Here is a 72,089-nt window from a genome sequence, read left to right as displayed (position 1 = left end):
AGTTTTGTGCTCTGCCTGGAACACAGGCATCATCCCAAATGACTGGAAGAGGGGCCTTGTTGTCCCTCTCTGGAAAGGGAAGGGTGATCGCCAAGACTGCAACAACTACCGAGGGGTGACGCTGCTCTCAGTGCCGGGCAAGGTCTTTGCTCGGATAATTCTTGATAGGGTTCGCCACCATCTGCTTGAGCACCAGCGTCCAGAGCAGTCAGGCTTTACACCAAAGAGGTCAACGATTGACCATATCCTTGCACTTCGTGTCCTCACCGAACGCAGACGAGAGTTTCGGCAGGGGCTGCTTGCAGCCTATGTTGATCTCTGTAAAGCGTTCGATTCAGTGAATCGGGATGTCCTCTGGAGGATTCTTGGTCTTCGTGGGGTGCCACCAAAACTGATCGATCTGATGTCTGAACTCTACTCTGGTACTGAGAGTGCTGTGAAGTGTGGTGGTACCATCTCTGACTTATTTCCAGTTGTTACTGGAGTTCGTCAGGGATGTGTACTTGCCCCCACACTTTTCAGCACTTGTATGGACTGGATTCTAGGGAGGATGTCGGAGAGATCAAGTTGCGGTGCATCGTTTGGGAATGTCAAGATCTCGGACCTTGATTTTGCAGATGATGCAGTCATCTTTGCGGAGACTTTAGACATCCTCTTGGGGGCCCTCGAGGTGCTGAATGAGGAGTCGGAGCCGTTGGGAATACGGGTGTCTTGGGTCAAAACTAAGATCCAGGCTTTCGGTGACATCTTGGATGCTGCTGTCCTGTCTGTGTCTGTTTGTGGTGAGGATGTTGAGGTCGTGGAGAGATTCACTTACCTTGGCAGTGATATTCATGTCTCTGCTGGCTGCGAGTGAGAGGTCAATAGACATCTGGGTCAGGCCTGGGGAGTCATGGATTCACTGGATCATGGGGTGTGGCGCTGCCGGTACCTGTGCGGGAGGACGAAAGTCCGAGTCTTCAGGTCCTTGGTACTTCCAGTCTTGCTCTATGGGTGCGAGACTTGAACTCTGACCAAGGATCTGAGACGGAGACTTAATTCCTTTGGTACCAGGTCTCTTCGGAGAATCCTTGGCTATCGCTGGTCGGATTTTGTGTCCAACGAGCGGTTGCTGAGAGAGACTCGGATGAGATTTGTTACCTGCATAGTCCGTGAGCGTCAGTTGCGGCTGTATGGATATGTGGCTCGTTTTCCTGATGCTGATCCTGCTCACCAGATTCTCTCAGCGAGGGAGTCTCATGAGTGGAGGCCAGTGGGCAGACCACATGCCTCATGGTTGCAACAGGTTGACCATCATCTCAAGGAGATGGGGATGGGCCTGGCATCTGCCTGGGGGATGGCCAGACGGAGGCCCCTGGAGTACCGGCGGAAAGTGGACGCAGCGACGCGCTGTTCTGGCACATGCTCCCATACCTGACCTGATTGCAAACAGATTGAATACCAATTGACGCAACACATTTCAGCTTTTCATTTTTAATTACTTTGTAAACGTTTCTAAAAACATGTTTTCACTTTGCCATGATGGGGTACTTTGTGTCAATCAGCGACAACATTTTTTAAATCCAATCCATTTTAAATTGAGGTTGTAACAACAACATGGGACACAAGTCGAGCGGTGTGAATACTTTCTGAAGGCACTGCATATACACTCAGTGTACAAAAAATTCGGAACACCTTCCTGATAGAGTTGCACCCCCTTTCACCCTCAGAACAGCGTCAATTCGTCGGGGCATGGACTCTACAAGGTGTCGAAAGCGTTCCACAGGGGATGTTGGCCCATGGAGACTCCAATGCTTCCCATAGTTGTGTCAAGCCCAATGCAACCAATGTTCTTGTTTTTTGCTGAAAGAAGTGGAACTCTGTGAGGTCGTCAGCTGCCATACTCCATTCACGTCAAGGTATGACAAGTTTTGCATCCTTTTATGGGTCTTCCAGCACCAATGATGTACTAGACTGTCAGTTGACTAACTGGAGCCCGTCTGTTGCTCTGCACAATCGTGTCAACCTCCTTTGGTCTTTCATCAATGAGCCATTTTCAACCACTGGCCTGCCGTTGGCTGGATGTCCTTTGGGTGGTGGACCATTCTTGATACACACAGGAAACTGTTGAGCATGAAAAACCCAGCAGCATTTCAGTTCTTAACACTCAAACCGGTACACCTGACACCGACTACCATAACCCATTCAAAGGCACTTAAATCTTTTCTTTTATCTTGCCCATTGATCCTCTGAATGGCACATATACACAATCATCTTAAGGCTTAAAAATCCCTCTTTAACCTTTCTCCTCCCCTTCATCTACCCTGATTGAAGTGGATTTAACAGGTGTAATCAATAAGGGATCAGAGCTTTCACCTGGATTCACCTGCTCAGTTAATTTCATGGAAAGAGCAGGTTTTCCTGATGTTTTATACACTGACTGTATATCATGAGCACCCTCTAGAGGTCTGGTGTTGGTGGCTTAACAGTTTGGGTGGCTGACTGAGGATCCTGGGATCCTGAGTTCAAGCCTCCGTTGTGCCATTGAATTAAGACCAGGTGGGGTTGACTCAGCCTGTTATCCTTCAGAGGTCAGCAAAATGAGGTCTTGTGTACTGGTAATGGGGCACCGCAGTGACACAGCTGCACCCCTCGCCATTGATGCTACTTGCAGCTTTATGCTGCACATGAAGGAGGAGGAGGAGAAGCACCCTCTGGCTTAATGCAGAGCATCAGCCACAGATTATGTCTCAAACGGTAAAAAAGGCATAATCGGCAAACAACAAAAGCCTGTCTACCACCCAGACAATTGTTCTCACCAATGGAAAACCAAAAAATGAAAAAAAAAAAAAAAAAAACAGAAGGCAAGTGCCATCGGGTGGAAATGCTCATTGATATAAAAAAAAATTACCCCTGTGTGGGGGTGACGGTGATCTCTATAATGTTTTTTACTATCAGAATTGATGAACCGTTGCCAGATATCTCCTAAAATGACAGACTAGATAGGTTTTGAAAATGGCGACTTTCACAACTTTCGTGACCTCGTGACCTTGACCCTGACCTCAATTCGGGAAAAAATATGTCGTTGGGTATCACTCATCGACCTCTACCCACATACCAAATTTCATCAGGATCGGAAGTAAAAAGTTTTCTTTGTACCAGAAGGTGTTTTTGACCATCTTCCAGGTTACGTGGCAGCCAAACGGGACGGAAATTCAAAAATCTGTCTGGTTAGATACAAGATAATATTTTTTACTATCATAATCAGTAAACAGTTGCCGAATATCTTGTATAATGGCAGACTAGATAGGTTTTGAAAATGGCGATTTTTATAACTTAAGTGACCTCGTGACCTTGACCCTGACTTTGAACCCGGACAAAAGTTATATCGTTGTGCAACACTCATCGACCTCTACCCACATACTAAGTTTCATCAAGATCGTAAAGAAAAATTGACGGACGAACGGACATTTGGTCCGGCTTTATTAGGTCATCTCTACCGAGATGACCTAAAAATTAGAAAATTTAAGTAATAATTTGTATTTATTTATATATTTCCAGGCTGCTTCCAGAACTGTTTTATGTACCACAGACAGGTTAATGTGTGGCAGGCATTTCCTGTTGGTCAGAATGCATGCAGCAATAGCTGGTGTGGAACTTTTTTCCTGGTACCCATGACAGTAATGGGGTCTGTTCTTGATATACGTGTCCGATGCTGCATCCACACACCATGATCTACCGAGTCAACCTAATTCAGTTAATTATCCTAACCTATCCATTTAGTATGGATCAAAGTTGACACATCTACTCCCCAATATATATATTATATATATATATATATATATATATATATATATATATATATATTTTTTTTTTTTTAAACAGTGTGCACATAACTATCCATCCATCCATTGGGACCATACTCTGTGCAAAGTATTGGTGCTGCCTTATAGACGGCCAGGTGTTCCGATTTTTCATTTCATTTCGTGACCTGAAAAATCGGGTGGGCGTCAAATTGGTATGATAATATGGAAAAAAATATGAAATAATGTTCATGACTTTTCACAAGTGAGATTCTTGTACGTTAGCCTGCAATATAATGTTGAAATTTAGAATTTTATTTCCAAAATCTCTGTTTAGCCTCGAACGCATTTCGATGTATTGACCAATGAGGATCGCGCTACGAACGTTGTCTGGTTGCGAGTAAACAATATGGCGGCCTCCAGTAGCAGCGCCGACGAGTGTTGGAGCAAGAAACGCTGTTATATGTGCATTTATCCGGCCAAAATATCAAGTTTAATACCTTTTACTGTCAGAACATGGCCGCGATATTTGCAATTTGTCAAGACCAACAAAGCCAACCTACTTCATGCACTTGAAAGTCAGGCAGAGAAACCTGTGGTTGATATTCCAGTAGGAGGCATGTATGTAGTGGATGGTATGGCAATGATACAGAAATTGAATATCAACAAACTCACCGGGGAAAGGACATTTCTCAATCTGGCCCACGAAATACTGAAGCGCCTTGTCAAGGGAGCAGAGGGCAACAAGTCCAGTGAGATCCATTTCGTAACCGATACTTTCCGAAAGGTATCGATTAAGAATGCCGAGCGAGAGAAGAGAGCAGCCAGAGGGTCTCAAGTGATGCGAATATATGGCCAGTCCCTTCCTCAACAATGGAAGAAGTTCCTCTCCAACGGTGACAACAAGGAGTCGCTAATTGAATACATGTTTGAGACGTGGAGCAAGGTCAAGACAGCATACCTCAGAGGAATTACAGTGTTCTTGGCACATGGACCCAAATGTCATATCTTCACAGGAAGCAGCACTCCAGATCAGGCAGTTGAAGTGAAAGAAGAGCCATCACTAAATTCGACTCATGAAGAGGCAGACACGGATGTTCCTCCATGCCGCGCATGCAGCACACACAAGCAATGACGTCATCGTTAGTCCGGATACAGATGTGTTCAGAATTGGCACAGTCTTAGTACCCCAAATCCCTGCACATCTATATTTCCACACAGGAAAGGGAGTCAACCTGAGGACAATTGACATGAAGGCAATCTACGATAGCATTGGGGATGATGTCAGCCAAGCTTTGATAGGCCTATACTACACTGTTTGACTGGCTGCGATAGTGTAAGTGCCTTCCATGGCAAAGGCAAAAAGAAGGCCTTAAACCTCATACTAAAGAATCCAGAGCTGTGCAGTGCCTTGAAGGACCTTGGAGAATGGTTTGACATACATCCAGACATGATGGAAGCACTGGAGAAATTTGTCTGCAAGTTATATGGACAGCACAATATCACTACTGTGAATGAGGCCAGGTACAACATGTTTCGTCTTGCTAGAAAGTCTGAGATCACAATGCCTCCCAACCAAGCTGCCCTGAGACAGCACATCAAGAGAGCCAATTACCAAGCTGGTAAGTTAATTGGTTGCTTCTTTGAATATTGAACATCACCTGTAATTTATGTTTGGACAGGAGTACTTGTATATGGTGCAGCATGTGTCAATGAAGATGATTATTTGGAAAGTTTATTGAATTGAAAACAAAATATTGAATGTCACAACAATGCTTTGTAAATGTTCAAAATTAACAGGTCTATTTGAAAGAGTACTTGAAGTAACAATCTATACAGTTGAGTGGTTAAGATAACATGACATGTAGATGATCCAGAGATTTTTTTGCTCCACACTCAGAGCAGGATGTTTTGGATTTAGCATGTTTCTCCACACATAATTTCCCAATAATATGATTGTACTGTTATTAGTGTTAATGATATACATATTTCCAAAACAACATCAGAGGTATATCTCCATTCTTAATGTTGTTGATCACTTCAATATTTCAGGAATTTACAAGAGGAGCCTGCAGCCCATCCCTGACATTCCCGACCCTGGTGGCTACGGATGGATCATGGAAGAGGAACTTGCCATAGACTGGATGACACTTCCACCTGCACCAGACAGCGCGATGGAGCTTTCTAACTGCACTGGAAGCTGCAAGAAGACACGATGCAGCGACGAAACTACATGCACTTGCCTACAGAATAACATTCCGTGCACAGATTTGTGCAAGTGCGGCAGGAACGACTGCTCAAACATAACTGGCCACGTTGACTTTGATGATAAGAATGACGATAAAGACTCCAGATCTGAAGCTGAGGAAGACTCTGATGCTGAAGAGGATGAAATAACTGCACTATTTGTATGATGTTTTGGACAAGGTTCAAGATGACCAAGCCGAAGAGAAAAATTGTGGCAATCTCGAGTCTTTAAAACAACATTTTTACTACTTTTTGGGGGTCTGAATTGATAAATATTGCTGCCAAGACCAATGTGAACATGACATCATATAGTTTGTTTTGTTTTTTACTGTGTAAATGGGTTTTTCAAATGTAACATACACCTGGTGTTTACTGGTGTTTTGGGGCAGCGGTTCTCGGTAACGTACCACGATATAGCTTGTGAAAAAAATAAGATGTTTTGGGGGTCATAAGGCTTCATCCCACACCCTTCTTGCCCAATCCCTTAGTTCAGGTCATGAAATCAAAAAAAAATAGATATCCACCCTATGGCCCACGGTCTATTAGCAGTCTCCTTGGCTATTGGACACAATCCTGGACGGGTCGCCACTCCGACATAGTATACCAGCAAGCTGGCACTCATATTGCCGACCTCAGAAGGATGACAGGCAGAGTCACCCCCACTGGGTATTACTTCAATGGTGACAGGATTTCAACTCAATCAGGACCCTAAGATCCCAAGCCCACCACACTAACCATTAAGACAACACCAGACATACATAACTATCAAACAGGCCCAAAGACAAACAGTTGCCAGATAACGATGGGATCATTCACATTCAAGTGTCAGATCGCTACGTCTCCACATGGATATGCTATATGCAGATGCATCCACACATGATATGACTATTTCCCTGTTGTCATATCTGCTCATGGCAACAAAATAAAGCTCAACTATTATATAGGACAAGACACCATAATCATATTATGTGAATTAAAGGAGGAATACAAGGAAGAAAGAACTAGAAGGGCACTCAGTGGAACGCATACCTCCGCTACGTAATGCTTGATCCACGAGAACATATCGGGCCCAATACATTTTTGAAATATCATGCTATAAAGTACGACATCGTGCTTGGCGCTATCTCTTAATGGTGAAGAATCGCTTTAAAAATTAAATAATATTCGGATTTGGCTCTTCACCAAAATCGAATCAATTTGTCCTTGTCACACACCCAACCTGTCCACCAAGTATCATCCGAATCCGTCCACAACTTTTTGAGATATCCTGCCTACAGACAGAGAGACAGACAGACAGACAGAGACACAGAGAGACAGAGAGGGGTGAAAACATAACCTCCTTCACCTTCGGTGGTGGAGGTAATAATGTGGTTGACAGTGGGGATAAAACAGAAAGAACATCGAGGGGAGATTAAAGGAAAGGAAGGGGAGGGGGATACATGGAAGATATGAGGAGGAAGTGGGGGAATCATACATCCACCAATTTGTTTATGTATTATGTGCTGTATATGGCCCTAAATAATAGTGAGAGCCAGCTCTTCTTACACAAAACGTCAATACAACACAGATAATATCAACAGCACATCAAAGAAAATCTACCTACGGCGAAACAAAGAAATTAAAGGAACACATCAAGACAGCTGGTGGGCATATGCAAAGACCTCACCGTGGAATGTTGATCTTGGGGTCGTCGCTATCATTAGCGAGGCCACCAAACAGATAGCATTTGCCAGAGACGAGCGAGAAGCTGTGACCGAGGCGCGGACAAGGCATTGGACCTGATTTTGGTGGCAACACTCTCAATTTCCGCCACTCCCAACGACTCGCCTGTGGAATTCAGAACAGGTAATAGCTAAATTTATGACATCATAAAATCGATTTGCATTAATTTTGCAACAAAAAAAGGGTGTGAAATTTCGTTTGAAAGATGTCACAGTGATCCAGAAGGGAGAAAAAGGGGGGGGGAGAGGAGAGGCGGGTGGGGAAATAAATAAATAAATCACAGCTGGGCAATGTAATTCAATGAACAAATAGCGTACTACCTGCAGTTCATACAGGTCGTTGCTGTACTTGCCATACTCAACCATTCCCCCAAAGACCAGCAAGCGTGTCCCATCACGCACAAAGCCATATGCTGCACAGCCCGGGGGCACATCACCACAAACGGCGGGAATGAACCACTGATTAGTCGCTGTGGGGAAATGAAGGGGAATGCAAGTTTCACAAAGATGCAATCATTCCAATAAGCTTGATGACACTCAACACAATTTCTAATACAAACAGCATTTTGTCATTGAAGAGCCAAAAATGTTGAGAGGGTCGTTAACTTTATTTGCTTTTCGAACGCCGTGGTGTAGTTCAGTATTTTGTGACATTTGCAGATTTCAGGAATTGGTTTACAAAACCTGCACATTTTCTTAAAATCTGAAACCGTTAAGGAACATCTCAAGGATAGGTTGGGGTAAGGAGAAAAAAAGCCAAGCGAGGCTCATAAAACTCCAAGTCCCATGATGTTACACTGCCTGCTAATTTGTTCTACCCATTAAGTTGTGTCGACATGGTGCATCTGGACGTACAAACACAATGATATACCTCAATACAAATTGAGGTACATCATCATCGGTGTACCTCAATACAAACGCAATTCAATATGGAAAGAAATATCAAATATTTCATTATTATTCACTCTGGGTTTACATTGGAAGCAGTCTACCACCGGAGCTCTGGTGGCTGTCAGCTAGTCCACCACCAGCTATTTGCCAAGTGTTTGTTCCCCAGCATCTCAAAACACCCACCCACCCCCCCCCCCCCAAATGTGATATTTTGAGCCTTGTTAACCATCCACAAGCCCACCCCTTTTCAAGTTTCCAGTTCTTGGGCTGTATCTATCTTGTCCACCCACAGCCCTCATTTCTCCAAGTCTCCCTCTATTTTGTCCATAATCCCATTTGTTGCTGTGTTTCCCCACTCTTTCTACTGTTCCTTTGGATCTGTTATGTCCTGATCCATTTTATGTTCTCGCTCCTCCACGAGCCTCGACATTGAATACTGTACAAGAAAAAAAAAGCATTAAACAACTTAAGGTGTACTGCACTTATTACAATTCAATTGAGACAACAAATGTTGACTTGGTCGAAGAAACTGATTGTGATACGCCAATATAGAGTCGTTCAAGTTTTATGACCTGTTCCCTTCTTGTATTTCCGAGACCTAACAACAAAAAAACAACAACCATGTGGGCTCTCCAAGGGATGATGACGTCCCTCCGAGTCACACTGACTGTCATTGTTGCATCTGTCAACCAAAATAGGGCGAAACAACTTGTGTAGCCCTTACGAACCCAATTTCCCAAAGACAGAAGAAGGACGCTGATCAACCTTAATACTTTCTTGTACTGTTCTCACAACCAAATACAAAGGCATTGCTGAACAAAGCCTCATTCCAATAAAGGAGGAAAAAAACAAAAACCACCAGAGAACTAGAAGGGTACTTGGTGGAGCGCAGACCTCCGCCACGGAATGCCTGATCCACGAGAACATATCGGGCACGACACATTTTTCAAATATATCAGGCGAAATATCGTTTTTGGCCCTATCTCTCAATGGTGAACAATCACTTAAAAAATTAAATAATTCTCATGTCCAGATCTGGATACGGATCTTCACAAAAATCTAATCAATTTGTTGTGGTCAAGCACCCAAAATGTCCACCAAGTTTCATCCAAATCCATCCACAAATTTTTGAGATATCATGCTATATATCGTTTTTAGTCTGATCTCTCTATGATGAAGAATCACTTAAAAAATTATAGTAGTCGGATCCGGATCCGGATCTTCACCAAAATCTAATCAGTTCATCCTGGTCACACACCAAACCTGCACACCAAATTTCATCTGGATCCGTCCACAACTTTTGGAGATATCCCGCACACAAACAGAGACAGACAGAAAGACAAAGACAGACAAACAAACAAACAAACAAGAAGACGACGTCGTGCAGAGCATGATACTTGCAAAATCCATAAAAGAAATTTGTCCTCAAAAGTAATTGGTGGTTGAATTCAATGACCAAATATGCAACCCCTCTTCAAATTTCAAGTCAATCGGATGAAAATTCACAATTTTAGAATTTGGCCTATGTGGACCGGACCTACAAAATAATTGGTGGTTGAATTTAGTGATCCGAGATATATATCCTCTTCACATTTCAAGTCAAATCGGATGAAAAGTGAGGATTTTAGAAATACCACGAACGTTGTTGACCTTTTGACCTCAAAAACAATCGGCTTTTTCCTTATGACAAACTCCACCACGTGGTGAAGTATCGTGAAGCTCAGTTTCAAATTGTGACCTGTAAGTAACAAACATACAGAGAGGAGTGAAAGCATATCCTCCTTCACCTTGGGTGCTTAAGGTAATAACGCAGGCTGAAGGCATATTTGGTTGTGGAGCATTATTATTCAAAGAAAGACGTAGGGATGGTTTCACATGTTAACTTACTGTGACTATCCCCAACTTGTTGAGATACTTACATCCTTTTGCATAAAAAAATGCTTTTTATTAACCTCCGCCATCGAAGATCGGAGGTTACCGTTTTCACCCCTTTCTGTTTGTTAACCTCCGCCATCGAAGATCGGAGGTTACCGTTTTCACCCCTTTCTGTTTGTTAACCTCCGCCATCGAAGATCGGAGGTTACTGTTTTCACCCCTTTCTATTTGTTTGTTTGTTTGTTTGTTTGTGAACAGTATTACGGAAAAACTCCTCTACGGATTTCTACGAAACTTGGTGGGTGGGTTAGGTTTGGTCCAAGGATCATGCCATTAGATTTTGGACTTGGTCCAAAGTCCAATATGGCCGCTATGGTGGCCATTTTGAAAAAAATATTTGAATTTTTGTTTTTGCATTTCTACATGTTTTAAGTGATTTCCAACCCCCCTGGCCCCCCCTAAAAAAAATTGTTAGAGAAAAAAAAAACAGAAAATTTTGTCTGTTTTTTTTTCTCTAACAATTTTTTTTTAGAGAATGAATTGAGTATGTGGAGTATGGATTGAGTAGAGAGTATGAATGAATTGAGTATGTAAAAGTTAAAAGTAAAAGGGAAAGTTGCAAACTATAACTCTGTGAGCACTGTTGACGTCAAATTGAATGAATAGGATATCAGGTTCACTTGAGTGACCTTGCAGCATTGGCGGCGGAGGTTTTGCACTCTACTGAGTGCTCCCCCTCTAGTTCTATTACATCTATATCACTGTGCCCCATTTGTAAATAAATTTTAGTGAAAATAATCTGATGCACAGAAGAATAAAAGCTTTTTTTTTCAACGTGACGTGCAGTCGGACATTTGGATTGGAAAGTTCGGTCAAGCCGCTGTAATTAAGTATCCACCCGGATCATCTCAATTTTTTTTACATTGATTATTGGTAATAAGTTGAATAATTTAAGACACGTAAATATGAGTTATTGATAAACTTGTCATTTTGTTAGGGGATTTCAAAGTCCCAGGCTCTAAAAGGGCAATAAAACAAGAAAAAAATAAAAATATGCCAGAATGTGCATATATCATGCGAATCCACCATTGACCGACACAAGTGCTGATTTTCTCAGACGGTGGGTGACAACCTTTTGATTAGACGAGAAATTTCATATAGAATGTTTTATATGTTGTATTTTTGCATGGTCTAATATATGTCATATTTTAATATGAAACAAGAAAAAGGCCAATACTGGGCATGTATATTCAATAAAAAAAATCCTGTAGATTCAGTAATATACATCATAGACCCATGAACCTATATATTTTAAGGTCCTATGGAACACTGTCTGTGCAATGAACCAAATTTCATGACCAGTAGTAGTCTTTGTGACTTTCAAAAATGCCACTCAAGTCAGGGTATGCGCTAAAATAGGGGTGGTAACCACTTACATGCGCTTAGCCTCCTGAGAACACCTGGACCACAAGTGGAACGGAAAGGTAAAGAATTATATACTCGATAACTCTTCAGAAACAAGGAATGTGATGAGGATTCAATTACGAATGTTATCTGCTGGTTGCATCATTATTGTTGCTGGTTGCAGGCATGGCTATGTGGCTGATCAGGTGCCTCGGCAAAATTACGATAATTAGGTACCGAAGTGCACGTTCGCAACATGGAGTGCAAGTGAAATATAGCTGGATGACATTTTCAGATTTAAACGTCATAGTCAACAAGCTATCTCACACCTGGTCTCCATTCACGCAGGTTTACTTCGCACAGGTTGGAGCCGTTCGGGACAGGACACACAGCATGGATCGAGTCTCAGTACAGCAGTTTTGAATCCAAGGCGACATCATTATGTTGTTTGTGAGCAGGATGTATGCAGCCGTATGTCTGACACATTGTTACATATTTCCAATGGGTGCAGAAGCCACTTGGTCCATCATGTCTGTTTCATCTACACTATATTGATTTTATCTGGCATCGGTGTTTCTTGGACAATTATGAATATCTCATTGCTCGTCTGCGCAAGTACCTTGTCAATTTACAGTACATACGCAAGATCAGACATCACTCAGATAAATGCATCATCCAAAATCCTTGGTGGTATAAATTGGATGGAGTAGATGATGAAGAACAAGGAAAATGATGAAGACAAAATGGAGAACAGAAGCCAAGTGAGGCAGACTCGTATTCGGTAAGACCCGAGTTGGAAAATTTGATCTGCCGTAAGTGTAATACATTGAAGCACTATTCTGTTTCTGGACATCCTGAAGATTTTAGAAACGTACAAAACCATGCGTAACCAGCCCACTGAGGCAGCAACACAGACAATATGAACAGAGTATGGCAACAGTCATGAAGAAGAACCCCGAACAATTTTGGAACTGTGTCCATAGCAGGAAATCTGTGGGCAACGTATCAGTATTGTCTCTGGTCCAGGTGTCAACGGTTATTGTCTACAATTCAACCATACTCTAATGGTGAGAGTGTCCGCCCCAAGTTTGGGAGATTGGCGGTTCAAACCCCGTCCGAGTACTACCAAAGATTATAAAAATGGGATGTGGTGCTTACTCACTTTATGTTCAGAATTTAAAACGTTAAGAGCGAGGACAAATCTCCGCAGTTTGGCATCCATGGAGAGGAGGAAATTCCTTGTTCAGAAATACCCCACTGAGTGCGGTGAGAAAGGTGGAGTCATTCTTGTGGCATCACTGGTACTCAGAGTATACCGTGAAGTGACGGCACTTCCCCCCAAGCTCATGGGCTGTGTTTGTCTCGTCTAACAGGTGTGTGTGTGCGCGTGTGCGTGTGCGTATGCGTGTGCGTGCGCTCTCCTCTCTGAGCCTTAGATTGTTTTATTTTTAAAAGAGAAAAAAAAAGTGATGAATGCACAAAATATCAAGGAATCCATGACTGAGGACTACTTAGTTATGACAAATCTGAGTGGTATTATTATATTGAGCCAGGAAGATATAATTAACAAAATGAAGTTGCTTCGTGTGTATATCACGGCTCTGATGGGATTCCTCCACGAGTTATCAATGGAATCAAGCAGATCAAATTGATACCACTTCAAATACTTTTAAACAGGTCTGGGGAACTCTACCGAACCGAATGGAAAGATGTCAACATTCATCAACGGGTAGTTTCCTGTGCGAATAATTTCCCTAAATTGGTAATCTCGGCACCTTCCCTAAACCCATTAAAATTGCATCGTCACATGATCTGAAAGTCACATCAGTTAAGATTCAACCATCTCTTGATTGATGAAGCTGTGTTGTGACCTCCCACCATGCGCACTGCACACAGTTTGGCCACAAAGTGCCCGTCACAACTGAAAAGCATGCAATGCTTTCAAAAAAGGAACCTATCTGTTGGATCCAAGTGAATTTACAATTTAAAAAAATTACCCCCGTGTGGGGGTGACGGTCATGTCTATAATGTTTTTTACTATCATAATCAATGAACCGTTGCCAGATATCTCCTAAAATGACAGACTAGATAGGTTTTGAAAATGGCGACTTTCACAACTTTCGTGACCTCGTGACCTTGACCCTGACCTCCAATTCGGGAAAAAATATGTCGTTGGGTATCACTCATCGACCTCTACCCACATACCAAATTTCATCAAGATCAGAAGTAAAAAGTTTTCTTTGCACCGGGAGGTGTTTTTGACCATCTTCCAAGTTACGTGGCGGCCAAACGGGACGGAAATTCAAAAATCTGTCCGGTTAGATACAAGATAATATTTTTTACGATCATAATCAATAAACAGTTGCCGAATATCTTGTAGAATGGCAGACTAGATAGGTTTTGAAAATGGCGATTTTTATAACTTAAGTGACCTCGTGACCTTGACCCTGACCTTGAACCCGGACAAAAGTTATATCGTTGTGCAACACTCATCGACCTCTACCGACATACTAAGTTTCATCAAGATCGGAAAGAAAAATTGTTGATGGACGGACGGACATTTGGTCCTGCTTTATTAGGTCATCTCGATAGAGATGACCTAATAAGTGGTGACGAGTTTTTGTTGTTTACGTGTGACATGCCACTGTCACTGGTGACGTCACGTGTCTGTAGTCATGAACCGTAGTCCAAAGGCACCCAAGCTCAGGCCGCAAATTACGGCTGACGAAAATGCAACCGGACATGTCCCAAACGGCTCAAATCTGCGAATGGTGCAAAGCATCATTCCCTCCCCATTTTCCTCCTTATCCCTACATCCCTCCTGCAAACCAGCGTTTACGTCAGCAACTGTCGAATGCTTGATGAAAATCAAATTTTCAGGAATCTTTCTGGTGGCTTTGTGGTTGGGGTGGCTGGCTTGGGATCCTGGGGTCCTGCGTTTGAGCCCCGTTTCCTGCTGGATTAACACCAGGTGGGGTTAACTCAGCCTGTCAGCCTCGCGAGGTCAGTGAAATGAGTACCAGTGTACTGGTAGAGGGGCACAGCATCAGTGGCAAACAAGTGCTCCAGAAATGATAGCTACCCCGCAACCAAGCTGCCATATGTAAGAACAAAGAACACAGTATGTGACCACAGTTATTCCACCTAAAAAAAAACAAACTTAGGAACAGCTGAACCAGAGGAAAATGTGGCAAAAAGACATCACATAATAAAAACAAACACTTATCATTATCAAATTGAAGACCAAGAAGGAACTCGAAGAAGTAAAGAGAAAAGATAGAGTCATCAGGAGTAACCTGGATAGGATTCAGGTTTCAGCCGCTACTCCACTACCCTCAAACTCATTCAGGCGCAACCAAGTCAGCCTTACAGAAAAATTTCTGCAAGAATTCACTTCTCCTTAGAGAGATAGATAATGAAAGAAATAGTGTAAAAGAGATGAAAGTGAAAACAAGAAGAATAATGAACTAGTAGGGCACTCGGTAGAGCGCAAACCTCCGCCCCGCAATGTCTCATCCACGAGAACATATCGGGCCAAATACATTTTTGAGATATCTTGCTATATATTAGTTTAGCCTGATCCCTCAATGGTGAAGAATCACTTTAAAAATTAAATAATTCTCGTGTCCAGATCCGCATTCGGATCTTCACCAAAATCGAATCAATTTGTCCTTGTGACACACCAGACCTGTCCACCAAGTTTCGTCCGAATCAGTCCACAACTTTGAGATATCATGTTATATATAAATTTTAGCCCAACCTCTCAATGGTGAAGAATCACACCAAAAAAATTCTAGCAGTCGGATCCGGATTTGGATCTTCACCAAAATGTAATCAATTCTTCCTTGTCACACACCCAACCTGTTTACCAAGTTTTGGCCGGATCCACCCAAAACTTTTTGAGATATCGTGCTACATATCGGTTTCGCCACATATCTCAATGCTGAAGAATCACTTTTAAAATTATCAGATCTGGATCTTCACAAAAATTGAATCAATCCTTCCTTTTCACACACCCAACGTGTCCACCAAGTTTCATCCAAATCCGTCCACAACTTTGTGAGATATCCTGTACACAAACAAACAGACATAAAGGGGTGAGAAAACATAACCTTCACCTTTGGTGGCGGAGGAAATTATCGGATCCAGATCCCGATTTGGATCTTCACTAAAATTGAATCTATTCTTCCGAGTCACACACCCGTGTCCACCAAGCTTCGTCCCAATCCGTCCACAACTTTTTGAGATATCGTGCTATGTATCGTTTTTGGCCTGATCTCTCAATGGTGAAAAATTAATTCAAAAATTCTCATAGTCGGATCCGGATCTTCACCAAAATCTAATCAGTTTGTCCTTGTCAAACACCCAATGGGTCCACCAAATTTCATCCGGATCCATCAACAGCTTTTTGAGATATCACACACACAGACAGACAAAGAAGAATAAGACGTCGTGCAGAGCACGATACTTGCAAAATCCATAAAACAAATTTGACAACAATAATTGCTGGTTGAATTCAATGACCAAATATGCGAATCCCCTTCGAGTTTCTCGTCAATTGGATGAAAATTGAGGATTTTAGAAATCTCACCTTTAAGTTGTTGACCTTTGGCCTATGTTGACCTCTGGCCTGTGTTGAACTCAAAAATAATTGGTGGTTGAATTTATTGACCAAATATGCAACTCCAGATTTCATGTCAATCGGATGAAAATTGACAATTTTAAAAATTCGGACTATGTGGACCTCAAAAATAATTGGTGGTTGAATTCAGTAAAGGCTGATATGATAATCCTGTTCAAATTTCTCAATCGGATGAAAATTGAGGATTTTCGAGATCACACCCAAGTTGTTGACCTTTTGGCCAATTTTAATCTTAAACATAATCGGTGGTTGAATTCAGTCAAGGCTGATATGATAATCCTGTTCAAATTTCTCATCAATCGGATGAAAATTGAGTATTTTAGAGATCACACCCAAATTGTTGACCTTTGGCCTATGTTGACCTTTTGTCTCTGGTAACCTTAAAAATAATTGGCAAGTTCAATTCAGTGACCTGAAATATAAATCCTCTTCAAATTTCTCATCAATCGGATTAAAATTTAGGATTTTAGAGACCTAAGTTGTTGACCTTTTGGCCAATTTTAACCACAAACATAATTGGTGGTTGAATTCAGTAAAAGCTGATGATGTAAATCCTGTTCAAATTTCTCGTCAATCGGATGAAAATTGAGGATTTTAGAGATCACACCCAAGTTGTTGACCTTTGGTCTATGTTGTCATTTTGGTCTCTGGAAACCTTAAAAATAATTTGCCAGTTCAATTCAGTGACGTGAATTATAAATCCTCTTCAAATTTCTTGTCAATCGGATGAAAATTGAGGATTTTAGAGATCACCCCTAAGTTGTTGACCTTTTGACCAATTTTAACCTCAAACATAATTGGTGGTTGAATTCAGTAAAAGCTGATGTGAAAATCCTCTTCAAAGTTCTCGTCAATCGGATGAAAATTGAGGAATTTAGAGATCACACCGAAGTTGTTGACCTTTTGGCCAATTTTAACCTCAAACACAAGTAGTGGTTGAATTCAGTAAAGGCTGATATGATAATCCTGTTCAAATTTCTCGTCAATCAGATGAAAATTGAGGATTTTAGAGATCACACCCAAGTTGTTGACCTTTTGGCCAATTTTAACCTCAAACATAATTGGTGGTTGAATTCAGTAAAGGCTGATGTGAAAATCCTCTTCAAAGTTCTCGTCAATCCGATGAAAATTGAGGATTTTAGAGATCACACCTCAGTTATTGACCTTTTGGCCAATTTTAACCTCAAACACAAGTGGTGGTTGAATTCAGTAAAGGCTGATATGATAATCCTGTTCAAATTTCTTGTCAATCAGATGAAAATTGAGGATTTTAGAGATTACACCTCAGTTATTGACCTTTTGGCCAATTTTAACCTCAAACATAATTGGTGGTTGAATTCAGTAAAGGCTGAGATGATAATCCTGTTCAAATTTCTCTTCAATCAGATGAAAATTGAGGAATTTAGAGATCACACGAAAGTTGTTGACCTTTTGGCCAATTTTAACCTCAAACATAATTGGTGGTTGAATTCAGTAAAAGCTGATGTGAAAATCCTCTTCAAATTTCTCAATCGGATGAAAATTGAGGATTTTAGAGATCACACCCAAGTTGTTGACCTTTGGCCTATGTTGACCTTTTGGTCTCTGGAAACCTTAGCAATAATTGGCTAGTTCAATTCAGTGACCCGAAATATAAATCCTCTTCAATCGGATGAAAATTGAGGATTTTAGAGATCACACCCAAGTTGTTGACCTTTGGCCTATGTTGACCTTTTGGTCTCTGGAAACCTTAGCAATAATTGGCTCGTTCAATTCAGTGACCCGAAATATAAATCCTCTTCAAATTTCTCGTCAATCGGATGAAAATTGAGGATTTTAGAGATCACACCCAAGTTGTTGACCTTTCGGCCAATTTTAACGTAAAACATAATTGGTGGTTGAATTGAGTAAAGGCTGATTCTGTAAATCCTGTTCAAATTTCTCGTCAATCGGATGAAAATTGAGGATTGTAGAGATCACACCCAAGTTGTTGACCTTTTGGCCAATTTTAATCTGAAACATAATCGGTGGTTGCATTCAGTCAAGGCTGATATGATGATCCTGTTCAAATTTCTCATCAATCGCATGAAAATTGAGTATTTTAGAGATCACACACAAATTGTTGACCTTTGGCCTATGTTGACCTTTTGTCTCTGGTAACCTTAAAAATAATTGGCCAGTTCAATTCAGTGACGTGAAATATAAATCCTCTTCAAATTTCTTGTCAATCAGATGAAAATTGAGGATTTTAGAGATCACACCTAAGTAATTGACCTTTTGGCCAATTTTAACCTCAAACATAATTGGTGGTTGAATTCAGTAAAGGCTGATATGATAATCCTGTTCAAATTTCTCGTCAATCAGATGAAAATTGAGGATTTTAGAGATCACACCTAAGTTGTTGACCTTTTGGCCAATTTTAACCTTAAGCACAAGTGGTGGTTGAATTCAGTAAAGGCTGATATGATAATCCTGTTCAAATTTTTCATCAATCAGATGAAAATTGAGGATTTTAGAGATCACACCCAAGTTGTTGACCTTTAGGCCAATTTTAGCCTCAAACATAATTGGTGGTTGAATTCAGTAAAAGCTGATGTGAAAATCCTCTTTTAAAGTTCTCGTCAATCGGATGAAAATTGAGGATTTTAAAGATCACACCTAAGTTGTTGACCTTTTGGCCAATTTTAACCTCAAACATAATTGGTGGTTGAATTCAGTAAAAGCTGATGTGAAAATCCTCTTCAAAGTTCTCATCAATAGGATGAAAATTGAGGATTTTAGAAATTGAAGAATTGTGTTGACCTTTCACTTCATAAACAACAATGGGCTTCTTGCTCAAGGCAAACTCTACCATGGTGGTGTAGTTTTGTGAAGATTGGTTCAAATTTGTGACCTGCAGGAGATAAACAGATGGAATAACAAAATCGACTGACCCATATTGTTGAAAAAAATCTCGATTTTGTAAGTTACAAACAAACAGACAGACAGACGTGAAAACACAACTTCCTTCACCTTCGATCACGGAGGTAATAAAGACAAGCCAGTAGGCGACATGGGTGGTTCGCTATATAATTGCATACTAGTCATACAGTTTTTGACGGATCGGGCTGAAATTTTTTTGAAAAAAGGTTGATTATAGTGCGCATAAAAGCGTGGAAGCCGATTTTTGATTTTCGAAAAATATATATATATATAAATATTTTTCGGATTTTTTTTTTCAAAAATTTCAAAGTCCCGTTGCTCGGCAACGTTGGCGTCCATAGCAACGGTGCTCAAAAGCATATAACTCGATCCTGGTATGAAGCTGCCAGTCAAGTTTCATCAAAATCGGTTGACTCCCCTGGCCTCCAGAGCTGTCCATTACATACAAACAGACAGACGGAAAACCTGAGAATAACGGGAGTCTAGCAACCACCCAATAATTAAGAAAAAGTTAAAAATTAGAAAGAAAATATGAAAGGAACAAAGAACAAGGTCGTCGGGAAGAACCCGGACAGGTCGATTTCAACAGTTACTCCCCAGACTCAAACGCAGCAACATGTACACGATACTCTTGGGTGCACGTGACATGAAGGATCGAGGTTAGAGTACGTCCCTCTTTTACACACGGCTTCATGTTTCTGTATAAAAACCGAATAAAAAACGTGAACTACTGAGGTAAGTTGTGCCTAAAACCACAGAAATCAAACGACATTTATCGTTTTTGTTCAAACGGTTTAAAAAAAAACAACCACAAATCATATACTGACCAGTCGGATGAACAGATCAAGGATCGAACTTCCGGATGTTAAATGAATGGATTCGTTTAAAAACCGGAACTTCACTAACAATCCACCTCCAGACGGAGAGGACCGAACAGCGAAGCGAACTCCGTTACGCGCATACACCGCCCTCACTGCAGCACCAGCTACACCGCCGAACACGCGAGGCAAGACGAATTTGATATTTTGACAAAAGTAACACGACAGAGAAGAGCAATTAATAGTTTAGTTAACCAAGAACGGCTCAAACAAACGACTCGGCAAGACTCGGTGGGAAGCGTAACGGAAAGCCCACATACAGTACGCCATTTACAAAACCGGTACAAAAAGCGTGCGCAGGTGAACAAAAGGTGGAAGCCGTGCAACGCGGGGACGACGAATGAGAGCAGAGTGGGAGGAGCTTCCCAAGGCACGAGAGCCTCTCGTCACCAGCGCAACGGCGTCGGGCGGCCATGCACGCGCCATGTTGTACAATGCATCTGCACCACAGAACGGCCGCCTTAAAACGGCGCGCCGACCTTCCGCGGATCGTTCCTGGCATCCATTAAACGGCTCGTCCATCCATGGCCGAGATAAAATAGCGCCATTGAGGTAGCGAGCTCCGAAATCAAATCACAGGAAAATCGAAAACGCTCGTCGATCGGACATTTTCACCACACGGCGACGTGGCTTAAAAAAAAAAAATAACGGAAGCAATCACAGAACATGTCGCCATTTCACGAGGGGTTCTTTGTTGTTGTTCGGCGCGGCTTCGTGCGCGGTGTTTACGTCTCACGGCCGCCATTGTGGGGACGGCGGTGAACGCAGAACGTCCTCCGTGAGGGGCGAAAAAAATGTAAAACCGCAGGAAAACGATGCAAAACGAGCAGGGCGAGCGTTTAACTGGAGAATGCAATGCAACGGCGAGACGTGCGGTAAAAAATACTCGTCCACAGAGAAAAAGGCCACAGGAGCTTTGGCGCCAAAAAGGGAAAGTATAAACAAGGCGGCGGCGGCCATCTTGATAAGGCCGTCAAGCGAGCACCCTCACCTGCATTATACACGCTCAGTTCGTCCACGATGCCCTCGTTCCCACCACCAAACACCACCATTAGCTCCTTGATGGCAACGGCTCTGTGGCCGTGGCGCGGTCTCGGCGCTGGTCCCGCCGATTTGGTGACCCGTCTCCACTTGGGCGCCACGGCCGCCATAGCGCGCCGGCGAAGGCCGGGCCTTGGGGGCGGGTTTGGGCCCTGGGAAAATGTCGCCCGAGAGACGGCGCGCACGGCATCACCTTCTTTTACACTCCTTCTCTTCATGTTTCTCTCGATAAACGCAGCTACATCGTCTTTTCGTGCTGCTCACGCCAACTCACGTGTTTATACTTTATTTCGTTTTTCTCCTGCTCACGGATTCAAATTTACTGAATTCGCCCCTAAGTTTTACCGTCGCAGCTTAATTTCTATAAACGAATGCATCGTTTTTCATCGAAGGAAGGGATCTTGCAGAGCGATCATGGCATGAAGCGGTGTATAAGCTTTCTAACTATTCTCATCACATTAGAATAACAACAACAACAACAACAACAACAACAGCAGCATGTGAGGGTCGCTTGTGTGTGGATGGATGATGGTTCCTGGGGTTGGTGCAGCGCAGTCATGATGGGCCGAATGGCCTCCTCATGCGCCAAAGTTCCTTGCGTGTAACAACAACAACAACAACAACAACAACAACAACAACAACAACAGCAACAACAACCAAAGAAGCTTGCCCTTGATTTATATCGCTGTGGATTGGAATAATCACACACGAGGACGCTCATCCTTGCGTTTTAACTTGTAATTTGTTTTAAAGATTTTTTTTTTTTGAATTAAAACTCGCCGGGAGGCGACGATGGTTCGCGGACATTACTGAACAATGCCACGATAGGTACAATTGAGTTGGTGGAAGCTTTTGAGGAAGCCCTACCGTAAAAACCTATCTCTTCCGTCAAAATTGTCCAAATCAAATCGGATTTTTTAGCAGCGTCTGGCGGAGCGAACGCTGCTCATAGAGAGCTCGGCCTTCTTCTTCTTCTTCTTCTTCTTCTTCTTCTTCTTCTTCTTCTTCTTCTTCTTCTTCTTCTTCTTCTTCTTCTTCTTCTTCTTCTTTTTTTTCTTTTTCTTCTTCTTTTTCTTCTTTTTCTTCTTCTTCTTCTTCTTCTTCTTCTTCTTCTTCTTCTTCTTCTTCTTCTTCTTCTTCTTCTTCTTCTTCTTCTTCTTCTTACAAAACCTTAATCTCGAGGACTCGGCTCTTGTATATACGAGATCCGGATCTCCTTAAATACTGAGCACATGTACGCATCCTCACATAGACGGTGCCTTTTGAGAGCGTCTATCATGAACTTTTAAATATATTCGGACATTTGCTTGAAAGTTTCGAAAAGTTCACATTACTATTTAAAGATTATTCCTGAAATGAAGACGAGAGAAGAACCTTCAGAGTTTAGGCTTTATTCCATTTGATTGAAGCCGCTTCTACGGGCACACCAGGAAATACAAACGCAGTATGGAGTACATAAGCAGTAAGGTACACACGCGCAACTAATCACCGCAAAATAAATCAGTATTATATATCAATCAGTGTTCTCACCATTCAATGAGCACCAAGTGAGCCGCCGACATAAAACGGCAATGCCCCAGGGACAAACCCCGCGGCCGAGCCGAACCTCAGCTTTATCTCTTCTGTGCTCGAGCCGGGCAACATGTGATCACACGTCACGACCTTCCATTCACCACATTCTCCCCGTCTTTAAAATGTAACGAGAGGCCCAGCTAACGCACCATGATTACTTCAGCATTATAGGAGTATACATTTCAAGCAATGCGAACTATCTAAACTACAGAAGCATTCATGCCAAGCAGTGAGGATTATTTTGAGTTGGAGGAGCATGGTAATGAGCATCGATATATTATGTAACGAGCATATAGGAGCATGAGCATCGAGGATGCCGATAATCCCCTTTACAGATTGAGTCGGCGAGGGGGTATTATTCGCCGGCCTCTCCGGGAGTAGATGGCGGTTTCACTTGAGGAAGGCTTCCGATCCTTTTGGTGAGCCTCGACTCGAGCCGGAGATGTCTCCCCGATCGCCCCCGGGTGGAACACGGTAGCTCCGTCGTCACCCTTCTCGGGTGGAGTCCCTGGGGGAGAAACACCTGGGGAGGGGATGTCAGAGGGAGGTGTGCCAGATGGTGGTGTACCGGCGGAGGGAGTACCTGAGGGAGCCAAATGACGAACCGACACAGTGGTCTCCCTGCCATCCGGGAGCCTGACATGAGCGTATTCTGAATTAGTATCGATGAGCTCGACCCCTTCCACCATGGGTTCATACTTGCTTTGTCGTACTGGGCGTTTCATGAACACTGTTCCGGGATGGGTTAGCCAGTTGGGCACCGATTGGCCGTCAACATAACGTCGTTGGTGAGTAAACATTCGGTCGTGAGGAGTCGCATTGGTGGACGTGCAGAGCAAAGAGCGTATGGAATTCAGAGCGTCGAGAAGGGTAACCTCCCACCGCTCGGGCCCCAGTCCTCTTGATTTCAACGCCAGAGTTACGGCTTTCCAAATAACTCCATTATATTGTTCCACCTGACCATTACCCTGTGGGTTGTAACCCGTCGTTCGACTAGTTGCTATGCCGTGCTCTAATAGGAATTGTTTTAGCCCGGCCGACATGAAACACGGCCCTCTGTCTGAATGTATGTACGAAGGTTTCCCAAACATAGCGAAGAGGTCAGACAGACATTTCACGACAGTGCCCGAGGTCATATCCGAGCACGGAAACGCGAAAGGGAACCTTGAATATTCATCAACAACAGTGAATATGTATCTGTTGTCTGTCTCGGTCGGCAGGGGCCCTTTGAAGTCAATGTTTAGTCTCTCGAAGGGAGAAGTGGCCTTGATCAGTCTGCCAGGAGCCGCACCATAGAATCTGGGTTTTAGTTCAGCACAAACAGGGCATAAAGCATTCATTTGTTTAATATCTTCAATAGAATAGGGCAGGTTCTGTCTGCGTACGAAATGTGCCATTCTGGTTACCCCCGGGTGGCAAAGAGACACATAGAGGTCTTGCAAAGCCCGACTGATTACCGCCGAACAGTTGACCCGCGAGAAGGTGTCTGCAGCAGGGTTTTCCCTCCCGGGCCGGTAAACAATGTCGTAACTGTAGCAGGCTCGGTCTATCCGCCATCTCATAATTTTTTCATTCTTAATTTTCCCGTTATTTTTCCCATCAAACATGAATGCCACGGATCGTTGGTCCGTAACGAGCGTGAAGTGGTTTCCCAGTAAATAATGTCTCCATTTCCGCAGCGCTTCGACGATGGCGTACGCTTCCTTCTCTATCGCCGAGTGTCTCTGCTCGCTTCCAGAGAGAGTTCTCGAGAAGAACGCGACGGGTCTCCCAGACTGATTAAGCGTAGCAGCTATGGCGTGATCTGAAACGTCGGTCTCCACCACAAAGGGCACCGAGCTATCGATCGATAAAACCACGGAATTAGTGATATCGTCTTTGAGGTTGTGGAAAGCTGTCACAACAGCGGCATCTGGTGGAAAGTTTTTGCAATACACTAGGGGATGTATTTTCTCGGAGTATTGCGAAATCCATCTCGCATAGTAAGCAAACATGCCGATCACCCGGCGTAATTGTCTGCAGGTCCTGAGGTGGTGGTAGCTCACGAAGTGGGCGCAATCGTTCAGGATCAGGCTTAATTGTGCCGTCGGCTATCGTGTAGCCAAGAAGGTCAATTGACCTTGCCGAGAATACGCATTTCTCGTAGTTGAGAGTCAGATTATATTTTCTAGCAATGCTCAAGAATCTGTCCAGATTCATATCATGTTCCCCCTGATCCCTACCGCACACTGTGACATTGTCCACGTAAACAAAAGTGTCTTTGAGGTTTTCATCTGAGATGATGTCGTCCATAACCCGTTGGAAGTAAGCTACTCCATTCGTGACACCGAATGGTATCCTCCTGAATTGGTAGAGGCGCCTCCCTGCCTGGAATGCGGTGTAAGGTTTGTCTTCCTCTCGGATGGGAATTTGGTGATAGGCGCTTCGCAAGTCGATGGTGCTGAATACCTTATAATTGGCCACGCGTTCGACCATCTCGTCTATGCGCGGCAGGGGGTAGGCATCGAGTTGGGTAAAGCGATTGACCGTTTGGGAATAATCGACAACCATTCGTTTCTTATGGTTCTGACTGCTGGTTACTAACACCTGTGCGTGCCATGGCGAATCGCTCGGTTCTATAATTCCTTCTTCCAGTAATCGCTTGGTTTCTGAAGTGATGAAATTCATGTCAGCAGTGGTATATCGCCGCGATTTGATCGCTATCGGTTTGCATACCGGCGACAAGTTAGCGAACAGCTGGGGGGACGTTACCTCGGCGGTGGTCAAAGCATTTAAAATTAGACGAGGTTTGCTTCCTCCAAAGGGTATTTCGACGCTCGTGTGCTGCTTGAGGACATTATGACCCAGAATTACGTCTGCGCACAAATCACGAAGCACCAGTACCCTTACATCCCGATGCGTGTACCCTTTTACGTCCAATTCAACATTGCAGTACCCTCGTACGCGGGACTGTAGTGATGTGGCGGCCATGCATACCGTATTGTCTGTCGGGTGGATTTTCCATTTCCTGCCCTTCACTAGCGAGCTGTTGACGAAACTTTCAGAGCTACCGGTATCAATCAGTGCCTCAGCCATATGCCCGTTAATTCGTACGTTGATGATAGCCTTGGATAGATTCCCCGGGGAGGCTGCAGTTAATTTATTTTGCGAGTAGAGAGCTGCAGAAGTGGGTTTATTTCTCCTTAGAGTAGATTTACATACCCTGGCATAATGCCCTTTCTTGTCACAGTTCATGCATGTGGCATCTCTGGCAGAGCATTTTTGACGGGGGTGTCTTTTGTACCCACAAAAGAAGCATTTACCAACCGGAGTAGCAGCTGAGGAGTTTGACGTGGCCTGTGTATCCGGCTCCTCGGGTGTTTCTCCATCCCCTATGTCTGGCTGTGTCTGTGTCAGTGGGGTTCCTTGAGTTCCCACCGTAGCAGCTTTCATTAGCAGCATCGGTGTCCCAAATGACTCAGATTGCTGCTGTGCCGTATCCATCGCTCGAGCCTGATCGACTACCTTGTCAAGAGTGGGTTGCGCTTTCTCTAGTAAGCGTTGCCGTATGTGGGCTGATCTGAGTCCTTGGATGAATGCCTCCCGTGTCGCTTCCTTTCGGTGTTCCTCGGCGCTTACGGCCCGGAAGCTGCAGTCTTTTCCCAGCTGATTCAGAGCTTGCAGGAATTGATCGATTGTCTCCCCGGCTGCTTGCCTGCGTGTGTTGAGAAGATGTCGTATGTATACCTCGTTCTTGCGCTTCACGTAGAGCGCCTGCAGCACGTCGATCGCTGCTTCGTAGGTGTCACACTCCGAGAAGAGCCTGTACACGCTTGGCGAGACATGATTCACGAGAGCGGCAAATTTGTCAGCTCCCTCTTTGATGATGGTCAGATAGTGTGAGAAGGAACAGAACCAATGCGACCATTTCATTTCTGCGTCAGTCGCGTTTGGGTCTGCGTCAAACCTCTCTGGTTTGTAGATCTTGTCCATCGTTGGTTGAGAGAGCCGAGAAAACCAAATGGAATAAATTGAAATGAAGACGAGAGAAGAACCTTCAGAGTTTAGGCTTCATTCCATTTGATTGAAGCCGCTTCTACGGGCACACCAGGGAATACAAACGCAGTATGGAGTACAAGCAGTAAGGTACACACGCGCAACTAATCACCGCAAAATAAATCAGTACTATATATCAATCAGTGTTCTCACCATTCAATGAGCACCAAGTGAGCTGGCGACATACAACGGCAATGCCCCAGGGACAAAACCCCGCGGCCGAGCCGAACCTCAGCTTTATCTCTTCTGTGCTCGAGCCGGGCATCATGTGATCACACGTCACGACCTTCAATTCACCACAATTCCATTTATCGTATTGTAATTTCGTAAATACATTATTTATTTCGTAAATACACGATATATCGCAAATACGTAAACACATTATGACGCGTTTCACTATTGGCTTAATCAAGGCACGTGACGAAATATCGGAAGTTGTTTTTTTTTAAAAATTAAAAAAAAATTTTTTTTGTTTAGCCGACAAAATCTTTAGGACACACTTGTCCTTGTTTCAATGTTGTACTTATGGACATTACGCACAGCTTCTAGGAAATGAAATTGCAAGAAAAAATCGAGAAAAATATAAATAAATGAATAAAAAGTTGGTGGGCGTGGCTCCACCCACAAGGGGCGTGGGACGCTCCTCGTATAACAAGAGCCCGTCATCAAGGTTTTGTCTTCACCAGAAGAAGAAGAAGAAGAAGAAGAAGAAGAAGAAGAAGAAGAAGAAATAGAAGAAGAAGAAGAAGAAGAAGAAGAAGAAGAAGAAATAGAAGAAGAAGAAGAGGAAGAAGAGGAAGAAGAACAACAACGCGGAGCTCTCTTCGAGCCAGCGTTCGCAACGCGACGCGGCTAAAAGGACACAACTTGATCATGATATCTAGCTTGTGTCCAAGTTTCATCAAGAACGTATCAAACGTCACGGAGCTATGCTCTGGAGAGAGTCACAAACAAACAAACAAAAAACAGACAGACAGACAAACAGAAAGACAGGGGGGAGGGGTGGGGAGCGGGATAATAAATGGTCTCCTTGGGCCGTTAGAAAATAATTATAATAATAAATAATGCATACATTATAGTCTTCGTCTTGGGGTGAAATGTTAAGTCTAGAGGTATGCACACTCTCCACTAAGGCTGTGTTTGAATCTCAGCTCAGCTATAAACTGGAATCCCTGTGTTTCATAGGCAGGGCATGGTATCAGTGTGTGTGCCGTGCCTTAGATAGACGTTGAAGTAAGAGTCCCGTACGTGAGAATCGAAGCTTTATAATTGAGCAAAACCAAAGTTCGTGCACTTGGATGTGCTGTGTAGTGGGGAATATGTTATTTCTTTTAAATACAAAAAAAATCACATTGAAATTTATGAAATAGCATTTCGTGGGTTTTGTGCATCCAGATTGACATTTGAATGGCTGCTTTAATTTGAGTTATATGTGTTGATGTCACACGACTGTGACCTTCATGCTTATGGACAAGCTGCAGCAGATCAGTCAATTTGATTTATCTTGGAAACACCATACAGTCTTGGTTTGTGAAGTAGAAATGCCAAATAAATTGTCAAATGTAAATGTAAAACAATAAAATATATTTCAGATGGGGTCTAGTTGGAAAGGCTGGCATTAGTTTGTGAACGTTAAAGATCCCACAGTATCCTTTGCTTGGGATGGGCTCACTCTCACTGGCAATATGAGAAGAAAAAAAAATTAAATAGCACTTTGTTCAGGACTTAAGAGCTATAAATGACTGAGTGCATGCTTGCATATTCTCTCCAGTATTCAAGTGATTGAAATTTGTCAGCCTCGTGGCTTGCTATGTGTGAACTTGTTTTTGACAACCACGCTGATTGTTCCAATTCAGCTATGCTCATCGTCGAGTCCTGCCTCTCTCCTTTCCACTGCGGATGGTGGAGTGTGGCACAGTTGTGGGGGTGGGGGTCATCGCTCGGTGACTTGAGAGACACCCCGTTTCCAAACTTTGATTTGATACTTTACGTTGATGGACACTTGTTCTCGGGATATGTGATTTATAATGATTTAACGTACTGAAAAGTCGGAAATTGCCTCCAATTGCTCAGCCCAGCAAGCTGGGGTGTTTTGTTTTAATTAATGCGTGCCGCTTAGCAAAAGGCCAATTTGTATTTACAGTGGCTCATGCCGTGTGTATGGTGTTGTGCATGATTGTGGTGCCTTGTCGTGTGAACAAGGATTTATTGAATCTGGCACTCTGGTAAAGAATGATCAGTTAATTGCTAACTTGGTGCAGGCAATTGTTTTGCCCTCCCAAATTGCAGTTATCAAGTGTGATGCCCACACAGATGGCTCTAATGATTATTCTCGTGTAAATGCTAGAACACAAGTTTAAAGTCACAACCATTTCCCAAAATTCCCTATTGGTGTCTCAATATGTTTTAACACCAGCCTCCTTGCAACATATACGTTTCACAAATTGTTCCTTCTTTTGACGATGTTCCTGCTTTACAAGCAGTTGTTAATACAGCGGAAAGAGATTTATGAGTAATATCCAGATGCAAATTTGATTATGATTCTAAAAAAATATGAACTGGGAAATTTGTTTTTTTACAGCCAGACAAGTTTAAATTCGCCAGATGCCTCCCTGTAACTTTATTGTTCATGAGATCAACCTCTCGCAGAAAACGGGCATATGCCCACATGAGATTATAATGGAAGACCAATGAGGTTGACATTTTCACTTACATTAAGTATAAAGGAATAGATGACACAATTTAATCTTTTGTATTGCCTTAAACTGTGCTGTCAGGAGTTTATATGTGCAGGTGAAGGAAATTGCCAGGATCCAGCTACTGCTGACTGCCAAAGCTTCAAACCTGGTGACTTTGTCAATAAATATTCATAAAAAACGAATGCTCTGCAGGAAAGGTGGTCTGGGGGCACAAGGCTTGCTGCTCAACAACTCAGACTGCTGCAAAATGTCAAGGCCAAGCAGCATGGATCCACTCCTCCCACTGTAAAAGAGCCCACAACACAGGGAATCCAGAGAAAGACTCCTAAATGACCGCCCTGTGACTGCTATGATAGTCTTTCTTGTTATTTGCTAAAGTCCTCCATCTGTTTTGACCTGAATGGTGGAGATGGGGTACTCCCATGGCCGATAGGGCCGACAAGTAATACTCGTATTAATGTTTGCATGTGTATTCATCAGAAAAGTGATTTCCACACGCCTGCTTCCTGGGTTGGTTGTCACATACATCAACATGGCGAAGAGTTGGCAATTAGTAGGGGGTGTGTACGGTCACTGAGTTAATTACTTTCGGACTCAGCTCATCCAGGGTCATTCAAATAAGAGTAAAAAAATCAACTTGACCTGGTGAAATTGAGCTGTCCAGTGAAGGACCTATTTCAGAAACAAAACAAAAAAAAGAAGACTCATTGAGAGCAACAAAGATTTTCAGTATTGATTGTTTTCTTTTCTCCATCACAATTCATTATGGTATTTGAATCTTCATGTCTCTTTTTGTGAATACGAGTACGTGCCCGTAAAAAAAAAAAAAAATAATAATAATAATAATAATAATAATAAATAAATAAACCATACAGGCCGTTTCTTCGCTCTCACGTGCCCGTACGTGCGTGACCCGGAAGTTCGATATTATTCGCAGTTACGATTATTCGCAATTTATTTTTAATACCCAATTATTCAATTAGCGCCAACGTATTTTACCTTTTCGCAATGTCGTGGTCAGGAAAAACAAAAACAGAAGAGAAGAGAGAGAAAAAATTTACCTCCTGGTTCGGAGCATACCAGCACTCTGATGTTCCCGAAATTTATACACCGTCTAATATGAAAACGATCATAACTTGGGCCATTGTGTTTATCTATAAATGCGCATAAGAAATCGAGAAATTATTAGAATACACGAAGTCATTGTGCTGTGTCACGTGATTGGGTTTTCGTATATCATGCCTCGCCCGCTAGGGGTGGTAAGACTGTGCTTCTGGTCGCGCAATAAAGCGGAGTAGATGGTGGCCCGCGTGCTTCTTGCGTCCCACCGCACCTAGTACACACTAGTTGGCGACGAGGATGGGATCATACGGACTTATGCCCGTTTTCGACGGGGACGACTTCGAATCGTTTTCGGAGCAATTGGATTGCTATTTCCACGCGAACGATGTGGTCGACGAGAGCAAGCAGAAGTCGATCTTGCTCGCTTCGCTTTCGCCGGAGCATTATCGGCTGCTGTGTGATTTAGTGGCACCGAACAGGCCCCGGGATGATGGGCTGGCGTTTCGGGACATTGTGGAGAAAATGAAAGCACACATGGCGGTTGAGCAGACTCGTGGGGATGTTCGAGCCACCACCGGCCACGCGGGGTCGCGAGCACCCCGGAATGCGCGCACGACCTTCGAGGCGGGTCGGACGTCGCCGCGCGGCCACGCGTGCGGCGGGGTGACCCGCGGACATGCTTGGGATGTGGAGGTCGACACCTGCGCCGTGCATGCCCGTATAAAGGCAACGTGTGTTTGAATTGTCACAAGGTGGGTCATTTGGCGCGTGTGTGCCGTGGGGCGTCGGCCACCGTTAAAGTCGTGGACGGCGATGTGCGACGCGACTCGGGGCAGAACCGGCGACCGTTGTTGAGCCTGTGTTCAGTTGGCCCGACGACGGTGGAAGTCGAAGTGAACAAAATGCCGATCACGTTCCAGGTTGATACGGGAGCGGCTGTCGATCATCGGCGAACAGACCGCGCGTAGACTCAACGGCCTGAAGCTTATCAGGTCCAACCTCACGCTGTTCACGTACACCTGCGAGAAGATAACGCCAGTCGGGATGGCAGAGGTGTCTGTGCGGTACCAAGGCCAGGTCGCCACGCTTCGGGTGTACGTCGTACGGGGGAGGAGGCCGTCTCTTCTCGGCCGAGATTGGATGACCCGCATCAGGCTAGACTGGGCCGCAATTCACCTTGTGCAACCCGTGCCGAGCCAGTGGGAGGATCAGTTGGAGGAGATTCTTCAAAGACATCAAGGGTTGTTTAGAGGCGACCTTGGAAAACTCAAGGGCATGGAGGCGAAACTCTTCTTGAAGGAGGGGGTGGTTCCTTGGTTTTGTAAACCGCGTCCGGTGCCGTATGCCCTGCGGGACAAGGTCAAGGGTGAACTGGATAGGCTAGAGGCCTGTGGAGTGATCGAACGGGTGTCGTGCTCGGATTGGGCCATCCCGGTTGTCACGGTGCTGAAACGGAATGGGGACGTCCGATTGTGCGGGGACTTCAAATCCACAGTTAACCCGGGGCTCAGCGTGGAGCAATATCCATTGCCGTCAATCGATGAAATATATGCGCGATTGGCGGGGAGTCGATACTTCACGAAGCTAGACCTGCGTGATGCATATTTTCACCTGCCGATGGATCCCGAGAGTAGCGAGCTTTTGACAATCAACACGTGTCAAGGACTCTATCGATATACCCGACTCTGTTTTGGGATTGCTTCGGCCCCAGCTTTGTGGCAGAAAGCTATGGATCAGGTTTGCATTGGCCTGCCCGCTCAGACCTACCTGGACGATGTACTCATTGCGGGAAAAACGGCGGACGAGCATCTGGCGAACATTGCCCGAGTGCTGACGAAGCTAGAAGCGTGCGGCCTGCGCTTAAACAGGGACAAGTGCGCGTTCTTCAAGCAGCGCTTGGAATACCTCGGGCACATCATCACGCTGGAGGGGCTGTTGAAAGGTCCTCGGAAGGTGGAGGCGATTCAGCGCATGCCACCACCTCGCGACAAGACGCAGCTGCGCTCGTTCATTGGCATGGCCCAGTATTACCAAAGGTTCGTGCGCGAGCTCAGCTCACAACTTGCGCCGTTGACACGGTTGCTCAAGAAGGACGAGCGCTGGGTTTGGGGGCCTGCACACCAGGCGTCGTTCGACCGCGTCAAGCGGCTGCTCACAGAGGATACGGTCCTCGTGCACTACGAGCCTGCGCGTCCGCTCCTATTGGCATGCGACAGCTCTTGGCATGCGAATGTCGCGTCCGACGCGGCTGCGCAGCTTCGAGGTGGGGCAGCGGGTGATGGTGCGCGATTATTTCCACGGTTCCAAATGGGTGCCGGCGGTGGTCTCTGTGGTGCTAGGGCCGGCGAATTGCATGGTACGGACTGATGGTGGGGATGTGTGGAAGCGGCACGTGGACCAGATGCATGATCGCTGTTCAGCATCACCCCCCCCCCACACCTCCCCGAGCCGAACGTTGCGGGGCCCCCACCAGTAGTCTCGCCGGCACCTGACGTATCGCCGGGACTGGCTGGGCCGGCGCCGAGGGGGTCGTCGCCTGATGCCGTCCTACCCGGGGACATCGAGCAGGCTGGGCAGTCGGGGGTAGCTGGCGTTGCGGAAAGTGCGAGTCCGGCGAGGGTGTCACCTCGACCGAGCCGGGAGGCATCTGAGCCTGGACTGTCTGGCGCTGCCCGTCCGAGGTGGGTCAGGGTGCGGCCGCGGTACTTGGAGGATTATGAGTGTTGATGGGTTTCCGTTGGTCATGTTGTGATTATCCGTTCGTTATGTGACGGGTCATTTTACGGGGGGAGGAGTGTGCTGTGTCACGTGATTGGGTTTTCGTATATCATGCCTCGCCCGCTAGGGGTGGTAAGACTGTGCTTCTGGTCGCGCAATAAAGCGAAGTAGATGGTGGCCCGCGTGCTTCTTGCGTCCCACCGCTCCTAGTACACACTAGTCATCACTCTCCGGAAGCCCGTACGTTGTAACCCGTAATGGGGAACGTGGCTGTGCTTCCCTTCCCCATCGGCCACGCCCACGCAACAACGTGTCTTCCCATTGGTTGGTAAATAAATGGCCTTAACTTGGGAAGCACTTGTCCGATTAATATCAAACCTTGAAAAGGCACATCCTCAAGTCCCCAGCAATATATCTGGCAAGTTTCAATTAGATCGGAGCAGTGGTTGTCGAGAAACAGCGGTCACACACACACACACACACACACACACACACACACACACACACACACACACACACACACACACACACACACACACACACACTGCTGGAATTATAGATGGATTAATGGGTTAATTATAGACCAGGTTCTTTTGGTGTTTGAGTTGTAATGGGAGGGCTTCTTTTTGTGGTGATTTTGTTTTACTTGTCTCATCAAAACAATAAACTTATTTTGAAATTGTTTGAATTTGGACTTATTATTATCAGTTGAAGGTTTATGAAGGAATTTTTATACAACCTCGTCTTGTGCTTGATCGATTTTGGCTGCCCGTCAGTCATCCAGGGTTTAGTTTAACAGTTTTGTTTTGGAATTACAGGTTGGGAAACATTTATCATATAAGTCTCGTCATCTTAATTCAAATGTATTATAAGCTACATTGGGGTCCTCAAGTTACAGATTTTTCTCCCAATTTGTTTTTTCCTAACTCCTTAAATGGATCGGAATTTGCGGAGTTATTAGAGCCAGTATAATTTAAAACAGTAGTTTGGAGCACAGGTAAATGATCGGTTATGTCACAGTGAGGGACACCACTGGTTATTGGTAACTCGTATTGATTGGTTAATATATTATCAATCACTGCAGCTGTGGACCTCATGACACGAGATGGTGGACCATTGGGGGGTTGGGGGGGGAGTCTGTGCTCTTATTGGATCTGAATGTTGCACTGATATTCCAGACAAATTAGAACACATTGCAAGTTTGAGAAGGAAAAATTAATGAAGAAGAAGCTAACTCTAAATACCTGCTGCTCTTCCTCCGATCCAATCGGTTCTTCTGACCACGTGCTTGTCAAAGTGGACATCTCTCTGGTTGTTATTAGAGAACCTCCTCATCACTGTTGAGTCTGGCATTTCACTCAAGCCGACTGGTGGGATCTCCAAGCAGCCATCAAACTTCTAGGATGGTCTCCCATCTCTACTTTCTCCAACATCAACTCATCCTGGGAATTCTTTCAAAGAAACTTGCTCTCCCTCATGCACACATTTATCCCCTCTCGTCTTCAGTTGCCCTACCCTTCCTCCCACCCTTGGTTTACTGAAGCTTGTGGTGAGGCAGTTGTCCTGAAACAACTTGCCTTTGTCTCATGGAAAGCAAACTCAACCGAGGGTAATCTCAGTTCCTTCCATAAAGCTCAGAACAAGTGTGTATCTACCCTCAGGAGAGCCAGAAAACAACATTTCTCATCTCAAGTCTGAACTCTCAAACCTCTCTCCCTCCTCCAAATCCTGGTGGCATCTAATCAAATCTGTTTCTGGTGTATCTTCCCCCTCCATCCCCTCCCTTACCTCAAATGACCTCACTGCTGATACTGGACGTGAAAAGGCTGAATGCCTAAACTCTGTGTTTGCATCTAAATCTTGTGTACAAAACTCATTGCTTTCTGTACCCACCTTACCCAGTCGCACCCAACTCTCCCTGGATTCTGTGTCCTTTTCTCCTGACAAGGTGGAGAGCTTGCTGCCAAACCTCGACTCAGATTCTGCAACCGGTCCAGACGGCATCAGTCCACGTGTCCTAAAAACCTGCTCCTTTGCTCTTGCTCACCCTCTCTCTGTTCTATTCACCCTCTCATTTGCCCAAGGTCATCTGCCATCTGCTTGGAAATCAGCAAACATCACTGCCCTGCATAAAAAAGGTGCAAAAACAGATCCCTGCAGCTGCAGACCAATCAGCCTTCTCCCAAACATCAGCAAAGTTATGGAATCCATCATCGCTTCAGACATCAAATCCTTCCTCTTCTCCAATGGCTTGATTTCTGATCATCAATTTGGTTTCAGATCAGGACACTCTACTCTGGATATGCTGCTTCTGCTCTCCCAACAATGGATGAAGATATTCAATGCCAGACAGGAAATCAGAGCCGTATCCCTCGACATATCACATGCTTTTGACACAGTCTGGCACCCTGCCCTACTCACCAAACTCTCTTCCCATGGTATCCAAGGCCATCTCCACTCATGGCTCGCAGACTTCTTCTCCTGTCGCAGTCAACGTGTGGCCCTAAATGGAATTCTCTCATCCCCTCTTCCTGTCCAGGCTGGAATTCTTCAAGGCAGCGTTCTGGGCCCTGTTCTTTTTCTGGTTTTCATCAATGATCTCTCCGGCTCTCTTGAAAATCGTCTTTATCTCTTTGCTGACGACTCCTCCCTCTGCCGTACCATCGGTCATCCCTCAGACCGCAAGCAGTACCTTATTCGCTCTCAGCAGATCTGGATAAAATCACAAACTGGTCTAACACGTGGAACATGTCTTTCAATCCTGACAAATCTCACACTGTCACTGTGTCTCTCCGAGAGGGCCGTTTGGAACCCCCCCCCCCCCACCCCATCGACTTTCTCAACAATCCTCTGGAAGAAGTCCTTTCATTCAAGCTTCAACTTCTGGCAAACTTCAACTTCAATTATGTGACAGGTCCAGATGGCATCCGTACATGTATCCCCCAAAAAAACCCCTGCTCTGCTGCTCTTGCTCATCTTTCTGCTCTGTTCACTTGATCATTTTCTCTGGGTCAGTGTCCATCTATCTGTGAGTTAGCCAGCATCACTGCAATCAACAAGTATGGTGTAAAAACGAATCCTCTTTATTACAGGCCTTTTAGCTTTCAATTATAATAAGCAAGGACATGGTGTCTATTATTGCAGTTAACATTAAATACTTCCTTTTCTCCAACAACCTGATCTCAGATCATCAGGTCAGTTTCAGATTTGGTCATTCTTCCTTGAACATACTGCTTCTACTCACCCAATATTATATCAACAAGAATAACCTATCTCTTTCACGCCATGAGGTACATAGGGCTGCCAAGGCAGTTTCATTTGGCTAAAGAGCACAGTCCTGGATGGGTCTCCACTCTGTCGCAGAGTACTTATTACACCAGTGAGCTGGTACTCATTTTGCTGACCTCGGAAGGATGACAGGCTGAATCAACCCACCTGGTGTTATTTAAACAGAACGGGAGGGGCTGAAACACAGGACCCTAATATCTTAAGCCAGCTACCTTAACCGTTAAGCCAAAACCAGGCATCCCAAAAATGGATGGAAGTCCTCAATCTCAGACATGAGATCAGGACTGTCTCTCTGGAAAATGTATTTCAACCCCGACAAAAGCCACACACTCATGCTATCCCTCTGAAAGGACCGTTTGGCAAAAACTCCCATCTACTTCCTAAGCAGACCACCTGAAGACGATAAGTCTCTCCAACTTTTGGGCCTCACCATCAGCCATGACCTTTCTTAAGCAGACCGTATTTCCAAGATAGCCGATAAAGCCAGCCATCAACTGGGCATCCTTCATTGTGAAAGGTCTTTCCTTTGTCAATCTGACCTTGTGATAACCTACAAGGCCTTCATTCACAGCTTGATGGAATACTGCTCTTCCCATTTGGCTGGTGCCCTGCCTTACACCTTGCCCTTCTTGAAAGGTTGTCATGGAAAGCAATCCCCTCAAAATCATTGGGATTTCCTGTGACAAAGCTGAGTGTCTCAGCCTGTTACTTTCACATTGCAGACAGGTTTATGGCCTCTCTGTGTACTACCATCTCCCTTTTCGTGTTGCACCCTCTGCCCTCACTTGGCTCTGTCCCTCTGAGGTTTCTGCAGGGAGGACATGGTCTGCCAGTAATTCCCAAAATCCAGGCTCACTGCTCACCTACACTCATTTGTTCCTCTTTTCTCTCATCTGTGGAACCAACTTCCCCAGTTTGTTCAGTCCCATTCTTCCCTCTGGGGTTTGAAGACAGCTGTTCACCACTACTGCAGGTTAACATCAAGTAGACCCACATCCATACTCATGATCTATTCTACCCAAAATGACCCCATTCCCAAATAATCCCTTGTCCAGGTTATTGTGATTTTTTTCCCCCTCTCCCTCACAAATTTGTTTGTTCACTGTCGGTTGGTTTGTTCCTTTTCTGTTTCATCCCTGCTTTACCCTTCCTTTTCTTGATGTGTTTCATTCAGCTTATGTACAGCTTGTTCACCCCCATGTGTCCTTCTCCCCCTCTCTTGATCTCACTCTCACTTTTATGCTGTGGTTGGTGTTTCCCCCTTTCCATTTTGTTCCCTTCCGTTCTGTTCTAGCTCCTCCATGAGCCTCGCTCATGTACATAGACAGGTTCAAGCCAAGAAAAAAAAAGAACAGTTTTTTCCTGTCAAGGTTTTCTCAGTGCTTCCATCACCCTTAGCCAATACACTTTCAACTTAGCTTAGGGGCCACCACCCAGTAAGGTCTGGTGGCCATTATCTGCCATTTTTGTTGACCAAAGAAGAAAGATAAGAAAGGGCTCCAGCCACAGTGAGGACAAAGAAGCTGACTACTCATGGGAGGACAAATTTTCAGAGTGATGGTGACATCGTGCAAGAACAGATTTCAGCTAGTTCTGACAGTTGTGATGAAGTTCACTCACCTGAATTTAAGCCAAGTGTTGGCTTAGTGGCTCGGGTGGCTAGCTTTGGATCTCAGGGTCCTGAGTTTTAGCCCCGTTGGCTGCTGAATTAACACCAGATGGGGTCGACTTGGCCTGTTATTCTTCTGAGGTTGGTGAAATGAGTACCAGTGTACCGGTAGAGGGGCACAGTATCAGTGGCACAGCTGTGCTTTCAAGAAATCATAGCTACCTGACAGCCAAGCTGCCATATGCAAGAACAGAACAGAGCAGAACTCACCTGAATCCCAGGCAGACACTGATTTGGACATCAATGAATGACACAACAATGCAAAAGGACAATTTTGTAAAATTGAGGACCTTGAATGAAAATTTACTGAACATTCACTACTTGGGAGTTCGTGTCATGTTTAAAGACGAGTAAAACTCTGGCACTTGTGTTATTGTACAAAAGAAGCATTAATTATGTTTTTCTAAGGTCATTTTAAAGACTGTATCAGATTGGTGTCATTAATAATTACAAAACAAACTGTGCTGTGTATCTAAGTGTAATAAGCATCTCCCGAGCCCAAATTTAAAGACATACAATCCGCAAAGAGAAACAGCAGTTATCCAATTTAATTTTCCAGTTAAAAAAAAGTGCACAAGTGATAATATCAGTCAGGTCTGACGGCCATTTGGGATTTTAAAACCAATGGCAAATCATTCCACAATTAACTTATTAAATATACCCCAACATGTGACCAGAAAAAAAGAGTATTCTGTCATTTGAAAAACGATTTTGGAGCAGAAAAATGTGAGATTCAATGTGAGATTAGCAGCCATTTTGGTGACCATATTGTATTTTTGTGGACTACAAATTACTCGAAAATAAAGTGATGTGTTAAGTTTTATCATGCAACCAGAAACAAGTCAAATTTCATGGGCAAAAATAGATTTTACAGCCAAAAAATGTGTGCAAAGTGAGATTAGTCGAGTTTGCCAGCCATTTTGGATTTTCGTCGCCATATTGGATTTCAGATAAATTGCAAATCATTCCAAAATCAACCAATGACACATATCTCAAACACGCAACCAGAAAAAGTCGTATTTTATTGTTGGAAAATTGATATCCGAGCATTAAAATGTGAGATTCAATGGGATATTGGTGGCTATTTTGGATTTTGGCTGCCATTTTGGATTTGAGGCCAAATTCAGGGTGGTGACTCAGCTAAATTGAAAGGGCATAGACTAAGGATGACGGAACCACTGAGAAAACCTTGGCAAGACAAAAAATATGTTATTTTTATTTCTTGGCAGGGTCCCATCTATATACAAAAGCAACCCAAAAAATTAATCATGAGGGACAATGCGAATGCCAAGAACACGAGGTGACCATCCAGTCATTATTGAAGTTTTGGAATATTTGTAAGCAAGAATATTGATCTGTATACAAGCGAGTGAAAGAAAACTTGATTTCCTTTTTAAGGCTCCACACAGGAGGTAATGTGTATCAACCCGTTTAACTGTATGAACTGCACCTGATATACCTTACAAGTACCATCAGTCAGTAAAAGAGAAGTGCTATTGGGACCACATGGAATGGCTAATACCTTTGCTGGTGAACATCAAGTAGACTGGCAAACAAAGCAAAAGAGAGACCTTCACCGCAACATTGTGAGTTTGTACAAGGTCTTCAGTGAAACAGATCAATATGAAAGTTAGCAATCAATAATGAGAGATTTTTCTGGAGGTTGAGCTGCTGATATCACAGAGTTGAGTTGGCTTGTAAGGAAAACATCGCATGAAGCAAGGTGGTAATAAAGGGTATCGAGAATTTCAGTTATCTTCACAGCTCTAATGTTGTCGTTACAAAGTTCTTCGAAGCAGTTGAGTGTCTCCACAATGACTTTCCCAAGGAAATGGTATGGAATGTTCTGAAATGCAAAATTGGAACAATCATTTTGATGGAAATAGCATGTGCATTACAGTTTAATAATCAAGGTGGGCGTACACTGGCCAACATATTGTGTAAAACATTTTCACAGGGTTGTGTGCAACATTTATTGTACACAAGACAGCCAGCAGACTGTTCGCATGTGATAACAGGCTGTGGGGTGACATACGTTTATCATCTACCTATCACATGTGTTGCATACAATTTGTTTGTTGAGAGTTGGATAATGCATGCACACCTTTAGTTACCTTATCTGTCTGTGTTTGTGTATGTATATTTATTTATTTGTTTGCAGCCTGTGGCTGCTTAGCTGCATAATTTTTCTGAGGGCACAGATGTACCGCTGATGCACTGCCCCATTACTAGGAATCTGGTACTCATTTTGCCGAGCTCAGAAGGATGACAGGCTGAGTCAACCCACCTGGTATTAATTCAACTGATTGAGAAGGGCTTGAACTCAAGTCCGAAATATTTTAAGCCAGTCACCTTAACCGTGTACAGTATGTATAAATGTGGTGTGAACTCAGTGCTCTGATGTAGTTTCAAACAAATACTTTTCTAAATAGCTACAATGTGGCATTACTGAGGGCAGCACATGTCAATACCAGGGAATGCAAACGCAGCAGCAAACACAGAAGGTCACCCAGTTTTTCCTCAAGCAAAGAAAGACGAACTCGCTCAGCCTCCACAGCTTGCAGCTCAGCTTGCAGATGCTCGGCACTTGTCAGCCATTCATTAATCTCCATAGTTAGATTGTGTTTCAGCTGAGCACCACCACATGGCCAGTTGAGTGCATGGCCACCAGACCTGATGCAAAGATCAATGTCGCTTGTCTCCAATTTCTGTTGCTCTTCTTCATGTGCGGCAACCTGACACTCCACCGCTCTGAGCATCTGCTTTCCAATAATGCCTAGGTATGGTACATTTTAAAAATGAGAAATCAAAAAAAAGGGAGAAACGTATTGCTGAGCAATATATATCGTAATTTTTCATTTAATGTAAAACCCACTTGTTGACATGTAATATAAAGAAAACTACTGCACAGAGATACGTGAGCAAGAGTTGCAAGTCAATGTGTGTGTGTGTGTGTGTGTGTGTGTGTGTGTGTGTGTGTGTGTGTGTGTGTGTGTGTGTGTGTGTGTGTGTGTGTATATATATATATATATATATATATATATATATATATATATATATGTATATATATATATATATATATATATATATACATACATATATATATGTATATATATATATGTATATATATATATGTATATGTATATATATATATGTATATATATATATATATATATATATATATATATATATATATATATATGTATATATGTATATGTATATATATATATATATATATATATATGTATATATGTATATGTATATATATATATATATATATGTATATGTATATATATATATATATATGTATATATATATATATATGTATATATATATATATGTATATATATATATATATATATATATATATATATATATATATATATATATATATATATATATATATATATATATATATATATCTATATATATATATATATATATATATATATTTCTCAAAGGAATCCATGGTAAATAATTTGAAATATATATGTACATATAGTGTTACGGCTGTGGAAATTTGCATTACACCATGAAGGGCCCGGAGCTGAGATAACTCTAAGTACATGTGTAGTGAGACCAAACCCGTTGTATAGAGGGAATTTATGTGATTCATCCGGGCTGCGACGCTTTGAGTTAGCCGTTTTTCTGTTCTGTCGTTATTTTGAACCAACCACGTCTCAACCGCCATCACACAACAACCATGCCAACGCCACCATCTACGCTCCCACATCATTGCATCACAGCCATTCCCAAACGGCACCATAACCATCAAACCACCACCGAAAACCCTCTAACACCTTCACCTCTCTCCTTCTACGGCCATTCCTGCACCACCTGTGAACACTGAACGTCGGGCTGTCTTGGGCCCGTTCGGCGATTGGTGCCGAACGCACCGAGCCGCGAGCGCAAATGGCGGCCTTTCCGAGGGGAAAATTCGGATCAAAAACGCTACACGCCCACTTCTCCTCCGTCCAATTAGCGAGCGCGGGGCGGCTTGGCCCCGCCTCCAAGTGTGTGTATGTGAAGTCCGTATATGCAAATTTTAGGATCAGGGGAGGTTCACGCCCATTTTTGCCTGACCAATGGCTGACTGGGGGGGGGGGCAGCGTGGCCCCACCTCCAATCGCGTTCTGATCCTAAAATTTGCATATTGGCTGCTCCTGCCCGCCTATAAAAAGGCGAGCGTAAGGCGAATTGCCAGTGGCAGAGTAGAGTCGGTCGGGTGAGGAGAGTGCGGAACTGAGAAGAGTTGCAGGAAGAATTGAGTTCTGGAGTTGCCTGGAGAGGGTCGTCGAGAAGTGGCTGTTGGGGACGCATTGCGTTGCGTTGCGTTGGTGAAGTTGAGGCGAGTGCGAGTGAGGTGAATGATCACTCCTTTCCCAGTACGATAACCACTTCTTTATTTCTTTCACCACTTCTTCTTTATCCCGTACCAGCATTTGACCAGAAGTGGCTGGCAAGAATATAAATGTACACGTGCTGAGGCCTGGGGTCTTTTTGCCTTTGGAAGTCCATTGGGTTTGTGCATGAAACATCACCTGATACTCGGAATGCTATTGTTTGTCACTAAATTGGCAGGGTAGGTCTTTGTGCAATTTTTGGTTGAGTGTGCTTTTCCTCTTTATGATGGATATTCCCAACTACCTTAAAAACTAAACAAATACAGTATGTCAAACCAAGCACTCACCACTACTACCACCACAACCACCACCATGACCAGCATTCGCAGAAGATTCTGAAACACCTATTGGAGGAAGGTGCTGGTTATGTGGCACTCCAGTGTGCTTTGAGTTGTGCTCCGTGGTGGATCTGGACCAGGCAGTTTCTGGACTTCCTGTCCTGAATAAGAGGCACAGTTAAGTAAAGTAAGATCATAATATTAATCACGAGCAAATACAACCCGTCACTTTGCTAAGACGGGGGTTGGGAGGGGAAGGAGAGAGAGGAATAGAGGTAAGGGCGGGAGAGGCGGCAGGAGGGAAGGGAAGCTAGGAAGGGGGGAGCGAGAGCTATGCCTCACCAAACGTTGCTATACCGTGGGAGGGAGAGATGCGAGCGAGGAGGGCGTGGGTGTGTGTGAGTGAGTGAGTGAGTGAGTGAGTGAGTGAGTGAGTGAGTGAGTGAGTGAGTGAGTGAGTGAGTGAGTGAGTGAGTGAGTGAGTGAGTGAGTGAGTGAGTGAGTGAGTGAGTGAGAGAGAGAGAGAGAGAGAGAGAGAGAGAGAGAGAGAGAGAGAGAGAGAGAGAGAGAGAGAGAGAGAGAGAGAGAGAGAGAGAGAGAGAGAGAGAGAGAGAGATGTATATTTATATATATTTATATATATATATATATATATATATATATATATATATATATATATATATATATATATATATATATATATATCTGAGTCGTGGAGGTGGGGGTTAGTAAAGAGAATGATATATTATGCTCAATGACCGAACACACACACAAAGACAAACTCATGTCAGAACAGCTGTACACACAATGACACACAACAGAGTTTGTTAAGTAATCTGCTGGCACATCTGCAGAAACTTTGATATCCCAGTTCCAGAAAATTTGTGGGAACATGAACCAAATGTAATGACTGAAAACATGAAAGTAGCACTCACGTACGACCTTATAATCCCATCGAGCGTGAACATCGAAAACAAAGCATTGCGACCAGATATAAAACTGAGGTACAAAAAAAAGAGAAGAAGGAATTGCTGATTGAGGTGTTTATATGAGTGATTTTGGACTAAATGATGCAGAAATCAAGAAAATGAGCAAACACCAAGACCTCAAGGATGAAGTGAAAAGATCCTGGAAGCTGAAGAATGCCAAAGTTGTACCAGTGATAGCTGGTCCTACAGGAATGAAGACACACAACCTCACTGAGATATTAAACATAGGGGCAGTACCCCTGGGCACTCACATGGTAGCAGCTGGATAAGATAATCAGGCAACCACTGGTAGGCATGGATGAACCATAAAATATATCACGGAGAAGAAAGTTAATACCAATGGATTTTTTTATGTCATGAACAAACCTTGGTACATCACGGGTGATAAAGGTTGTCGTCAAGTTTCATCAAAATCATGTGTGTGGCTTCAGAAAAGATAGCAAATACATATTTTGGGGGGCAACCCCCCTCCCATAGAACCCCTTGGACCCAAATTTCTTTAATGTCGTGATCAAACTTTGGTACATCATGGGTGGTGAAAATGGTGGTGAAGCATCATTGGAATTGTATGTCTAGTCTTGGAGAAGAAAGCAAATACATATTTTGGGGGGCAACCCCCCTGAGAGCAGATTTTTGGAATTTCATGAACAAACTTTAATATGTCATGGATGATGAAGGCTGTCCTGAAGTTTCTTCAGAATTGTGTGTATTGTTTGAGAAGAAAGCAAACACCTCTTTGGGGAGTCAACCCACTCCCCCCCCCCAATCCCTGTAAACTCCCTCTGTAGACCCCTTCAGACCCCGTATTTTATAAATGTCATCTCGGGTGATGAAGGTTGTGGTCAAATTTCATTCAAATCGTATATGTAGTTTCTGAGAAGAAGTTGCAAGTATCTGTGGATGGACGAACAGACGGACGGACAACACGCCATCCCATAAGCGCCCAGGAACGACTTTACAGGTGAGCTAAAAAACCATCCCTGGGAATATCACTACAAACGAACTGCAGTTGGAAGCTGTCCGGGGGCTCAGCGACGATCCTGTGGAGATCCCTCGGCACAAAACTTAGAGAACAGAGAACTTCACAGCTTGGTCCATGAATCGTGACCCCTTACCGAAATGAAGGTGGATACTTTGAGCCCACCTAGGAGGGACTCCTTTCCACATTACACATTCTGAAACCCCATATGTAGATACCAATCAAAGACACACACACACACAAAAAAACACACACACAGACACACACACACACACACACACACACACACACACACACACACACACACACACACACACACACACACACACACACACACACACACACACACACACACACACACACACACACACACACACACACACACACACACACACACACACACACACACACACACACACACACACACACACACACACACACACACACACACACACACAGTGAGACCTGGTCGGTCTCTGTTTCATTTCACCTTGAACCCCAGCTGCATGTGGAGATAGCAGGCAACAGTATCGATAATTATCGTTGTGGGGGAGAAAATAATAAAATGCAATTGCTGAATGAACGTGTATCCCCCAAACCTGTTATTATTCAAACTTGTAGCTTCAAGCATTCCCAGTTTCGATGGTCAGGGTCGATCTAGCATGCCCAAAGGAAACAACAAATGGTTGTATAACTGCCTCCCTCACCACATTATTACGAGCTTCAGAATCTCTTTGTGTGGTGCAGACTCTTTAACATTCAGCCCAGGCAGCTCTGTTGTCAGTAAGAGAGGCAAACAAAAGCGTCACTTCATTTATTGCAAGCTTGGTCGGGACCATTTGCAAAGCAGCTGCAAAATGATGTCATGATCGAAAACCAGTCGTGTGTTTTGAGCAACACAGCTCAGGGGTTAACATGCTCTCCAAAGGCTTTTCCAATCATGTGTTTGATTGTGACGGTGGAAATTGTTCAACTCAAATGTTGTTTAGATGCTGTGAGCAGGTGGCGCTGCATCTTGGAGTATGCCATCCTTTGGACAGTAATGCACAACTGGCAATATCATCAAAGGTGGGTGGGTCCATCAAGTATGCCATAGCATATTTCAAAAAGGGTAGGCTAACCTGTGACGTCATCTTGGGTTTGGCTGTATAAACTGGAAGGACACTCGGTGGAGCGCATACCCTCCGCCATGCAATGCCTGATCCACGAGAACACATTGGTCCAATTACATTTTTGAAATACCATGCTATACCATACTATATCGTTTTTGGCCCTGTCTCTCAATGGTGAGGAATCACTTTCAAAATAAATAATTCTCGTATCCACATCCAGATTCGGATCTTCACCAAAATTGAATTAATTATTTCTTGCCACTCACCCAACAAGTCCACCAAAGTTTCGTCTGAATCCGTTCACAACTTTTTGAGATATCGTGCAATATATCATTTTTGACCCTGTCCCTCAATGGTGAAGAATCACTAAAAATGCTAGTAGCCGAATCCGGATCCGGATCTTCGCAAAATCGAATCAGTTCGTCCTTTTCACACACTGAACCTGTCCACAAAATTTCCTCCGGATCCATCCACAACGTTTTGAGATATCCTGTACACAAACAGACAAATGAAATGGCTCCTTGAGCAAGGAATTGCCGAAATAACTTTGTCATATCTCCATGATCTCTGAAAAAACAAAAACTGGGAAATCAATTTGGTTCTTATAAGTCGATAGTGTTACTGTTTAATGAGTTATAGCACTTAGTTTAGTCATGATCATAACTTGAAAGTCAATCGGACTTGAAATGACGTTTTTATCGAAATTTGAAAGTTTTGACCCGACCCCCCCTGACATTCGACCCCCGACCACTAAGAATGGTGTTGGTGTGACACCCCAATGAGACATATGGTTGGATGCAGTATTGGAAGATGCACATTTTGGATTTAGTTTGAAGTCGATACGACCATTTTAGCAGATGTTATTGCGAAAATAAGAATTTCGGTTTTCGGTGACCTTGACCTTGACCTTTGACCAAGATTCACCAAAAACGACAAGTGTCTAATTTGGAACATGGCCGACGTCTGTACCCAGTTTGGTCATGATCGCTGAAACGGTGTGGCTGCTACAGGGTAAACAAACATACAAACAAACAGACAAGCAAGTTGGTGGCGATGGGTCGCCGAGCATGAAAACTATAAGATATAGAGCAAAATGGATGTCAAATTGAGGATAGGGAATCACCTTAAGACTATGCATATCAAATCTCATCCAGTTCCATCTTCTGATAACTACTCGGTATCCATTTGAATGAAAAGTACCGAAAATGTGGTTTGAAATCCCCAAAGTTCGAGGGGGTGCTGTGGGTGAACAAAGATCTAAATCGAAAATCCGGCTCGATCGTTTGTGCACAATGTATTCCAGACGATTAGTGTGAATTTTCATGACCATCCGATCATAACCCTAGGAGGAGTAGCATTTGGCGCGAAGGCACCTCCAGCTCTCGCATATTATCGGTTTTTGCACTAATGCCACTAATGTCACCTTTGACCCCTGAGCTAAGTGAAATCGGTCAATATGTCCTGAGGCAAAGTTGTAGTTCTCATTGAGTACGATGAACCTGCAAAGTTTCATTCGTATCGATGCACTCACCTGGTCGCTAGGGGGCCTTCAATTTTCGCCAATTTTCGTGTATACCCTAATTGTAGGGGGCGCTGCGGGTAAAGTATTCCATATATCACAAAAACCGGAATATATTTGATAGAGTATCACCTGTAGGTCATTCGTGCCAAATTTCATAACCCTACGTGGGATAATGGCTTTCAGAATTGATTTTGCGTGAACGGTACCAATTTTGAAGGTTTTTCGGTTGTTGCTGGGGAACCAAAGTGTCCCTAGCAACCATCACAATTTCCAAAGCACGAGGTCATAAGATGTACCTACCACCCGAGTTTGGTCAAAATCCGCCCACGTTTACTACCAATTATGCTGATGACAAACGAACAAACATCCAAACAAACAGACAGAACTACTGACAAGAAGGGTCACCTATTTTGGCGACCCAACAGACAGAAAGACACACAGAATGACACACACACACAACCGATCAACAGAATTGCCGAAATCCGAAGGATTCCGGCAATTAACAAACAGACAAATGAAAAATCACTTACAGAGTGACAACTTGGCAAAACAGCACAAAGTAGAATGGCACTCAGCGGAGTGCATACCTCTGCCAGGTGGAATGGTGCACATTTTGTATCCCACTGATGGGCTGGATCCGAACCAAAATCCAATCCGCTTGTTCTTGTTACCTATCCAACTCATCCACCTTGTTTTGTCACAACTTGTCCACAACTTTTTGAGACAGAGTGATATATTTAGATTTTGGCCCTTTGCATCAATTTTAGAAATTATGCCTGTTTTGACCTTTTGATCTTAAAATCAATTGGTAGTTGAATTCAGCGACCTGACATGAAAATGCTCTTCAAATTTTAAGTCAATCGGATGAAAATTGACAATTTTAGAGACAATAAAAAATTGGCGTATTTTGGGTTGACCTTATGGCCGATGTTGACCTTTTGACCTATGATAACCTCAAAAGTATTCGGTGGTTGAATTCATTGACCTGATATGCAAATCCTGATAAAATATCAAGTCAATCAGATGAAATTTGAGAATTTAAGAAAATTTGGCTCAAATTGGCCCTCCGCTCCCCTGACTCCCCACTCAATCACTCGTATATATGTGTGTGTGTGTGTGTGTGTGTGTGTGTGTGTGTGTGTGTGTGTGTATATATTCATATTCTCTCTGTCTCTGTCTCTGTCTCTGTCTCTGTCTCTGTCTCTGTCTCTGTCTCTGTCTCTGTCTCTGTCTCTGTCTCTGTCTCTGTCTCTGTCTCTCTCTCTCTCTCTCTCTCTCTCTCTCTCTCTCTCTCTCTCTCTCTCTCTCTCTCTCTCTCTCTCTCTCACCTCTCTATCTCTCTCTCTTTCTCTTTCTCTCTTTCCCTCTCCCTCTCTCTTTCTCTCTCTCTCCCTCTCTCTTTCTTTCTTTCTCTCTCTCTTTCTCTCCCACCCCTATCCCTCACTCTTTCTCTCCCACGGCTATCCCTTTCCCTCTCTCCCTACCTCCTTCTCCCCCCTCCTAATATTCCCATCAGTGAAGCGACGGGTTGTATTTGTTAGTTAGCACTATAGTATAGTAAGTGAGCCATTTGGGAGGAGAAGAGGGGGAAAAAGAGGAATGTATGGGACATATGTATATGGGGGTGAGATCAAAATTCTGCCATTTTTTGTATATTACAGTTGATTATACAAAATATAAGATGGAATCTAAAGCCAGCTGTCGACTTGGCATCGTTCATCATGCCAAGACTTTCCTTGGCAAATCCAAACTTCTCACAATATACAAAGCTTTCACCTGCAGCTCTATGGAGAACTGCTCTCTGATTTGGGTTGGTGCTCCTGCCTCACACCTTTCACATAATGCTGTGGAGACAAAGACCCTCATAATCATTGGAATCTCCCGTGACATCGCTGAATTTTTGGGCCTGTTACTCCAGGATTGCAGACAGGTTGATGGTCCCTCTGCCTTTCCCACCTCCTTTCTGTTCTTGCACCATCTGCCTTTTCTGTGAAACCCCTTCCCTGCTGTGACCCCCCCTTATGCAGGTCAGGTCAGATTAGATGTACGACTTGCTCCAGGTTCCATGTAAACCTGTACTAATCTATTTCATGGTCGGGTGGTCGGTGATTAACCCGTCTCCCCCACCAGGTTTCCTATTGAGGAGAGTGTATGGATATGGACACCCAGCAGGATTAATCCAAGGAGACCGCCATGTGGTGGATGACACCTCTGCAGAACTCCACCACATGCCACCACAATCTGACCCAGGAAGTTTACCCCATGCTCTTCCTTCGATAATCAAAGAATTGGGGTCCCAAAGGCTTTGCCCCAATCCCGTCACCCGGTGAATTGCCCTGCAAAGGGCAGCAGCACAGGAGGTTCTCCTACAGAGTGGGCTTTCAGTTTTCTTTGTGTTCATGAGTTTTGCGGAATGAAGTATTTTACAGTGGCAGGAGTGAAAATCCTAACACCAACCTCCAAAAAAAAATGTAACCCATCTGCAGGACATCCGCAGACACACTTGGGCACTAGATGTGGATGGCCGTTGGCTCACAAGGCACTCCTCCGCCCTTCGACAGGTTTTGTTTTTAACCTGAGGCGGTCCCTTCGGGTGGGTGCCTGGAATGTCCTATCCCAAAGAGAGGATGATCACCTGTCTCTGTTATCACCTGAGCTCGAGCGTTTGGACATCGGGATTGCAGCACTCTCTGAGGTTCGGAGACCGGATTGCAATGACATCATGGCGGGTGGTGACACATATTATTGGTCTGGTCGCTCTGCTGGTTACCATGCCCAAGGAGTTGCTGTAGCTGTATTCAATAAGCTGACTCACATGATAACTGAGGTAACCCTGGTCTCTGTATATATTCAGACTTGAGGGGAGTGATCTCACCGCGAAGGAAGCATTCTATGCCGTACTCGAGTCTGTGGTTGATTAGTGCCCCAGGCGAGATGCTCTTCTCATCTTGGGGGATTTCAATGCTTCGACTGGAACTAATAGGGATGGTTATGAGATGTGTGTTGGTCCCCATGGGTCTGGAACTATGAACCAGAATAGCACTAACTTCCTTGACTTTGCAAGAAGTCATGGACTTAGGGTGGCTGGTTCATGGTTTCAGGGCCCACAGGCTCATCGCTGGACTGGGAATTCCATCGCTGGTGATTGGGCAAAGGAGATTAACCATGTGCTCGTTGATGGTCACTGGAGGATGATCCAGAACTGGAGGGTCTCCCGGAGTGCTCAGTTCCTCAATACTGACCACAGGCTTGTTGTTGCAACTCTGAAGTTGCAGCTTAAATCTGGTGGAATGGTACCATCCCAGCCTCGGCTGTATGATGCCAAGCTCAAGGATGAGAGGGTACCTGAGGAGTTTGCAAACAGGCTGAGTGGGGATTTGGGAGGTGTGGGTGCTTTGGGGAATCCTGAAGAGTTGTAGAGTACCTTCAACAACACCATCCTCGATGCTGCCGGTGGATGTCTTGGAACTCACCACAGTGCGAAGAAGAATTTTGTCTCTCAAGGGACTCTGGATGCCATTGACCAGTCGCAGAGCCAGGCTTCATGGCAGAGCTGAACTGTTCAGGGAGTTGTGGTGTAAAACTGTACTTGTGGTGAGGGTGGACAAGGAGGCCATGTGCAAGGAATCTGTGAGGCGGTAGAACTTCACCTGTGGTCAAGTGATTCTCGTCCTGCTTACAGGGGAACTCACACATTGTGTTCCTCCAAGCCCATCCCTCGGTGTACTGCAGTTAGAGTAGAGAGTGGTGGGCTCTTGACAGAGCAGTCCGAAGTGAAGGCCCGCTGGGCCGGTTACTTTGAGCAGCTGTATGAGGCTGAGCCAACAGCTGGTGAGTTGGATTTCAGGGATGTTACTATTCCTATTGCTGACCCTCAAATCAACTGTGTTCCACCTTCGTTTGTGGAAACACCTGCTGTGGTGAACCAGTTGAAATGGGTTAAAGCTCCTGGAATCCATGGAAGCCAAGCTGAACTTTAGAAGGCTGGTGAAAATGCTGTACTCGTGTCGTTGCAGGCAGTTCTGTGCTCTGTATGGAACACAGGCATCATCACAACTGACTGGAAGAGGGACCTTGTTGTCCCTCTTTGGAAAGGGAAGGGTGATCATCAAGACTGCAACAATTACCGATGGGTGACGCTGCTCTCAGTGCCGGGCAAGGTCTTTGCTCGGATAATTCTTGTTGGGGTTCTCCACCATCTGCTTGAGTACCAGCTACCAGAGTAGTCAGGCTTTACGCCAAAGAGGTCAATGATTGACCGTATCCTTGCACTTCGTGTCCTCACCGAATGCAGACAAGAGTTTTGGCAGGGGCTGCTTGCAGCTTATGTTGATCTCTGCAAATTGTTCGTTCAGTGAATGAGGATGCTCTCTCGAGGATTCTCGGTCTTCATGGGGTGCCACCAAAACTTATCAATTTGACGTCTGAATGATACTCTGGTACTCGGAGTGATGTGAGATGTGGTGGTTCATCACTGACTTATTTCCAGTTGTTGCTTGTGTTCATCAGGGGATGTGTTCCGGCCCTCACATTTTTCAGCCCGTGCATGGACTGGATTCTGGGAAGAATGTCGGAGAGATCAAGCTGCGGTACATTGTTTGAGAGTGTCATGATCTCCGACCTTGATTTTGCAGATGATAGTCATCTTTTCAGAGACTGGATATCCTTTCGGAGGCCCTCGGGGTGCTGAATGAGGAGTCGGAGCCGCTGGGATTACGGGTTTCCTGGGTCAAAACTAAGATCCAGGCTTTCAATGACATCTTGGATGCTGCGATCTTCTCTGTACCTGTTTCTGGTGAGGATGTTGATGTCATGGAGTGATTCATTTACCTTGGCAGTGATATTCCTGTCTTTGCTGGCTGTAAGCCAGAGGTCAATAGATGTATGGGTCGGGTCTGGGGAGTCATAGATTCACTGGATCATGGGCGTGGCTCTGTTGGTACCCATGCAGGAGGACACAAGTCTGAGTCTTCAGGTCCTTAGTGCTTCCAGTCTTGTTCTATGGATGTGAGACTTGGACTCTGACCAGGGATCTGAGACAGACACTTAACTCATTCAGTAGCAGGTCTCTTTGGCAAATCCTTGACTATCGCTGGTCAGACTTTGTGTCCAACTAAACGAGCTGTTGCTGAGAGAGACTCAAATTAGATTTGTTACTCGTATTGTCTGTGAGCGTCAGTTGTGGCTGTATGGACATGTGCTTCATTTCCTGATGCTGATCCTGCTCACTAGATTCTCTCAGCGAGGGAGCTTCCTGAGCAGAGGAGGCAAATAGGCTGACCACTTACCTCGTGGGTGAAGCAGGGTGATCAGCATCTCGAGGAGGTGGGGATGGACCAGGCATATGGATGGGGGATGGCCAAAGGGAGGCTCCTGGAGTACCGATGGAAAGTGGATGCAGCGACCTGCTGCTCCGGCGCAATATCTCATACCTGATCTGACACGACCAAACATCCTCTTGCACATTGCAGAATATTCAAAGCACAAACATTGCAATCCAGACTCATCCTTCTTAACCAATGGAAAATATGTACCAGATGTACTTTGTCAAGTGTCAACTAACCATTTAACCAAGGAGTGTCAAGTAAATCAGGTTGTTCTCAATGCGACAGCACCTGTCGTTGCTCAGCAGTTCATCATGCCAGTTTTGCTACCATCGATGGACTGGCAGGGAGGAAATTTATCAGAAACTCCTTGAAACCTGTGAGAGTTTCGGATGGGCTTCGGAAGCATGGCGGGGAGCGACCCTTGGTGATTAACAAATGTACAGACATTTGTGAGAGTGGTAGATCCAGAGGAAGGAGTGACCTGCTTTTTTTTGCGTTTTTGTTGTGGGTTTTTTTTTCTTTATTTCAGGACTGGTCTCCTATATCCACATTGGGAACATGAGTATACAAATTCAGCCTGGGAATTCTTCTACAGAAAACTGCTTTCTCTTATGCACAGCTTCATCGCATCTCGTCTCCAATTATCTTACCCATCCTCCCGCTCTTGGGTCTCTGAATCCTGTACTTTAAAACAACTTGCATTCTCCTCCTGTAAGGCAAATCTGAACAAAGGAAACCTCAAAATCATTCCACAACAAGTGTGTGTCTCCCCCCCCAGGAGAGTCAGAAAACAACATCTGTGTAATCTCAAAAATGAGCTTTTAAACTTGCCTCCCTCCTCTAAAACCTGGTGGTGCCTTATCAAGTCTGTGACTGGTGCATGCTCTCCTCCCATCCCTTCCTTCACTTCAAAAGGTACCACAGCCGACGATGCTCGTGAGAAGGCCGAATTCCTCAATTTTGTGTTTGCTTCAAAATCTCGTGTCCCTAACCCCTCACTCTATGTACCCATCCTTCCCAGTTGTCCGATTGCTCCTGAATTCTGTCTTTTACACGTGTAAAGGGGGAAATGTTTCTGGTAACCCTTGAGTCTGACTCTGCAACTGGACCAGACGGCATCAGCTCATGTGTCCTAAAAACCTGCTCTGCTGCTTTTGCATGTCCTCTCTCTTTGCCATTTTCATCCTGTCATTTACCATTGGTCATCTTCCATCTGTTTCGAAATCAACCAATATCACAGCATTGCATAAAAAGGTGCAAAAACGGATCCCTGTAACGCCAGCCCAATTAGTTTACTTCCAATCATCAGCGCGGTCATGGAATCCATCATCGCAGTTGACATAAAATCATTACTTTTCTCCCACAGCCTCATCTCAGATCATCAATTCGGATTCAGTCCTGATCACTCGACCTTGGACATGCTGCTTCTACTCTCCCAACAACGGATGGAGGCCCTCAATGTCAGAAATGAGATCAGGGCCGTCTCTGGACATGTCTCGAGTTTTTTTTTTTAATACAGTCTGACGTCCTGACTTTCTCTCCAAACTGTCTGCCTGTGGAATCCAAGGCCAACTCCACTCTTGGAACACTGACTTCCTCCACTCACTCTTCTAGGCTCTGTCCTATTCCTAATCTTCATCAATGATCTCACTGACTCTCTGCAAAATCATCTATCTCTTTGCTGATGACTCCACTATCTGCCCTGAGATCTCTTATTCTTCGAACAGACAGCAGCCCCTTCCCTCTCCTCAGACCTTGACAAAATCACTAAGTGGTCAAACACTTTTTTTTGCTGATGTATCCATGTTGTCCACCCTTTGCGTTCTCCCTTACCCCCTCATCATTACCTGTATCCCTTGTTTGTCCACTTCGACTACTTTCTTCTGTTGCCCTGCTGTTGGGGTTCCCCCCTCCCCCCTCCCCTTTTTAGCCCTGCCATCGAAGGTGAAGGAGGTTATGTTTTCACCCCCTCTCTGTCTATGTTTATTTGTCTGTTCGTTTGTGTGAAGGACATCTCAAAAGGTTGTAGATAGATCCGGATGAAATTTGGTGGCCAGGTTGGATGTGTGACAAGGACAAACTGGTTAGATTTTGGTGAAGATCCGGATCTGGATCTGATAATTTTTAAAAGTGATTCTTCACCATTGAGAGATGGGGCTAAACCAATATACAGCACGATATCTCCAAAAAGTTGTGGACGGATTCGGACGAAACTTGGTGGACATGTTGGGAGTGTGACCATGAAAAAATGATTCCATTTTGGTGAAGATACGAAAATTACTTAATTTATAAAATGATTCTTCACCATTGAGAGATAGGGCCAAAAACGATAAATAGCATGATATTTCAAAAAATGCATTGGGCCCGATATGTTCTCGTGGATCAGGCATCACGTGGCAGAGATATGACGCTCCACCGAGTGTCCTTCTAGTTCCTGCTATTCCCAATGATATGTTGTGTCCTGATTTATTCTGTGTAATCCCTCTTCCATGAGCCTAGACTGCCTTAGACCATGTAAAAACACAATTTAAAGAAAAAGAAAAAAGAAAACCAATGCTCTGATATTCGCGGACCCCAACATTAGCGGACCCCGAGATTTGTGTCATTTTTCCAGGAACATATCCCCCGCGAATGTCGGGGTCCAACAGTTCTTATAATCACAGACCCTGTGCTTTATCTATTTGCATAGAACAGACAAACTTCAACATCTGCCTTGAAATTTATCTTGTCCTGTCTCTTCATTGACAATGGAGTAGTAATTGTGATAAAAGATCATCTGTTTGTGGCGACAGCCTGTGATCCTGATTAGCCCACAAAATAAGGTTTCCTGCACGCAATAGGGGAAAAATTTTGATGGCAGTGGAAAATGGCTGCCACAGCCATCAGCCACTGAAATTGAGATGGCCCAATATCCAAATCTGTTCATAATATGATAGGCGACTCGTGTGCCAAATTTGGTGCTTTCCTCACAAAATGCACAATTGTTATGCAATATATAGCTAAGTTGCCCCACTATAAGATTTTCACCCCCATTCTGATCAGATCTCGTGAGACGTGCAGACGAGTTTCTGTAAGAAGTATGAAAAGGGGGAAATAAGGCAAATTTTCAGCAGGCAATAACTTGGCTCTCTTTGCAACTGCTTTTCGTCTCTCACTGCCTTGCATTTGCTGGCGATGTTAAGGACATCAGTAATCAAATCAATGGAACATGCAGTCTTGTTGATGAATGTGTCTCAAGGGGACAGAGGCCAGAATGGGAGCGAAACAAGGCCCATTTGAGTCTGATGAAGTCCAGACGTCAAAGCCAAGACACATGCTTCACTGCGCTCGCAGCCTGTGCGGTGGCTACATGGCTTGCCATCTGCCACCCCCATTCTCCACGGTAGCACGACAAGCAGTGATTTCTGAGCCAATTTTGTTTGCCTTGGGTGGGGCTAATTAATCGAATCAGTTTTGCAATCCTCAATAAGCTTTTATTTTATTTTTGACTTCCAAATATCAGGTATGAATCCAGCTCTGAGCGACTCCACCACTGGAGGAATAATTTATAAACGTTTGTCTGGCCCACAACGCATGATATCATTCCAATATCCAATCATGTGTATTGATTACAGATGAAAACAAAGAGAGCAGATTCATTCTTTACTCATTGCAATCCTGACCTAACTCAGCAAGTTATCCCGACTGCACATCAGATTCACACGGCACAGACGCACAGTGTTAACCCATCACCTCTTCACCCACAAGGGAAGTCTGACCAGCATTAATATTGGGTGACACCACGTCTTTGTCTTTGATCTGCACTTACCTCCCAACCTGGACCTCTTCTCCCCATTCAACTCGAACTCAAGGACCATGGTCCCATAATTCGCGAATTTAACATCATATTGCTCCGTAATCCGTCGTGCATTAATTTAGAGGGGAAAAATGATTGACTAAATTTGCTGAAATTTACTAAAGTTGTTGCTAAATTAGCTGCACATGCTGCAACTAAGTGCAGATTGAAAGTTGACAAACTATATACAACCCTAGTGATGTTTCCCAGCGTTTGGTTATATTTATGTACGAGCAAATACAACCCGTCACTTCGCTGACGGGTATATTAAGGGGTGGGGAGAGAAAGAGGGAGGGGAAGGGAGAAAGAGAGAAAAGGGGGAGGAGGGATGGAGGAGGGAGAGAGGAGGATGGGGGAGAGAAGGAGGTAGTGGGGAGGGAAAGGTGGTGTTCTGGACATGCATTTGATTGAGAGACTTGAGGGAAAGTGGAGGGTGTAAAAAAAAAACGTCTGAAAAAAAAAAGCTTTCATTTGTCCAATTCGCACATTCTTTGACATCCCTTCCTCTCCTCAATCTCCGGAGAGTGGTACGGTGGTGGAGGGGATTTGGAAGAGGACAGCATGAGGGGAGGGGAGGGGAGGGGAGGGGGAAGCAGCAAGAGGTGGGGAGTGAAGGCAGCATGAGGTCGGGTCAAGTATGGGAGCATGCGCTGGAGAAACGCGCATTGCTGCGTCCACTTTCCACTGGTACTCCAGGGGCCTCCGTCCAGCTATCCCCCAGGCAGATGCCTGGCCCATCCCCATCTCCTTGAAATTCTGATCAACCTGCTGCAACCACGAGACACGGCCTGTTGGCCTCCTCCACTCACGAGGATCCCTCGCTGAGAGAATCTGATGAGCAGGATCAGAGACAGGAAAATGAGACACGTGTCCATACAGCCTCAGCTGACGCTCATGGACTATGCAGGTCACAAATCTCATTTGAATCTCTCTCAGCAACCGCGTGTTGGACACAAAGTCTGACCAGCGATAGCCAAGGATTCTCCGAAGAGAGCTGGTACCAAAGGAATTAAGTCTCCATCTCAGATCCCTGGTCAGAGTCCAAGTCTCACATCCACAGAGCAAGACTGGAAGCACCAGGACCTGAAGACTCAGACTTTTGTCCGCCCACACAGGTACCGGCAGCACCACACCCCATGATACAGTGAATCCATGACTCCCCTGGCTCAAACCAAACGTCTGTTGACCTCTGGCTCACAGCCAGCAAAGACCTGAATATCACTGCCAAGGTAACTGAATCTCTCCGTGACCTCAACATCCTCGCCACAAACAGGTACAGACAGGATAGCAGTATTCAAGATGTCATTGAAAGCCTGCATCTTAGTATTGACCCAGGAAACCCATAATCCCAGTGGCTCCAACTCCTCATTCAGCACCCCGAGGGCCCCCAAAGGATATCCAAGGACTCCGCAAAGATGACTGCGAAATCAAGGTCAGAGATCTTGACATTCCCAAACGATGCACCGCAGCTTGATCTCTCCAACATACTCCCAATAATCCAGTTCATACAAGTGCTGAAAAGTGTGGGGGGCAGTACACACCCCCGAGGAACTCCAGTAACAACTGGAAATAAGTCAGGGATGGTATCACCACATTTCACAGCACTCTCAGTCCCAGAGTATAGTTCAGACATCAGATTGATCAGTTTTGATGGCACCCCACGAAGACCATGAATCCTCCAGAGGGCATCCCAATTCACTGAATCAAACACTTTACAGAGATCAACTTCGGCTATAAGCAGCCCCTGCCGAAACTCTCATCTGTGTTCAGTGAGGACCTGAAGAGCAAGGATACGGTCAATCGTTGATCTCTTTGGTGTAAAGCCTGACTGCTCTGGACGCTGGTGCTCAAGCAAATGGTGGCGAACCCTATAAAGAATTATCTGAGCAACGATCTTGTCCGCCACTGAGAGCAGCGTCACCCCTCGGTAGTTGTTGCAGTCTTGGCGATCACCCCTTCCCTTTCCAGAGAGGGACAACAAGGCCCCCTTCTAATCACTTGGGATGATGCCCGTGTTCCAGGCAGAGCACAAAACTGCATGCAACGACATGAGTGCAGCATTTCCACCAGCCTTGAGAAGTTCAACATGGATGCCACAGATCCCTGGAGCTTAATCCGATTTCAACATGTTCACCGCAGCCCGTGTTTCCGCAAACGAAAGTGGACCACAGGTGATTTGTGGGTCAGCAATAGAGATTGCAACACCCCTGACATCCAATTAAACAGATGGGGGATCAGCCTGGAACAGCCGCTCACATTAACTGGCTCAATGGGCCTTCACTTTGGATTCCTCTGTCAAGAACCCACCACCCTCCGCTCTTACTGCAGTTCACCAAGGGATGGGCTTGGAGGAACGCAATGCGTGAATTCCCCTGTAAGCAGGACGAGAATCTCTTGACCACAGGTGATGCTCTACTCCCTCACAGATTCCTCGCACATAGGCCTCCTTGTCCACCCTTAGCACATGTACAGCTTTATGCCTCAGCTCCCTGAACAGCTCAGCTCTGCCATTCAGCCTGGCCCTGCGACTCTGGTCAATGGTATCCAGTGTCCCTTGAGAGACAAAATTCTTATTCACCCTCCGGTGAGTTCCAAGACATCTTCCAGAAACATCAAGGATGGTGTTCTTTAAGGTCCTCCCCAACTCTTCAGGATCCCCCAAAGCACCCAGACCCCCCAAATCTCCACTCAGCCTGTTCACAAGCTTCTCAGCTACCCTCTCATCCTTGAGTTTGCCAACATCCAATCTCGGCTGGGATAGTACCAATCTCCTGGAATTAAGCTGCAGCTTCAGAGTTGCTCCAACAAGCCTGTGGTCAGTATTGAGTAACTAAGTACTCCGGTAGACCCTGCAGTTCTGGATCCTCCTCTAGCGACCCTCAACGAGCACATGGTAAACCTCTTTTGCCACACCACTAACGTTGGAATACCAAGTCCAGCGGTGAACCTGTGGTCATTGTAACCATGAACCAGCCACCATAAGTTCATGACCTCTTGCAAAATCAAGAAACAGTGCTATTCTTGTTCACAGTTCCAGACCCATGGGGACCAACACACGTCTCATAACCTTCACTGCTAATTCCAGTTGATGCATTGAAATCCCCCAAAGACTAGAAGTGTATCTCGTCTGGGGCACTGCTCAACCACAGACACGAGCGTGGCGTAGAATGCATCCTTCATGGTGAGGTCACTCGCCTCAGTCGGAGCATAAACAGAGACCAGGGAAATGACACCTAAGGAGTGACAAATCCTTTGTCTCATTATACGCTCGTTGACCGGTGTTACCTCAGTTATCATTGGAGTCAGCTTATTGGACACAGCTACAGCAACTCCTTGGGCATGGTACCCATCAGATCGACCAGACCCATAGTAGGTGTAACCACCTGCCATGATCTCGCTGCAATCCGGTCTCCGAACCTCAGAGAGAGCTGCAATCCTGATGTCCAAACGCTTGAGCTCAGGTGATAACAGAGACAGGTGATCATCCTCTCTTAGGGATAGGACATTCCAGGCACCCACCCGAAGGGTCCACCTCAGGTTAACCCAAGGAGACTGTCGTCTGGTGGACGACACCTCAGCACCACCCCGACACACTACTGCAATCTGATCCGGGAAGGTTACCCCGTAGTTTCCCTCCTATCATCAAAGATTGGGGTCCCAAAGGCTTTTCCCCAATCCAGTCATCCGGTGAGTTGCCCTTGAAGGGAAGCTGCACAGAAGGTACTCCCACGGAGTGGGTTTTCAGATTTAAAAAATGCTTTTAGAATGTTTTGCAGAATGAAGGGTCTTGTGGTGGTCAGAGTGCAAATCCTGCCACCAACCTCCTCTTTAAAAGTAGCCCAACTGCAGGAGGACGTCCTCAAACACAGTTGGGTGTACCAGCAAATACAACCTGTCTTTGGGACAGCATGAGGGAAGGCAGAGTGAGGTTGGGAAGGAAAAGTGAGGGGAGGGGGAGGTATCATTGGGGGGGGGACAGCATGGGTGTGAAGGGGGAAGGCAGCGTGAGGGAAAGGGGAAGCAATGGGAATGCCGCACGAGGGGAGAGAATGGAAAGGGAGCATGAGGGAGGGGGGGATGAGGGAATGGGGTGGCAGTATGATGGGAGAAAATGGGAAGGCAGCGTGAGGGGAAGGAATGGGGAAGCAGCACGAGGTGAGGGAATGGGGAGGCAGCATGAGGGGAGGGGAGGCAACGAGTGTCGGGGAGGAAAAGAGGAGGGTGGGGAGGCAGCGTGAGGGTAAGTGGGGGCAGCGTGAGGGGAGGTGGAGGCAGCGTGAGTGGAGGTGGAGGCAGCGTGAGGGGAAGTGGAGGGAGCGTGAGGGGAAGTGGAGGCAGCGTGAGGGGAGGTGGAGGCAGCGTGAGGGGAGGTGGAGGCAGCGTGAGGGGAAGTGGAGGCAGCGTGAGGGGAGGTTAAGGCAGCGTGAGGGGAAGTGGAGGCAGCGTGAGGGGAAGTGGAGGCAGCGTGAGGGGAAGTGGAGGCAGCGTGAGGGGAGGTTAAGGCAGCGTGAGGGGAAGTGGAGGCAGCGTGAGGGGAAGTGGAGGCAGCGTGAGGGGAGGTGGAGGCAGCGTGAGGGGAGGTGGAGGCAGCGTGAGGGGAGGTGGAGGCAGCGTGAGGGGAGGTGGAGGCAGCGTGAGGGGAGGTGGAGGCAGCGTGAGGGGAGGTGGAGGCAGCGTGAGGGGAGGTGGAGGCAGCGTGAGGGGAGGTGGAGGCAGCGTGAGGGGAGGTGGAGGCAGCGTGAGGGGAGGTGGAGGCAGCGTGAGGGGAGGTGGAGGCAGCGTGAGGGGAGGTGGAGGCAGCGTGAGGGGAGGTGGAGGCAGCGTGAGGGGAGGTGGAGGCAGCGTGAGGGGAGGTGGAGGCAGCGTGAGGGGAGGTGGAGGCAGCGTGAGGGGAGGTGGAGGCAGCGTGAGGGGAAGTGGAGGCAGCGTGAGGGGAAGTGGAGGCAGCGTGAGGGGAGGTGGAGGCAGCGTGAGGGGAGGTGGAGGCAGCGTGAGGGGTGGTGGAGGCAGCGTGAGGGGAGGTAGAGGCAGCGTGAGGGGAGGTAGAGGCAGCGTGAGGGTAGGTGGAGGCAGCGTGAGGGGAGGTGGAGGCAGCGTGAGGGGAAGTGGAGGCAGCGTAAGGAGAAATGGAGGTAGCGTGAGGGGAGGTGGAGGAAGAGTGAGGGGAGGTGGTGGAAGCGTGAGGGAAGGTGGAGGAAGCCTGAGGAGAGGTGGAGGAAGTGTTAGGTAAGGTGGAGGAAGCATGAGGGTAGGTGGAGGCAGCATGAGGTGAGGTGGTGGCAGCATGAGGGGAATGGGAGGCAGCATGAGGGGAATGGGAGGCAGCATGAGGGGAATGGGAGGCAGCATGAGGGGAATGGGAGGCAGCATGAGGGGAATGGTTGGCAGCATGAGGGGAAATGAAGGAAGTATGAGTGGAGGGGCAGGGAAGGCAGTGGAAGGGAATGGTCGGCAGCATACCAGGGGATTACAGGGGTGAGAAAACGTGTCCAAACAGCAAAGTTTAATTTTTAACCGCCGTGTTCTATGTAAAACTAGGCGGGATCATTTAAATTAAAAAAAATTTAAATTTACATTTTTTTTTTTAATCTTCCTGGCAAAGTGTGCCTGCTTGCCCCAACCCACACATGTTCCTCCAACCTACTCACATGAAGGCATTCACAAACCCACCACGTTCGACGTGCATGTGTGCTGTCTTCGTAGTCTTCGGTTTCAGAGACTGCTGACGATTAATATATTGCAGCAGCAACTCATAGTATATTTATATAAATATTTTGTCCTGAAAGCAAATCGCACGAAACAGGAAAAAGAAATTTGCATACGTAATTACTGAAAAAAACAGAGGACCCCTGTCAATTCTATCATGATGGATTGCAAAAGCAAGTTAGAGAGCACGGCATTGCACCAAATGAAGTTTCACTTTCTGCACATCCATTCCTCTTTTCCTCACTAAACATAATTGCTCGAACAGTCGAAAAAGATAAGTTTAATGCTTTTGCTTTAATAAATACAGCGAGTTATAAAAAATCACCAATTTGTCAAAATTTTCAGATTTCACTCATGATTTTGAACACTTATTTAGTCCACCACGTCCAATTCTCAAATCAGATCGTCCTATAATAATTTGATTATAAAATGTAATTAGTCCGTGAGAGTAGGTCATGTTTCCAAATCAAGTCGTGCTTGAATCGGCTGAACAAAATGGCGAATTAAGATCTCAGCAAGCTGACAGAGGGCTGATCGAGGCTGAGCCTTGATGAAGGATATATTTAAATAAGGCCGTTAATTATCTTCAAAAAGGGTTTATTGTAATTAACCCAAACACCCAATTTTCACTCTTTCACTTTCTTGGAGTTTTTTTTTTCATATGCATGCAAAGTTTCAGGCTGAAAGGTTGTATGGTTTTGGGGTTATGGAGGAGACACACTGACACACTTATTTGTATCGATATCATATCCTTCCTTCACATGTATCATGTATGTACAATATGTATTCATGTTGCTCGAGTGCTTTGTGAAAGCTGTGAAAGTGCTCATTAGAAATTTTTAAAGTTTTAAATTTTATTTTGTTCAGACTTACTTTGAGCAATGGCTTCTCCATCCGCACGGTTTATCTTGTTTTATTACCCTACTCAACCCACACTTGCCTTCTCGTCTGCCTCGTCCCCCGCTCTCTGTCCTTGAAGCACCACCTCCCCTCGACAAAACACAACTATGTTGACAGTTGATGTGTTGCTTTCAGTGCTTTAAGTTACAAAGACATTGTATTGTAGCTTTCCACGTTACGCGCCGGTTACTGCAAAATGTCATTCCAGGCATTTTCAGTTACTGTGTTGTATATACTGTACATATTTATATATTTTTTCTTGATGCCAACCAGAATGGCTATGACTACTCATTGAATGAAGCCAATTGTTCCTTACACCTCGTGGGGTCAACCGGGGAAAGTTTTTGGCCCAAATCTTTCACGAACTGGCTGGGCAGGACCGTCGTATGACTGACAGTGACGAGGGCAGGAATTTGGAATTTGCACAGGGTGCCTGCGATAACTCGCCTCCACTTGGAGGGATACACCATGGAATCTTTATAACGTCCACCAACTCTAATGCTAGCAAACTTGACAGTTTTAGGTCAATTTGAGGGACTGTTATGTACTCTTTGGTGCAACGCTCTGTCCAAAATGCCACGATGTTTGCCTACGTAATAAATCGATGGTCTCTTCCGAATTGCACGAAGGTGTGAACATGAAATCCCTGTTTTGGATTCTCAACCGGTGTTTTTTTTGTTTTTTTGTACACCTTGTTGAGGCTCGTATGAGAGCTAACACACAACGCATAGCAAGGGGGCATGAGACAAGAGGGGCAGAGTGGGAAGGAGAAATTAGTGGGGAACAGAGACATTAGGAGATCTGTGGAAGGGAGAGGGATGGGACGTCGAACATGGGGAATAGAAGATGGACATTGCAGGGACTTTCAGGAAGGAAAGCAGGGAATTTGAAGGAGGTGGGATTGGGTGGATTATTGGGGGTAGAAAAGATCGAGGATTTGGATGGGGGATGATAAGAGTTGGTGGTGAACAGCTGTTTTGAAGGCCTGGAGGGAAGAATAGGATTGAATAGAGTGAGGAGTTCATTCCAAAGACGGGAAAAAAGAGGAATGAAAGAGTGAAGGTGAACAGCGATTCGTGATTTTGGTAGTTTTACCAGAAGAGGGGTGTTGGCGGACCTTGAGTGCCCTGCGGAAATGTGGTAGGGACAAATCGCAGAGATAGCAGGGGGGAGGAGCGAGGCTGGAGAGGAGACAGTAGAAGACAAAGACCACCGACCAGCCTGCGGTGATTGAGTGAGAGGCCCAAAGACTCAGCCTCATCGCGGGAGATGACAATGATCCGAAATGCCCTGGTTTCCACAGCGTGAAGCCGAGAAAAGTGGGAGGCAGGAGCACCAGCCCAGAGTGGAGAGCAGTACTCCATCAGTACTTTTCACTGAAGTTCCCCATCACAGTGACTGAGGTGTTATGACTTGTGAAATCAATGATTTGCAATTGATTGGTTGGTCTGGTCTGTCTGTCTGTCTGTCTCTCTGCATGTCAATCTTCCACAGGTCACAATTTTAAACCGATCTTCACAAAAATGGTAGAGATGGTCGGAAGCAAGAAGCCCATTGATTTTTGAGATAAAAAGGTCAACATGGGCCGGATTTCTAAAATTGTCAATTTTCAATCAATTGACTTGGGATTTGAAGAGGATTTGCATATCAGATCACTGAATTCAACCCTCAGTTATGTTTGATGTCAACATAGGCCAAAGAACAACAACCTCGGTGCAATTTCCAAAATCGTTAATTTTCATCCGATTGACGTGAAATTTGAACAGAGTTTGCATGTGATGAGAGTGAATTCAACTACGAATTATTTTGAGGTCAACATAGGCCAAAAGGTTAAAATAGGTCAAAGGTCAACAACATAGTTGAGATTTCTAAAATCCTCAGTTTTCATCCAATTGATATGACTTGAACTTTGAAGAGGATTTGCACATCATTGTCGATGGATTAAACCAACTTTATTTCAGCGATTTTGCAATTATCATTCTCTGCACAACGTCTTTCTCATTTGTTTATTCGTACCTTCTGCCCTTCCCAGGCCGCTCACGGGAAGCTCGGCGCACTTCGCACTCAAGGTCATGAACCCTGACGAGTGCAGCCTGCAGCACGCGGCGCGTTCTTTCCGCTCCGCGACGCACAGCGTGAGCTTCGGAACGCAGCGCTGAGCTCCTGATCTCGCAAACACGTTGCCACCGCACCCTCTCAGATCCAGACTCCAAATCTTGAACTCGGACGCATTCAGCACAGCTGGCCTCCCGTGGTGGTGCAGCAGGATCACGGCGCAGGGTCACCTGCAGCGCAAGCGAGCGAGCATCGCTACCCTGGAGAGCGAGTCGCAGATCCTCGACGAGCTCCCGCAGGTTCGCATTCTCTTCTTCGAGCCTCGTCGAACGTTGCCGTGTTTGCTCAAGCACCACAGCCGGCACTTTGCTGCATACATTTTCCCTAAAGCAGCAGTCGCTGCGGCAGCAGCAGCAGTTTCGTAAATTCCGAGCATCGCCTGTCCGCAGAGCTGCGGACTTTGATGACGATGCAAGTAATGATGACGCACACGATATCAGAGAGGCGCTGCACCTGCAACTCTCTCCATCTGTCCAGTCACCATGGATCCCGAAGGGTGATATTGATCGTCCGCGGAGCGTATTTGCTTCCCGAGTCCGAGCCCTGCGGCTCCGAAGGTGAATCTGTGCCTCCAAGAGCTCCGGGTCACCAGAAAATGGAACACGAGGTGCACTTTGAGAACTGAGATTCTCAAAACGTCCACAGAGACGGCCGTGGAACTCTCCGAAGGACAGGGTGGGAGGTAGGTCACGAAGCAACGGCGACTCGCAGTTCCTCGCGGTCTCTCCCAAGTTGAGCACTTCGCACAGCGACTGGAAATCATCGGCCGAGATCACGCCTCGACTGCCAGAGTCGAGATGGTCAAATACTTCCTGCAAATATTGGTCCAAGCCCGTCGCCAGAACGACGACTTCATTTTCCACGCAGCTGGTGATGCCAAAACGGTACGCCAGTGCCTCGACCACCCACTGAGAACACGGTACCGGACACCGTGTTCCTGTTCCCTCTCCTCCTGATGGCTCCATGACCTTCCCTCTGTTATTGGTAATTTTTTTGTTGTTGCTGTTGTTGCTTTTGCTGCCTTAGGAAACACTCCAAAAGAAAGTGAAGACACAACTGCCTCTGAGGGTTGTCACAAATCCATCGGAAGCACAACCAAAGCTCTCGCAACGCTCGCACAATCGCAGCGTCACGCCTTTAACCCTCCCTTCCCTTCCCTCCAGCCGAGACATATCCCCTTAATTTATTCCACAGGCCCCTGCCATAGGACGGACTTGTGGACGACAGTGAATGATTTGTATTTAAGAGAAAAAGAAGAGAACGAGACAACAGCATGGGTTGTGATCAGTGTCGCCGTGTCGTGTAGTCGGAGTGACTCCCACACTGTATACTCCCAACACCATACGCGTGAACACGACAGCTCGGTGATTTTTTTTTTTTTTAAACTTCTAACACATCTCAGACACCACTTTCTCAATTCTTGAAAAAAAAACAAAAACACGTTTCTGTGGTTTGAAAGTTTTAACTCAGTTCAATCAAACTGCTGCAAGGTGATTATCATGAATAATTAACTCGTCGTGTTTTGTTAAGCGGTTTCGATGAAGCTTTGAGTTCATAGAGTTCCCTTGTAAAGATGAGGTCATTAGGTCCATCAATGTTTGTGCTGTGGTTGCCAACCCAGTGTTGTTTGTCCGTGCTCTATCCTTTTTAACTGCGGAGCATCAAGCAGGGAAGCAGCACGTACCCTTTTCAAAGTCGCTGCCTGGTGTGGTGCCACCTCGCACCGGAAACTTTTAAAAACTCTGTTTGGTGTCGTTTGTCTTTCCCTCTCCTTTTTCCCCCCAGCCTATCTCCTGGCAGGGTTAGCCAATTTGTCCTGGCCAGCTAGACTTTTGATAGAAATGTGTAGTTGAGGATTCTCAGGTCCAAGGCTGAAGACTTATTTTGCCTGATCTCTCTTGCCCGTGGTTTTGAGGTGTTGTTTCAGATGATAGCGGTGCTGGCGCTGATGAGCCACCGCTCCGTTGGCTGGGACATTGACCGACTCACAGAAGGGCGTGACCGTCCATCTGTACAATAAGTGTGTTCGTGACTACGATCTCAACGTTTGGCTTCGTCGCTACGCGGACATCCAATGCTCAGTATGGCTCGTGCGGCATGGCCTTGGCATATGGACCGGGGCTCGGCCGTCCCGAGTCAAGCTGCAGACAAGGGGAGATGGCTCCCATATCCCAAACTGGATTATAATCGGGATGGACTGTGGTCATGCCTTTTATGCCAGGCACATTAAAGTGTGCCGCAGGTGCGGTTGACTCGGCCACCTAATTATTGGGTGAAAAGAAGAGTTTTGTACCCATTATGGTGGGTTGGGACATTTAAGGGAGCATCTCGAGAAAAAAGGGGAGGGTCCAAGGGAATTAGATGATACTCTGCCGATGTCTCTCCCCCCCCCCCCCCCAACCAAACAGCATAGGAGAATGTGATGGAGGAGGAATTGGAGGTGGCTCCTTTGCCTCTCTCGGGTGTTGGGCCCACTGAGGTGGGAAAGGAGGATTTTGTTGTTGGCTCAGTGACTGTGTGGTGGAGACAGTGGACATTACTCTTGTGGAAGTTGCTCCACTGTGAGAGGTGGAGAATATGAGCTCCTCCTCTGGCTGGCTGACGAGGTGGTCGAGGCTCAGTCGCAGGAGAGGTGGTGGGAGGGTTGTTTGGTTTATTTCTATTGCCTGTTTGGTTTTGATTTTTTCACTATAGTTATTATCCTACCCATGCAGCACAAAGAGGGGGTTAAGCAATTGGTTCACTCTGTCGATCAGACAGATGCCACTCTCTGGCTGAGGAACTACTTTATTTCAATTCAATTTTATATTTTAAAGACGAGGCCACGAATCTGCAATTTAGCAGTACTTTGGCTTTGCATTTGGCAAATTGTCCAGCATCTCATCCCGAGCAGGCATGCACAAAGAGTAGTAAGGCAATTGGTTTCGTCTGTCTGTCTGGTCTAAGATGCTACAAAGGTATATTTGTGTTTTGTTCGCCAAAAGGTCTGAGAGTTGTTTCTGGAGTGAAAATGTCTGTATAATTTGAATATGCTGGTCTGATAAAAATACACTTGGACAGTTTTCCACAAATCGCGTTTTTATAGGGGTACCCTATAATTTCCCGTGAACGCATTTCGTTTCGGAAACCTTCCGAACAAACTTTATAAGTAATTAATTTCGACTCAAGCCCAATAGCTACATCCAAAAAATGAGATATCATGCTTAAGCTTATCATTGACCAGATTCTATGAACTATTCTGTTTCGCAATTTGACTTCAAAAAAGTTGGATTATCCCGATTTCAATGATTCACCCCAATTTTACTTACCGGCACGTTTTATCATCTTACATTTTTTGTGTATTTTTTTCCAATCCTGAAGTTTTTCCAAGAGGATTATTTACAAAACAAATATACTATTTTGAAGAACTATCATTCCCCTTTCATCTGCAAAAACAATCACGCAAAATGGTTTATATTTTGCAGAGTAATGACTAAAAGAGTATACACGGGGTTACTTGGAAAATATTGCAGTTTTCGAGATTTACGCAATTCTTAAGCGAAGTGACTCATTGCAAAATATTATGTTTTATTTTGATATCGTGTAGATACTAACTCAATGTTCTTTTCAAGTGGAAAAGTTATTGTCTGAGTAGTATACCTAGATAATTAATTGGTTATTTGGTATACTCTATTTTCAGTGAAATAGATAGTCGGATGTCAGTTTCATTTTTTGTTGCACAAATGTGACATCTTCCAACTATAGCAGATGCATGTATAATATTGTTGTAGATTTCCGGCAGTTCGGCGTGCGAACGACCTTTTAAACCCAATCCAGGCCGCGCATCCACCGAACACGCAATCCAGTCGTAGCTTCCGGCCCAACGCCGAAACCCAGCTTTGGGTGTTTTTAACACACCATAAACTAGCCAACTTTTCCATCCACGCGCTTCAGGGTCAATCGCCGAATTATCGATATACCAAACTATTCGCGTGGACAAATGCCGGGAGTTTATACCTCGGCGGGGCCTGCACGAAAACGAGCCGCTTAAGCAGCTCGTTCCGTATGCGAAGCTGAGCGGTTTTACTTCGTCAAGTCCCGCCGGACCAGATGTACGTTTATCGGCTTTAATTAGCCAGTTAATTCCCCGAACGCTTAATGGCTGTCAATTGAGGAAGGGACGCAACGAGCAGGTGACATTCAACAATGGGGAACATTTATTTGAACACAGGCATGCAAGGAATGAATGAATGGGGATAGGGGACAGGACACCAGAAAAAACCTACAGACGAGTTCTATTATGAAATGTAAAGCAAATACAACACAGGCACTTAACAGTTTCCTACTTGTTAGATGGGCCCACAAACACTCGTACACACACACCCAAGAAATGGTGGCTGATGCCTTTAATACGGACTTCAGCTTGGAGGGACAGATTAGCTGAAACCCAGAACCTATCTCGAACCTCTCCACCTCGTGTGGTCTTCAAGCTGTTCGGACCCGGGCTCGAGCGAAAGCGAGCTGGATCCAATCGGCGTGATCCATGATCCTTCCCGAGCTCCAGCGGATCCCCTCGTGCTTCTGAGCACGTGCTGGTGAGATGAGGCGCCGATCCATCACTTCCCCGAAGAACCATCTCCAAGATGAGGCCAAGGAGTCACACCAAGCCGGGAAGCAAAGAGCTCCACAAACAAAGAAGAGCTAGCCGAAACAGGCCATGAAGCAAAGCAACAAAGAGCTCCACGAACCAACTCAAGCACCCTTGAACCAGGCCGACACTCCTTGACCACCGGGCCGAAGAAGAACCACGGCAACCCGACCAGCTCCTCCGATGAAAACCAGCCAACAAAGCAAGACCCAGAAGCAACTCTTCCGATCAAAGAACAAGAACCTCTCTACGATGAACCAAGCAGCCGAACCAACTCTCTTCCGAACAACGCAAGAGCCCAAAACCCTAACCCGAGCCAAGCAGAAGCAAGAAGCCGACTCGAGCCAAGCAGAGGATCTCTTCCTTATCCTCCCCCGCCCCTCCCCCACTCCCGGCTGACTCATCCCCATGCCTGCACAACCGCGGGTGGGAGGGAGTTGTTCAAGTCATGAATGACGGGACGGGAGGGCTCTTCCTCCTCTTCCCAGAAGAGGGGGAGGGGCATCTTCCTTTGTGTTGTGATCGCTCCCTAACAATTAAATTAAATCACAGCACATCGAATCGATTTCTGCCCATTAAACAATGGAAGGTGAGCTATCTATGGAACATGCACTTATCGGCATAACTGAGCAAAAAGGAACCTGAATGATGAGTGCGATAATGGTTTCCAGATTCACAACAATATTCTATCTTCTGTTGACCAGACTACGATGTTTATGTGTAGCACGCGTATTCCCTGTATAATGAATGTAGTTGGTGGTGGTAGAATAGCATTTTTTTTCTTCTTTCAGGTTCACCAACGGCAAATAAAGTGACTTCAAAACGTACACGCATTCTCCATATTCACGACAAAACTACCGGAGAAGTCAAACCTTTCGACGACAATACATGGCGGAAAGTGAATTCTGTTCATGAAAATAGACATTCCACAGTAAAAGACTCAAAGTATTTCAGAATAAGCCTTCCTGCTGAATATGACCAGACAACTGGTCATCACAAACAGTGCTACAAAGATTTCACCGCACTGTCCCTTGTAAATGTAGAACAAGATTCCGCTGGCCCATCACGATCACTCGTACTGCGTTCTGAAGTAGAACACACAGAGGGAAGTTCTACAGGCATCTCAGAGAAAAGTTCCTGTTCTGCAATTCCATCATCAAGTTACTTTGGAAAGGCAAGCGGGAAGTGTTGGGGATCTGTATGACTGACATGGGTGAGGAAGGCATAAAAAAAAAAAATGCAGCTGAACTTGCGCAAGATAACGTGATGCTTGCAAAGCTAGGAGGTCTCGACATGAAGGCAAAGGAAGTGCTACCTCACCTTGCTTGGAGACGATGAGAAGACATATCCCGCTAGAAGCTTGGCCGACAAGATCCTGAAAACATATCCAAATGAACTGACCAGTCATTGTGCAAGTCGCAACATGGGGACAATCATACATAATGCTAACCTCAGTCACGATGCCGCAATCAGGCATGCCAATTTTGATGATCGTGCAGTACAAGAAGCTGCATTCTACCTTCGGTCCCTGATATTGAAGGTTCAAAGCGCACAGGATGACTTACCAAGGCCAATCACAACGGAAGCGTTGGAAGTAGGACAGGCAGACCCTCCTGATGCTGTCCTTGAGTTCTTCAGGGTGCTGTACACAGGATCAAACAAGCCGCCTTGGGACGAACGCATTGAGAGACTGGTGAAATCTGTGTCCGATGACGTGTTGTACCTCACAACTAGAGCCAGAATAAAACCAGGGAAACACCTCTGCATGGGACTCGCTTTACAAAGTATGACAGGAAGCCAGAAAGTTGTTGAGATTTTGAACCGATTTGGACACAGTATGGGCCATCACACAGCTGAGTCCCAAAAGACCG

General features: G+C 45.1%; 3 protein-coding genes across 11 annotated transcripts in view; all 3 read right to left on the bottom strand.

Moving 5' to 3' along the window:
• Nucleotides 1-21,702, bottom strand: part of LOC147018063 (host cell factor 1-like) — a 139,192-nt gene extending 117,490 nt beyond the window's left edge. For 2 of the 9 annotated variants that reach the window (XM_085897361.1, XM_085897360.1), the window contains exons 1-3: nucleotides 21,333-21,694; nucleotides 8,072-8,220; nucleotides 7,696-7,856 (exon numbers count right to left, since the gene is read on the bottom strand). In XM_085897361.1, the coding sequence (XP_085753487.1) occupies nucleotides 7,696-7,856; nucleotides 8,072-8,220; nucleotides 21,333-21,600 (578 nt within the window). In that variant the 5' untranslated portion in view covers nucleotides 21,601-21,694. Of the gene's footprint in view, nucleotides 1-7,695; nucleotides 7,857-8,071; nucleotides 8,221-20,290; nucleotides 20,310-21,332 lie in introns of those variants that run through there. The other 7 variants (XM_085897358.1, XM_085897363.1, XM_085897365.1 and 4 more) reach the window with 6 other exon arrangements.
• A 17,641-nt stretch (nucleotides 21,703-39,343) lies between these two features.
• Nucleotides 39,344-66,717, bottom strand: EFCC1 (EF-hand and coiled-coil domain containing 1). The gene is made up of 4 exons (XM_085897356.1): nucleotides 65,493-66,717; nucleotides 43,116-43,267; nucleotides 40,897-41,201; nucleotides 39,344-40,271 (listed from the first exon to the last, which is right to left on the bottom strand). Exons 1-4 carry the CDS (start codon nucleotides 66,554-66,556, stop codon nucleotides 40,056-40,058), a joined length of 1,737 nt encoding a protein of 578 aa, XP_085753482.1. The 5' UTR covers nucleotides 66,557-66,717; the 3' UTR covers nucleotides 39,344-40,055.
• On the bottom strand, nucleotides 55,841-62,328 carry LOC147018062 (uncharacterized). Its single transcript, XM_085899883.1, has 3 exons — nucleotides 61,067-62,328; nucleotides 56,044-56,103; nucleotides 55,841-55,862 (listed from the first exon to the last, which is right to left on the bottom strand). The coding sequence occupies exons 1-3, from the start codon at nucleotides 62,326-62,328 to the stop codon at nucleotides 55,841-55,843; spliced, it is 1,344 nt and encodes a 447-aa protein (XP_085756009.1).
• Nucleotides 66,718-72,089: the final 5,372 nt, after the last annotated feature.

The sequence above is a fragment of the Eptatretus burgeri genome, chromosome 10 (genome assembly GCF_056783735.1).
Source record: "Eptatretus burgeri isolate ZD-2024b chromosome 10, Ebu_testis_v1, whole genome shotgun sequence".
In the NCBI taxonomy this organism is placed as follows: Eukaryota; Metazoa; Chordata; class Myxini; order Myxiniformes; family Myxinidae; genus Eptatretus; species Eptatretus burgeri.
Note: the sequence above shows the minus strand (reverse complement) of the source record. Positions and strands in the feature narration are given on the sequence as shown.

Bases quoted from the DNA above. Each gene is read 5' to 3' on its own strand.
- EFCC1 (XM_085897356.1), bottom strand. From the start codon at position 66,556: ATGGAGCCATCAGGAGGAGAGGGAACAGGAACACGGTGTCCGGTACCG. The intron at 43,268-65,492 runs GTACGAATAAAC...CCTCTTATTCAG, and splicing joins CGGCCTGGGAAGGGCAGAAG to GACAGGAAGTCCAGAAACTG. The intron at 41,202-43,115 runs GTGAGTGCTTGG...TACCATACCTAG, and splicing joins TGGTTGTGGTGGTAGTAGTG to GCATTATTGGAAAGCAGATG.
- LOC147018062 (XM_085899883.1), bottom strand. From the start codon at position 62,328: ATGCTGCCGACCATTCCCTTCCACTGCCTTCCCTGCCCCTCCACTCAT. The intron at 56,104-61,066 runs GTTGCCTCCCCT...TACTTCTTACAG, and splicing joins TCTTTTCCTCCCCGACACTC to AAACTCGTCTGCACGTCTCA. The intron at 55,863-56,043 runs GCAACTTAGCTA...TATTGCGTGCAG, and splicing joins GGTGAAAATCTTATAGTGGG to GAAACCTTATTTTGTGGGCT.